Consider the following 72,089-nt stretch of genomic DNA (forward strand, 5'->3'; position numbering starts at 1 on the left):
GTCTGGGATGAGTTAGTGCTAAACGTGCCTGTTTATTCCTGTCCCAGACAAAGACTGTGTTATTTATTTTTAGCTTGTAGTAAATTAGTCTGACCTTACCGCCTTTCTTTTGATTTTCCTCAGAACTGTCCCAAAACTGCTTGCGAATGTTTCCAGCACGTACCGAGAAATCTTCTGAAAAGGGAATTGCCGACCCCTTCGGCTTAGGGCAGTTTTTAAGAAGTAATAACTTCTCTGAAACATTTGAGAGCTTAACCACTACTGAACTACTTGTTTTTCTATCTCATTTACGTCCAAGATTACGTATTTTTTCTATGGTTGTACCTGCTAAGTCGAGTGTTTCACCGAATATCATGTGTACTACTGTATCCTGAAGAAATTCCGCTGTTTCACTAACCCTCTCAGACATACCATAGATGAAGAGATTATTCCGGCGGCTTCTATTTTCTAGGTAATCAATCTGGACCAAGAGGTCACCTATTTTGTTTTTGTCAATAGAAACTCTGTTTTCACAATCAGATAATTGTTTTGTTGTCGCATCTAGAGCTGTCAGTTGAGTCTCAAATGTTTACAGTTTTTGGTGAATTCGTGTGCATTTTTCTTCTGCCCCCTTCTGATTTTTTTTAATGGTTGCTCGGTCGTTATTCATTTCCGTTTGGTTTTCTAAAACTTAATTTAACAATTCTTCAACTGTGGGAATTGAGTTGGTTTTAATGTCACTGCTCATTTGCGAGAGCAGAGCCATGGTATCAGCAGTACACGGAAGTAGAAGGGTAGAAGAAGAATAATCACGCTCTCCATGGTGCTTCAAAGCGACGCCGATTCCCAACGACCTCGCCGAGACGCCTGAGACAGGATGCGTGTGACTGGTCCCTGCTTGATTCGATGCGCTACGACCGCGTCCGTGTAAACCCAGCCATTGTTAAGGTTCGGCTATTCCGGGAATCACAGCGATTGGACACGAACCACTACACGAATGCATGTCAAAGCCTGAATTGAACCCGTAAGCGTGACACCACCGTTCCAAACAAACCGTTGCTAGAAGCGTTGTTGCGGACAAATACATGGAAATGGATTGCGTTCCGGTTCCGAAAAAACGAACGGTAAAAAATCGAATATGGAATCTAAACGTCTAAAAATAATAGACAAAGAAATCCTAGATTTCACACTTAAAATGACAAACGTTTGCCGAGAATCGTCTTAGTAAATCATATAAAATGGCGCAACAGAAAGACAAGGACAAGAAGTATACAGGACAGGCGCTATCGTCTGTTTCTGCAATATTTGCGACGGCAACTTCCGGTTCTCGAGAATCGTCTGTTTCTGCAATAATTGCGACGGCAACTTCCGGTTCTCGAGACGTCTCGAGATGCCTGCTGCAGACGACAAACGCATGACAAACGCACACGGAATGACTGAAGTATGCCGTTTGCAACAGTTTAAATCGCTTTCACAATGATGCGATTTTGATTTTGTATTTACTTAGGACGTTGCAGGCCTAAGAAAACTAAGCAGGTTTATAACAAAATCTGGTTCCGTGCGATACAGGATGCGGTATGACGAAAATCATCACACGCATGGTGATCTGCTAAAAATACCGCAATAAAAGCACCTGTTCAGAAGATGACAATCAAAGCAGCGTCAAGCCCACATTTTGATTCTGCAGTTGACTTGCATTTGTTATTTTGACAATAACACGAGCGGTTCGAAAACCCAAGCTTCGTTTTTCATGGCTGTGTATTGCGTATATGCCTTATAATCATCACACTAAGAAAGAACCCTGCTGATTCTTCAGTTTTATGTAAGTCCCCAAGCGAGCATGACAGAAGGAACGCTTTTTCGTGCTTCTAGAAGATTCGAGTTTACTTTTACCCGGAGTGTAAAAAACAAGGGCAGAATGACCTTGCCTAGTCAGTCTCGCCCTAGCTCACTAACGAACATTCTAGGTCTGACGTTTGAAGTTCCGAGTTTAGTAGATAAGGAGCCGCGCGCGTAGAAGGGAGATGCTAACCTCACACTTCTCCACGAAGAGAGAGGTTAGGCAAAGATAAGAATGCTTTAATAAGGGTTATGATGATAATGCAATTAATGCAAAAGTGCAAGCGGTAATGAGGTAGCTATGCGGTGATAATTAAAAAAATATATATAAAACGAGCACAGCGATTGTGGATGGATTCTACTGCAGATTTAAGACTGATACGAGGGCCCCAGAATGAAGCTGCTTATTCAAGTTTAGCAGAAATTAAATTTTCAAAGAATTAAAACTTAACTTTAACATTTACAAACGAAATATGCTGGCTATTTACTATGTTATACTGGTGGTGCCTAGACTTAACCATTCCTCTAACGTGCTGCGCACTCTGAGCACTTTACTATATGTAAAGGCCTTTATAGGTAGTCATTTTAGAGAACTGTGGGCCGTATTGTTGACGGTTTACCATACAATTTTGAAGGCAACTGTTCGGCATCTGGGGCTCAATTCAATGCTCCATTACGGTAACCAACGTACTCTCTTTTTGCGAGACACAGGACTGGCACGGAACCTCTAAGGTGTGAGATGTGAGACATTGTCACTGTAATCACCTCATCATCGTCCATATTTTCTTCCACATATTTTATTTTCCCAACCCAAATCCCAACATAACGTTTCGCTTTCTCGATTATGAAACTGGAAATCTTATTGCATTCTAATCTTGATTTAGCGGTTTTCAGGAATTACTGTTTTGTCTGCAATCGGAATTTCAGGAGTCAGTAATGATTTCAGTAATTTTTATTGTCCCATAATTCAGATAACGAAAAGTTAAATTGGGTTTTGGGATGCGGTTGCCAATCTTCTCTACCTATCTCATTCTTTCAGTGTAGAATAGTCCGCTAGAGCCATCCGCTCAGGCTAACTTCTCTGCCTTTCAATCATTCTTTTCTCTCTCAGTAGAAAGATCACACCTTGTGTATTTCTCAAAAACACTTGGTAAACCAATAAAGAAACCAAACTTCCAATCTCCCTCCATCCTCGTCTTTTCCAGCCAACGCCAGTTCACTGCGTCGTCGTCTCGACCATGAATAGTCACACCAGTACCAAAGATGTATACATAGCGCGCAACTACATGTACGAAAAAAGGCCCAGCTGTATTTGTTTATTTTGAATCAGTGAACAACATAAATGTTATTAAAATCATGTTGCCAATTCTACTTGACATCTGACGTTATTTGCTTGCTCATGCAGCGGACAGATAAATAATTTGATTTACCTGCCAGCAGCATGATTAAGTATATTCAATCATGATAACTTATATTACAACAATATATTGTCACGAATTACAAATGATGAGGCGGTGAACTCACGGGAGAAACTAAACGTTTAATGGGGCGAACTTGTGCCCAAAACGAAATGGAAAAAGGTTAGCGTCGCAGGCGTCGATGGCGGCAAAACAGCTGGATCGACCGCTGGGGCGAGACTGACACCGGACCGCCACTCGGAGCGCCTTTTGTACCCGTGTGCATTTCTGGAGTATTCGGCGTAGAAGGTTCGACGCGTAGAACATTCGCACCTCAATCAGAAGACAAAATTATCGAACTTACGAGAACGCTCAATTTAAAGAATAAATAAAGGACGCTTCGCTCCCAGGAATCGAAACAAGGGCATCCGGACGAAAGCCAAGCACGGTAACCACCCGGCCACGCACGAACTCGCTCGGCGACGTGAGTGGCAATATGCATTTCAAGACAGCTGTGCTGTGCCGAATTCCTAGAGCGCAGTTTGACTGTCGTAAGCAACGCAGTGTCCCGCCTGTGTAAAACATATTGAAACATGTTATCATATTGTGTTTCTTAAGAATATTCTAATTTGTCTAGCACGAAGCAATAATCCGCTACACAAGGAAGGTATAGATCAGAAGCATGTATAAATCAAGTGATACCCTTGAGGACGAGATATGAGTACATTAAATAAAACACTTTAAGTACTTACACTCACCACTGGCCACAAGCAAAAGTTCTATAAACCAAAGTACACTAGATACTTTCATACATTTCGGGTTCCTATCACTCAAAATACAAAACAATTAGACGAAATACATCGGGGTAGAGCGAACACTTCACTTGAGATATAATAAATGGGTTATAATATCCTTCACTCTTTCCTTACACGAGAGAACTCTCAAAATAGGCCTAAGATAAAATAATTTAAATAGTTGCCGTAAATAATAACGCGGTTGAGAACGGTAATATCCTAAACAAACGTATCATGAATAGGCGCACGAAGAGCTTAACGTTGATTACATTTCACACGTAATATTTAAACTCCAATCGGCCTCCCCTTTGCTTACAAGACATCCGATGTCTTTTCACAGCCATGGCGTCATGAGGTGGGTTCAGTGCACCTATTACAATATAAAGAGTATCGGACGAAAGGTAGTGTATTCTGTCTAAAACACTTCTTTTTTTCCCCGGAACTTTATTTTGCACCTGCGGCAATAAACACGAAAGACGGAACTAAAATCTTTAGCTAGAAACATTATGTTTCAAAAGCAAAAGCTATGGAGACGGCGCCAACATCGCTCATAGGCTGAGATAATGAACTTTACAAGAAAAAGCCAATGTCTCCGTTGAGGGAATCTACAGCATATTCCACGAAACACTGCCCAAATTGTTCATACTAAATTATGCATCGCGCTGAGAAGGGATGTCTTGTAGATATTTGGCAAAGTGTTTATCTAGAAAAGAAACAACGTTCGCGATAATTACGTTAAGCATGAACTTTGAGTGCCACTCTTTTAATTCGTGATTTTAGAGGTATGGTTTCAAAGATAATAGAGTAAAAGTGCAGGCGTGCTGGTGAATATTAACCACGTTGAATAAACCTGAGACTGGGGCAGAAATTAACATATAAGTCGAAGGAACAGGAAAGAGACGTCGTCCGGTCCTTTTCTGTTCCTTCGACTTATATGTCCATTTCTGCCCCAGTCTCAGGTTTATTCAACATGGATTCTTCTGGCTACCATGCGCATCAGTCACAGAATCATGAGCTCCTCAAGAGCGGCAATGAGGGCCAAAGCTGGCCGCGGTGTCCAGCTATCTGCCACCAGTAATGGCGACAAGCTTGTTGCAATTACTGGTGATAGGAGGGACAAGGAGGAGGGAGGAGGAGGGAGAAGGAGGGATAAGAAGGAGGGAAGGAGGAGGAGGAAGTTGGAGGTGAGAAAGAGGAGGATTAGTGTCGTGATGTAGGCGAGTTGGTTCATGGTAAACGGAAATAAACAGCGCGCAAAAAATAGACAAGGACGAAGGAAAGATGCGAACGACACAAGCGCTGGACTCACAACTAAACATTTATTGAGAAAGCACCAACGAGGTAAACAGCACTATCGCTTCAGCAGGTGTCAAGATAAGCAATTTATTTTTTTTCTGAAGAAAAACAACCGCATCTCCACGTGGTGAATGATGTTGATTGGGGCGAAGCTCTGGTGGTGCTTGTCTGCGTAGACGCTGAGCCGCAGCATGCCGAGCCTTTCGTTCGTTTTCATCCATGTCACGCTGCGGTCAAATGCTCAAATGCGTATACAATCACGTTCCATACCACACATTCTCTTTCTGACATGGATGAAACACCAGTCTCATGTTTCAAAACTTTATGAAGACCCGTGACACAAACAGACAAATAGTCGTCACTGACATTCGTCAAATCCGGAATGTCAAGCGCCGACGAGAACCGTAGGTTCCAATCTGCAGTGGGTCCCCGCCACCCTAGCGCCTCTGCTGAAACCCGATGGGAAGGGATGATTCTCGCAGGCGCGAAACAAGTACAATCCCCGCCGAAAAAAAAAAGAAAAAAGAAAAAAAAATAACGGCCAGGAGAATAAAGAATATCCTCTGCCCCTGACCTCCCCCCTCCCCCTCTCCTCCCCCCCCCCCCCCCCCCCGGCCCCAAAGGCTCGACCAACCTTACATTGTCCATTGTTTAAATGCAAAAATAGTTTTGAATTTTTAGCCTTTTCGTTTGTTCAGTTTGTCTTATCCTTCTCTCGCTGGGCATGTCAAACACAAGAGCAACACGGAGCTAGTAATTTTAAAACACAAAACTAAATTTATAGCTCGAATGACAGGAGGATTTGTAACATTGAAGAGTTTGGTGTCTTGCGTTTTGTCGCCGGCCTCATATCTAAAAAAAAAAACAACCTTGCACACATTGGGTCAGTGACCTTTATAGCTAGGCCAATGCTTCCTTGTTGGTAGCCGCTCGTGTCCAGCAGCCATTGAGCGAAGTTGTAATAAGCCATGAAGACTTAATGCAACTTGGATTTATGGCGTTGGCAATTGAGTGCCGAACGCCTACTGTGCAGATTGGTCGAAAGTTCGCATGTGTAGCGTTGTCGCGGGGCAACAAGAAAAGCGGGCAGAGAGGCGAATACATTTGCATACGACTAACGCTTTGGACACCTCCGCGCAGCTCCTACTGCAAACGTGGCACATAAATTGCATTACCGATTGTGCAGTTGGAAACACTCTGAGATCTAGGCGCGCTACGTGCAGCACGTGCCAGATGTGCAGCCTAGCGGCCTCTGTACAGTGGCGCTATCGAAATGCCTACACTTTTTTCTTCTTCTTTAAGAAAGTGGATAAACTTTGCAGTTTTAGCTTTCTACAATACGTTATTAATTACTGCAGGTTTTGCTCTACCCTAGCGGTTGCTTGTTTAGAGTATTTCACTTGATTGTGACGTAGTTATGAAATATGCCGGGTCAGTAAGAAAAAATGAATGATGTTTACTTTTAACGCCGAATTAGAGCGCAGCTCTTGGGGAGGAGGAGGGAAGGGTACTGAGGGGAGGGTATACCCCTCCTCTCTCCTCCTCATCCTCCCTGCTAGTCCTCCTCCCCTCCTCTTCCCCCTCCTCCTTGTCCTCCTCCTCCCTTCATCCTTCAATCTCCTCCCCTCTTTTCATCCTCCTTCCTCCTCCCCCTCCCTTCTCTCCTCCTCCTCATCCCTCCTCCTCCCCCTCTCAATTCTCTCCCTTCTCCCCTTCCCCGCATTCTTCCTCCTCCTTCTATCCTCCCCTCCTCCTCCCTCCTCCTCCTCCCCGCGTGGTGCATTGAGGGAAATTTCCCCACAATGCACCACGCGAGACCCTCGTGACGTCACACGTGACGTCACGAGGGTTCCGCGCGGTGCATTGTGGGACATTTCCCATAATGCACCGCGCGATTACGCCGACGCCGACGCCGACAGCGACGGCGACGGCGACAGCGACGGCGACGGCGACAGCGACGGCGACAGCGACGACGACGGCGACACCGACGCCGCTCAAGCCGGAAACGGACGCCTATAGGAGCTGCGCTCTAAAAACGTGATCCGGAGTTTCAAGTCTCATAAATTAACTATGCGTAGCGGAGAGCTGAAACTAGATGGGAATGTCACGCCCGCTGCCGGGTAAGATGGAATATTGCGGAACATGATGTTACCTGGATTGGAAGATAAAAGAGAAAGGCAAAATGTCTCCTTAAGGTGACGTGCACCTAGGCATAATATTTGTCAAACCAAAACGTGCCGTTGTTGCTGCGAGCGGAAATGTGAAAGAGTAAACAATAGGATCTGTCGCTCATAAGTGTTTACTTTTACTTAAATCAGTGCCACAGGCGTCAACAATGTCATTTTTTTTTGTTTGACGAATACCATGACTATCTAGACATTGGCTCATAAAACATTGTTTTCGGCTTTATCATCTTAATACATGCATCGTCATGTCTTGAAACTTTCAGTGTCTATCACAACAACCAGAGTCACATTCACGCGGAGTTTTAGCTTTCTCCGATACGTAATTAGATATTGCAAGTCGAAAAACCGGGTTTTAATTTCAGTGATGAACCCGGTACATATATTCATGAAGTTTGTCTAAGTCCCGAGTGATGCAGTGCTGTATCTTTTGCAATATTAACGGGTTTACGTGGACATAAATACGATGTGCTTAGTTCAAATGTGCTACGCCAGGCAATAAGATATATAACTTCTTAATTAATAATCTATTTCATGATTAGTTTATATGATATCTAAACAAACCGAGATGTATTATTGTACCTAATTTAGCAAAGTTGCTCAGTGAACATATTAGGGTCTACTCAACTTGATATGTGTTTGCAAGCAATAAAGAACTTAACATGTTCTTTGTCTTAGATTTCAAGAACCGAGTTACTACCTTTCCTGCTCATTTTTTTTTTATCTTCTTCGAAAAGGTAATTTTGTACGAAACCCTATAATTGTTTTTGCGTTTATCTGACTTGTCCCGTTCTACCCCAGCGTTTGCTTGTTTAGTGTATTTAATTTGATTGTGACGTCGGGTAATGTCTATGACATGAAGTTAGCGTGCGTCCACTATAAGTTATCTTACGAGGCGCTAAGCTTGAACTTTAATATTTTGCCAAATATATAGCAGGAGACCTTCCCTGCTAAATTGAACGGGTAGTGTTCAAAAACATATATAACGTCTGCATTGCAGTGTCAAAAGAACAACGAAAGAAAGAAACCCGCTCACGTTCAGTGGACAGCGTTAAACGTGATTTCAAGCAGGCTGGCAATGAAGCGAAGCCGAAAATAAGCAGAATCTGCAATCCTTAACCCCTTACAGACTAAAATGAAATAAGTCTTTGGAACAGATTTGTCATTATCTCTCCTCCACTCAACGTATGTTGAAAGGGGGGTAAAAAACGTGGCTGCCTTTTTGCGGTGCTTTGCAGCAGACTACGATGAAATGAGATAGCATTTCGTCGTTTTTTTATGAAGGGTATATTCCGCTATTTAAATTAAAATCATCCTAATTATCCTAATCGACTTCGGATCGTAGCAGAACGACCCCACCTTGCTTCTCTGTTCGCAGCCAAACAGCAAGGTTTTCTCTGGTCCGCTCTTTTTCCTTGCAAGGCATTATGAAGACCACCGGGGCAGTTCTAGAAAGCGTAGGACTTTTGTCATATGCCCCTTTCAAAATTGTGCCATTTGTTGGAAGCCATGGAATCTCTGCAGAACGGCGGACATAAGCGCAAGCTTCTTGTGTTCGATGGCGCCCCATTAGCGCCAGCCCTCATGCAAGTGGAACAAAATTTAAAGTTACCCGCTAGCTCTGTACCGGCACGTTCCACGGTGTCGGTTTGCGAAAGAAATGGGATTGCATCTTTTCGCTTTCGCTAGTCTCCCCCTCGGCGTAGTCGTTGAGCGTTGGGGCTAAAATCTTGGTGTTCCGAGTTATATTCCCCTTAAGAGACGTTCGAAAGATTGCTCTTTCTTCTCAATTTATCTATTTTCGTTTCTCACGCGGATTAGTATTCGTTTCTTGTTTCAGAGCAGAAGTATTCCGGGGAGGCTGCCGAAAGCAAAGCTATCGTGTTTAATAACGCATTTAAAACTTTGTCTACGGCTCTCAGATTATATTTTCCAACTCCCCCGCTCATCCTAATGGTCTAATGTATGTAATCATTTCTAGTTTTATGACTATGAATAAATTGTAGTAACTTGTTTCTAACGGATATTTATGATTCGTGGGGGTGAAAATTACATCGATAATAAATCCATTATGCAAAACGAAAAGCAGCACCCGAGAATTTGTGACTTAACAAACATCATTAGAACTTAATGACGTCTTGATTTATGCGGGAAGTGTTTAACTAACAGGAAAACACGCTCATGCGAATACATGAACGAATTCTACTTCCTTGTTTGCGGAAAAAGTAGCTATTGTCAACACAAGAATGAACGCGTTCCTCTATCCCTTACAGGTGTAGTTGGTGCGTTGAACCCTGCGCTTGTACACTGATGCATCGTTGCGAAAAAAATTTAACTTCCTTAAGTTTTAATAAAACAATAAAACTTTTTTTAATATAAAATCGTGGTAAGCATTTGCTGAAATATTTCGTTTACACTTTATTAGCGATTGTCCATATAGTCTCTTGAAATGTAAGCTTTTCGTCAATACTTTTTATGGGAATTTACACAAGAAAATTTCATGCATGGAATATGAGATGAGGAGACAGTTAAGAAATCATTAGAACCTTATCGGCCCATTTTATAATATGTATAGCTCGTCTATGCTGGAGGGCCGTCATCTTGATTCTTGTTTTTATTGTTTTTATCAAGTCACATAGAAAATCGACCCCACAAGTACAACAGGAAGCATTGAAGGCGTTGGCATTTTTCCACTAAAGTGAGTATTGCAATCGTGTTCTTATAATAAGCGAACTGCGAAGAAGGCGTTTTGCTATAAACAACAAGACGTGAGAAATGATTTAGTATTTTGATTATTAAAAGACTATCTAGCACAAATCAAATATCCTTAAGTTTAGACACCCTATTGAAAATTCCATCAAGCTACGTAATTTGGGACACTGACTGCCAGTTAGCAGCGTTGGTGGAACGTGGTGGACCATCAGACGTCATCTGATGGTCCATCAGATGACGTCTGACTGCCACTGCCAAGGGAATTTCATCGACAAGGGCAGCATTTATATAAGAGTAAAGCTATACGTACTCATAAGTATCGCCATATGCCTCGAGAAAACAAAATGTTCGAGAAAAAAAAAAAAAAAAAAGCAGCACCACGGCGCATCGAACCCGCGACCACATGCGTACAAATCGGACACCTTAACACCTTAACCGCTATGCTACGCCACCGTTAGAGAAACTCGATTTGACTATTCGTTTTATACGAAATGCTTTGGCTGCAAATGCAGTTAAGCCGTCAGCATGTTATGCAAAGCACTCGTACATCACTCGCCGTACTTCAGTTCTACTCACCTGCCATGTAGAGTACTTTCACGTCATAGAACGATCCTTTTGTTCGCGCATCACCGGCCCAGTAGACCTGGTACACCCTGTCGTCTTCAACTACACCGCTAAAGTCCCTTACATCGTCGGAACTCACGACAGGCTGGGTCTTGTCGAGTAGAAATTCTACTAAAACATAAGACATTGTAGAGCCCGGGCAGGATCGACAGGTTGGAGCGAGCGGGCAAACAAAACGAGTCGAGAGCGATCGTTCATGAAAGCTCGGCGAAGCCTCTATGGGCGAAGCGAAGTGCGAAGTGTCGTGTTCGGCGCTTCGGCGGGCTTCTGATCAAGGTTGTCGGTGGGTTGCGTGTCATATCTCTAACGTCAGCGGTTTTATGGGCTCACGTCCCGAAATCGTTTTCTCGTGCATAGATTACTTTTCGTATTCATAGATTTGACGAAATAGTGGTATCCGAACGAACTTTACGTCCTTTGACCGTACGTCTGTCTGCACGTAAAAGCTTTCTGACGTACAGTCAGAGACAATCGATGTACAGTCAGAATCACCACCAAGACATCCTGATGGCATTTCGCGGCGGCCGACTGCCACCAGGAAACCATCAGAAAGCCGACAAGCGGGGTCTGACTGAAGTTTGACTGTCGGTCAGAGTAACTTGTTGGCCAATCAGACATGCTTGACGTAAGGTCAGGCACAGTCAGCGGTCCACTAGAAAACATTGACTGCCAAACAGGGTTACATTGATGGATTTTTCCTTCGGGCATGCTGATGGTCGAGTAGTATATAACGATGCGCCCATAAATAAAGCCCGCTTGTGCCACGTCAAGAAGACCGGCATAAGAGGAGCACAATGACGTTGCAATTATCGTGATAAGCAAGGGTCAAAGTACAAGCGAACAGGCGTTCATTCTCCCCGCACGTCTGCTTTTTGATTGGAAAGATTGACACCATGATCGGTATGATTGGAAATCCGCCCCAGCTGGGTCCGCAAGCGCAGATTCAGTTGCTAAAGGCAGAAAGGTGTTGCCCAGTCGACATTCATCGCAGAATGTGGACGGTGCATGAAAAGAGATGTCGAAGGGGGCGGTGACTGTCGGAGCGCGAATGTTTAGAAAAGGGCGTGGGGAAGCTAAATGTATTTCGTTCAATAATTTTTTCATTCAATAAAAGTATTATTATTATTATTATTATTATTATTATTATTATTATTAGTCTGGCCAGTTGCATGCTGCTACGAGAAACAAAGACTTCGCGAGCATTGATACAGCAATACGGAAGGACCGCCTTCGGAGTTTCTGTTCATTGGCGAACGCGATCGTTATGTCGTTTCTTACTGTCCTAATAGTGGCAACGAAAGGACTGAAGTATCAAAAGGTGTGCTTACAGAGGATTCGAGGAATGCTAACCGACGACTATTAAAAATTATAAAAAAAAAAAGTGGAAGCCGTTTACAACTCCCGGTAACGCCGAATTAGAGCGCAGCTCTTGAGGAGGAGGAGGGTAGGGTACTGGGGGGAGGGCAGGGATGGGCCAAATACATGCAAATACGTATCGAAATACAAATACAAAATACTTCGTCGAAAATGTATTTAATTACAAATATAATTACATTTCCAAAAAAATTTTTAAGTACAAGATACAAATACAACCAAATGTATTTGGTCTCCTCCAAATACTCTTCCAAATACATTCCTCAAAATTTGCGTCAGCGACTTCAGGGCACCTGCAACGGGTTTCTGGGTATCTCATTTTAATTTTGCATCTCACACTCGGGAGTTAGTGTGCGAGGCTATAGTAACGTAATGGAAATATAATCACAAAAACATGTAATCAGCTTGGACGTAATAGGTGAAGAAAGTACAGAGATTCAAGCAGCTTTTTTGTCGATTTCATTTTGGTATAGATCAACAAAAAACCGAGACGACCAAGACGCGCAGCACTAGCTAGAGAATTTTGTATTGTTGCAACTCGCACCAGTTACAAAAATCTGGACGAAACGCGTATTTAAAATGTTCCAGGCAGAAATATGGATGGAAAGCATCACAAGTTGTCACAGGCACTTATTTAGCCAGTCTGCGTGTGAACGTAGATTTCGTCACTATTCTTGCCCTGGACTAGCACCGTAATCACAAAGTCACTAAATGCTTGTGCTGGATTGAGAGACACTGCATTCGGTGCAGAACGTAGCTTTCTTTTTGCTCTGTACAGTGACACTAAATTTGAGGGATGTATTTTCGCCCACAAAATTGTATTTAATTACAATTGTATTTGAAATACCCACGTTTTAGTATTTAAATACACACGTCAAATACATTACCCAATTTGTAATTAAATACAAATGCAAAATACACAAAGTATTTGAAATACGTGTTTCAAATACTTGTATTTGAAATACTGCCCATCCCTGAGGAAGGGTATACCACCTCCTCCCTCCTCCTCACCTGCTTATTCTCCCGACACCTTCCAGAAATAAGGCCGTAGCGCTGTTCTCGTGACGTCGCAAAGGAAGGCCATTGGGGGCGCGCGTCGAAGCGAAGGCAACACGCGTGGATCGACCATCGTAACGCGCTTTTCGTCACATACGCGTGTATTATTAGATAAAATGAAAGCTGCACATTGCAACGGGTCTAAGAAACACTTTATTACACGGGAAAAACATCACACTGCTAAATAATCGATACGAAATGGCATGAGGTATGCGTAGAAAACGTTTACAGAAAAATGTGATTGTTTTAAGTAGAACATATTGAGTCACGCAATTATTTCTGTAGGAATGCATATTTTATACAGAAATATTTCGACAAAATGGCGAGACACGCAGTGATTGGACACAGCAACACAGATCAGTTAAAAATCATGTAGACGTAGCCAACGCGGACACGGCTCGACAAGTGTCACTTACGAACATGTAAGCTATGTTATCGCGTGCAGTCACTGAATTAAAATTGATGTAATTTTGATCAAATGACAATATGGGGTCGCCAAATCAGCTGGCGACGCTCGCATGATCTCTCAACACAGCGAGCTGATTAAATCCCGTATTATTTAATCAAAATATATTAACTTTTCCGTGTAGCAGGGATACTAAACTTAATATTTACAGTCAACTAATTTACTTCTCCTTATGGGCTGGAGCTGCCTAAAAACAAAATATAACCTATTTTGTATACAATAATACTATTACCTTAATACAGTTAAGATTTGAGTCTAAACGCGGTAAAGGCAACAAAATAACATTAGTATAAATAAACATATAAGCACAAATAACGCACTTTCAATAATCATACAAACTTGTTATTTACCTCCCAGTAAAAACTAGAATATTACCACGCATATCTACAAATGTCGACGCAGTAGCAAACGGATAACGACGAAGAACAAAATTCCATTCTATCACTAGATTAAAAAGAAAATTGACTGCAGCACTTTACTTGCGTCTTACGTGACCAAGAAAGCCCGTTAATAAGTTGTTTCTCACATGTCGATCGTATCCATACGTCCCACAAGATCCACCACGAAAACATTTGAACACGAACTTAGTCTCTCTCTGTCGAGAAAGAGAGGTCATCGGCCAGTGTCATCGTTGAGTAGTTGCCACACACGTCGCTCAAACCGTAGCAGGACTTGTTTCGCGAATCCACGTAAATACCGTAGTATCAAACAAACCCACAAAAAAAAAAAAAAAAAAAAACTACCCGAGGCTGCGGTGACGACAAAAAACGACAAGCCAGGAGGATAAAAAGAACCACACACACACACACACACACACACACACACACACACACACGCACACGCACACGCACACGCACACGCACACGCACACGCACACACGCACGCACGCACGCACGCACGCACGCACGCACGCACGCACGCACGCACGCACGCACGCACGCACGCACGCACGCACGCACGCACGCACGCACGCGAGAGTGAGCAGCAGCAGCAGTGCATGTGGGACGAGAGGCTTAACATTGTTCAGCCAGTTCTTGCACGTGTGCGCTCCCTGTGGCGATGACTGGATTTTTTTTCAGATCCCTTCCCTTCTGAAAGTCTCAGCGTTCCTTTGCAGACAGTCAGCAGCTCACACACAACGTAAATTTACCAGAATCGGAGCCTGTACGAGGGAAGATGTCGCATCGGAAATTCGGAGCCAGTTCATTCAAAAAGTGTGGGGAGCTGCGGGACTGCGCGTAATCCCGCGGTTACGGGGATAATCATAAATGTAAATTTCGTACTTTCAACTTTTGTAACGCGTTGTATATTACATTTATATATATAAAACATTGTACAAGACTGCGCTTTTAAAACGTATATTAAAAAGCCTCCGACACGCCAAAAAACTTTTTTTTTTTCATGCTAGGCGTTAAAATGGCATACAGGGCATTACAAAAAAATTGTTTCACTATAGAGTTGAGTAGTTTTTTTATAAAAAATAGAAATACGAGGCCCAATTCAAAGTTCCCGCCGTGCACTGTGACGTCACAGTGTACCGCAAGGTGTCGGGGCGGTCAAAAGGGAGCGTTATAATGTGGTTGATGGCCATTTATCCACGCTTAGGAATTCAAGAATTCAAATAGAGGAGTTCGGTCATTCCAGGAGTGGGAATGGGCCCAGTGTCTCGATTCCAAGGAGTGAAAAGGGATGGAATTGTTCGAAGAAACTGATTCCGCGGAATGGGGTCGGAATGAAATGGGTTACCCATTCCGAAACACTGACATTGCATTCAGCAGGACAGAGCTCCGAAGCTCAAGTGCTACGGCTAGAGACTGCAGGGTACCCTGCCTCCGTCATGTCAGAAGTTGCGGAAGTTATGTTAAAAGGAAAAAGAAAACAATAGAAGAATATAGAACAAAGACGCCGACCAGCGGTAGCACCACACATCCAATGTATGTCGCACAACTTCAAGAGAGTCGTTGCCAGATACCAAGTCCAGGTGGTGCTCTCTGCTCCGGATAAGCTAAGAAGCCCCCAGATTATGTCCCCCCAAGATCAGCACGATGAATGCAGCGTGAGACATGTCCACCAATATGTCACCTGCTGCAACGGTGTCGTTTACGAGATTGCGATGTCTTGTGGGAAGTCATATATGGGGCAATCAGGACGGTGCATCAACACGTAATGCTACCAAGTGGCGGGCCGCAGCGCAGAAAATGAATAAAAAAGGCTGTATTAGCATCGCCATAGCTCCGTTGAAATCGAGGCCTGTTTTAGATATTTTAGTTTCAAAGCGCTGTTGTATTTACGGGTCCATCTATGAGACAATTATCATGCCCGTCACTTTCAGAAACTAACAAACACTATGTTTTGTGTCGGTTCTTCGTATTACGTATCCAAAGTAGCAAAAAGTATGATATAAAAGGGGGGGGGGGGGGGGGGGAGGCGCACGCCGATTCGATTTGACCGGCCCATGTGGGTCTCACGTTCGCTTTTTTCAATTCAGCCCAAGCGGGGCCCACATGGGATTTCCGCCTTGGCTGCCTTCGGGCGATCCACAGGGGGCTACTTGGGCAGCCCGCATGGACCACCCCGTGGGAGCCACAGGGGTCCTTAGATGGGCATCCTACAAGGGCTACACTCAGAGGACCCAAGGTGGGCCTAAGTGGGCCCCCCACATGAGGTTCCTCCGAGAACCTTGTTCCCACAGGGGTCATTTCATAATTTTCTTACGATGTGAGGTATTGCAATTCATCCCAAATTTGGCATGCCCCATTTCCCGGGCACCTACTAAACCATTATCACCATTTCGATCCTTATATAAATGCGCATGCTTTCAGGCATCAAAAAAAAAAAAATGCCTACAACAAGACAATAAAAAATAAGGCATTGCAAGTGTATGGAACGAAACAAAACAAATCACATTACAATAAATTTACTGTTAGTCAGGTAGTCGGGTACACAGACAGCTTGAGGCGTCTACAGACACCAAATTTTAAACCAGGTACCAATATTCAAACAAGCATGTTTAGAATTCAAACTCAAATTCAATACCTCGAGTAAAACAATCCACCACACATAAAAGGCCTTCTCTACATAGACGTGGAGTAATCTGCCAACCAAACATTCTCTCACGCCTGAAATTACTATATTTTGTGGTATGGTATAATACTGAACTGATCTTTTCCATTACATCTTGAAAACGAATATAAAATATTAATAATATCAGCGGAAAGTATGATTTTGGGAATTGCACAGACCGTCTAAGTTGGCCTAACACGTCTTAGTCCCGTGAAACCCGCCTCTGAGCTAACCGTGACCCCACATAGCCGAGGTGGGACCCACGGGGTCATTGCATGGGCAGCCGAAGTTGGGCGTGCACACAGTGTGCCCTCGTGGAGCCCACCACTGTGCTCACTTTGCAACCGTATCACCAAGATGGGACCCACGGGGCATTGAGCGGGCAGTCCAATTTGGACATGCACACGTGGTGCCTCAGTGCAGCCAACATATGGCCTAACTCTGCTCTCCCCCACCTCCACCGCTCCCCCTCTCCTTCTCCCCCAACATGGGGCGCGGTGTCATGTGCACGTGGACATGCCCAACTTGGGCTGCCAAGTTGGGCAGGTCCACGCGTAGCCGAAATAGGACCAACGGGAGTACTCCATCGGCAGCTCAAGTCGGTGTGCCCTCTACGCGAAGTGTGTTTTATTATAGCCGAGGTGGCATGGGCAGCCCGAATAAGGCATTCCTACGCCGCACCGAGGTGGAATCCACAGGAATATCACAGAAGTGGCCCCAGCCCTCTTTGCACACGTGGGGCCCACGCGTGGGCCCCACTTTTTATGGTGTCTGGATATAAAGTGGCCCCAGCCCTCTTTGCTCACGTGGGGCCCACGCGTGGGCCCCACTTTAGATGGTGTCTGGATATAAAGTTAATCTATAGAAAGTTCGAAGTATCTGACTAGGCCAAATGTACGAATATGGTAAGAGGCGTCTAATATAACCTAACAGAACTCTTTAAATTACATAGACACTTTTCGAAACGTGTACAATTTTCACTTTATCAATAGTAATTTAACATGTAGGGAAATGTGCGCTTTAAGAAACGTACAAAACTATAGGTAGTGGATATCCTGTTGAGAACAAGGTTCTTTACAAATAAAAAAACGAATTGTCATTTATTTCATTTAAATACACAGAAAACAATTGGTGATGTCGATACCAAAATGCCGAAAAAAGTCTAAGTAAGCTTAAAGAAGCACGCTGATGAATTGTTGCACTTTTCTTGCGTCTGTGAATCCTAGACGCTGTCACAAGTCCTGTCAAAAAGTTTTCCATCGTGCTTTTTGAAACTAATCAAACGAAAGAGCTAATCGTTTATTTTAAGTTTATCTAGATTCTAGACTATCAGGTAAGCCTTCTTAAGGTAATGATGCTAGATTTTTGTCTTGATGTCTTAACTCTAGAACATAGTGACGATTAAAAGCGTTAAAAAAGACGAGGACCAGTAAAAGAAGCCACACACACCAAGAGCTCACTTGCAAGTGCGCTCTTGGTGTGTGTGACTTTTTTACTTGTCCTCGTCTTTCTTAGCGCTTTTAATTGTCAGAATGTATCACCAACTAGCCCAAGTGAGTACCCTTACATAACTCTAGGACAAACATGTCGCAGCCTAGAGTTGAAAAAAGTTGTTTTTGACCTTATCGGATAAATCCACTAGCTGACCAGCGCCTTAGAATCGTTTAAAAATATTTTCAGAAGTTTAATAAAAATCATTATACTTCAATAAACCAATTGTTATTATTTTGCTTGCCATTAGCTCATAAGCCTACACGGTAAAGTATACAAACCTCGGTAAAGAACATACAGAAATTATAATTTTGAAGAATAGAGATTGGCAGAAAATATATCGATGTTAAACATTGTTACTAAACCGCGTGTAAAAAAAAAAAAAAAAAAAAAGGCTGGATTTTTGAAATTAGTGGGGAGTCGTGATGAATTTCTGGGTAAACAATTTTGACATTTCTAGAATGTCATGAAAGGTAATGGAAGCGGGGCATACAGGACCGTAATGTACCGTGAATTAACACATGCTAAGCATCTCCTGGTTCTCGTAAAAATTTCCGTCATGTTAGCGCATATTTGATACAACAACTTTTAATCGCGTTCATAAAATGTATCTTTTTAATGTACACTTATACTTTATCCATGAGTTTGATTCTTTGACTCAATAATTTTCTCCTAGATATAATTTCTGCTCTATCAGAGGAAACTTTGTAACAAATTAGCGCAATGTTCCACTGCTACACCATAAAATTATCGATTTGTCTACTGTTAATTCTTAAATGCCAGATTATTGGTGAGTACCATAGAGTTTTTATTTACAACGAAGCCTGCAACGCCGGGACACAATTTAGTAGGGGGTGGGCTTAACAAAACACTTTAAAAAGACACTACTTGAATATGCTAAAAGCGTACGATTTTGAATTTGGACATAATTGTTTTAATTTGGGGTTAGGCGAGGCTTGTCTTCATCATGTATTTGCCAGTCTCGGCGGGCATTAGAAGATAATCGTAGGGGGAAGTCGTTTAATTAATTAAAACTCCCTAATAACGTTTGAAATGTCGGTTTTAGGGTCGTGTTAGAATTGCATTATTGATGGTAATTACTATTAGAGGCCTGACCAATTTAAATGCGAAAAGGTAATGGTGTGTAAGATATTATTGACTAAATTTTCGCGATTTTCGCGTGATTTAAAAATTGTGCTCAGAAAGAGCGTCACAAGCCTGCCTTCAATGACGCTTGGAAGAGTCACGTCGTCATTTCAGTCATGTGGTCCCTATCTCTGCAGCGTATCTTCCGTGAGTGCACCGACGACACAAGTGACGGCGTGACTGAAACTATTACGTCCTTCTTGCAAGCGTCACTATGGGCAAGGCCAGCGCAGGGCTTGATGCGCTCTTTTCGCGCGCTATTTTTGACGCGATACCGTTAAGGAGCTCATGTCGCAGAGAAGCCGGTGTCGGCGTCGGTATCGGCGTCGGTTTCGGCGTCGGTGGTCATGATTGGTCGATAGGGTAATGACGTCACAGTCATATGACCTCCAAGCGGGAATTTCAAATAACACACAATGCACACGTGAAACGTGACGTCAGGCATGGAATGAAAGTAGTTAAAACGTGACATGTAATGCGAATTAAAAGTCGCCGCATCTTGGAAATTATCTTAATTTATGAAGTAATTCATTTGCCTTAGACAAAAAAAATTAGACTAATTTCAGGTGGGATTCGAACCCACGATCCTTTGGTTGCGAGCCACACACGCTACTGACTAGGGCACGCAGACACCTTTTTTTCTTTTTTGCCAGGTTTGACATTACACGGACATGCATTTCTCAATTTCGATGACATTCGCCAAGCATGCAAAATGACATCTTGGAATGCGTACCGAGACCTATACATGCACACCACCCAAGCCTTGACTGGCGTGGAATAATCAAAGTAAACAGTAACCAAACACAATCTAAAGTAACCAGGGCGTCCAGGACTGGCAGCCAATCAGAACTTTCTTCAAAGATTCTGTGAACGTCACTCATGTTACTGACGCTTTGGGAAAAATAGTGACACACTGGCCGCGCATTTACGTCTGCATGCCGTACAGCCATACGGCTCAGCCAAATACTGTGGAGCCCGATGATCATAATAAAATTATAAGGAGCAGGGCCAGTGTTTTCTACCGGCAAGTAACGTATCCCGTATGCGCTTAACGGGAGGTCTTTTTTCAAGGTTCGCTGGAGAACGTCCCAATGAAGCACAGCGTCCCTGCAATTTAAATAAATAATAAATAATATGTAATAAATCTTTATTTCCATCGATTGCGATGGTGGGACCCGAGGGAAAAAGCTGCAAAATGCAGCTTGACCGGTCCTTGGGCCCTTAAAAAGTTCAGCAGCAACGGAATATAAAGAAATATACAAGGTGTTTTTTGTTTAAGCTTAACAGATTTGTTTAAAAAAAGCCGTGAAAATTACACTTATGCCCCTTGTGGAGGTGAGTTATACGGCCAGGGGGACATATTATAGGGGGCTAATCGTAACGATCAGTCGGCTAATAATTAAATTAGTTAATTAACTTTTTAATTAGCGAAAATATACATATGGTTTCAATTAGAAACTTGCTCAGCGTCATTGAAAACCACTAAATCAGTAATTTTAAGAAAGACTTTGAGCGCGTGACAAGCGTAGTAGTGCACTAAAGTGCACTACCACCCGTGGAGCAGGTACAAAGCTAGCTGTTGCGATAAGGCGACCGCGCGATTTTTCGGTGTCTTAGCTAGCCCTAGCCTTGTAACTGCTCCACGAGTGGTAACTTCACTACAATACTACGCTTCTCACGCGCCGAAAGTCTTTCTGAAAACGACTGATTTAGTGGCTTTCGATGACGCTGAGCAAGTTTCTAATTGGAACCATATGTCTATTTACATTAATTAAAAAGTTAATTAACGAATTTTAATTAATTAGACGACTGGTCGTTACGATTAGCCCCCTACATTATGTCCCCCTGGCCGTATAACTCACCTCCACAAGCGGCATAAGTGTAACTTTCACGGCTTTTTTTAAAAAAATCTGTTAAGCTTAAAAAAAACACCCTATATATATATATATATATATATTGTTAGTGTGGTCTATTGCAACTGCGATCCAGCGGTTGTCAGTGCGTGACAAAGGAAATGGTCCTAGGAAATCAACTCCGAGTCGCTGGAATGGGCTGAGCGGAGGGTGCAGTGGTTGAAGGAGTCCTGATGGTCGAGTATGTGGTTTCTTTCGACGTTGACAAGGGTCACACGAGGAGACATATTTCTTAACAGTTTGATACATGCCAGGCCAATAAAAACGTTCCTTAACCTTTGTGTAGGTGCGAAGCAGACCGAGATGACCTGATGGAGGGACGTCGTGTAGTTCGTTGAGAATAGTTATCCTTAGGTGTTTAGGAACAACTACAAGCCACGGTAATCCATCTGGTCTGAAATTTTGCCGGTATAGAATGTCGTTTCGAATGCGAAAGAGTCCTGAGGGTGGCTGGTTTAGGTTTGACGTTAGATGTTCAATGTGAGCTCGAAGAGCTGGGTCACGGCGTTGTTCCTGGGCAAGGTTGAGGAGGTCTGAGATTGGAAGGACAGGCAGTTCAGTGTCATCTGAGGAATCGACTGGGCTCACTGGGTAGCGGGACAAACAGTCAGCATCTTGGTGCATTTTTCCGGATTTGTATACGATGGTAAAGTCGTATTCTTGAAGTCGAAGCGACCAGCGGCCGAGGCGGCCAATGGGATCTTTCAAGGACGACAGCCAGCAGAGCGCGTGGTGATCAGTTATGACACGAAAGGGACGCCCGAAGAGGTATGGCCGAAATTTACAAATTGACCATACCACAGCCAAGCATTCCCTCTCAGAGATGGTGTAATTACGTTCAGCTGGCGAAAGGAGGCGGCTGGCGTAGGCAATTACTCGTTCTGTACCAAGTTGATGTTGCGCAAGAACAGCTCCGATGCCGTGACCACTGGCATCGGCTCGAATTTCGGTGGGTGCCGTGTCGTCGAAATGTCCAAGAATGGGGCTTGATGTCAAAGCAGCCTTGAGATATCCGAACGACGAGTGGTGTTGATGGTGCCATTCGAAAGGTTGATTCTTCTTGAGGAGAGAGGACAGTGGTAGCGCGATGTGTGCAAAGTCTCGAATGAAGCGGCGAAAGTAGGAGCAAAGCCCCAAAAAACTCCTAACGTCTTTCGTTGATTGAGGTTTGGGAAAATCTTTGACTGCCTGAATTTTTTCTGGGTCTGGGAGGATACCATTTTTGTCGACGAGATGTCCCAGGACTTTAATTTGCTGACTTCCGAACCGACATTTTGATGAGTTGAGTTGTAGTCCAGATTGTTGAAAAACTTCAAGAACTTGCTGCCCACGTTCGAGGTGCTTGGAGAATGAGTCAGAGAAAATGATTACATCATCGAGGTAGCATAAGCAGGTTACCCATTTTAGGCCTTTGAGGAGACGATCCATCATTCTTTCGAACGTGGCTGGCGCATTGCAAAGGCCAAAGGGCATCACCTTAAATTCGAAGAGTCCATCAGGTGTGATGAACGCAGTTTTCTCGCGGTCCGATTCGTCGACGCTGATCTGCCAATACCCCGAGCGTAGGTCAATGCAGGAAAAATATTCAGCGCCATATAAGCAATCCAGAGTATCGTCGATACGGGGCAGAGGGTACACATCTTTTTTTGTTATCTTGTTTAATTTGCGGTAATCGACGCAGAAGCGCCATGATCCGTCCTTCTTTTTTACTAAGACGACAGGAGAGGACCAAGGACTTGACGAGGACTGGACAACGTTTTGTGACAGCATCTTATTAACTTCATGTTGGATAGCGCGGCGTTCGCTCGGTGATACTCGGTAAGGACGGTGGTGGATTGGAGGTTCAGTACCGGTGTCGATTCGGTGAGTAACTGCATTTGTCTGGCCAAGAGGACGACTTGGAAAGTCAAAGATGGTGTGGTACTTGGAAAGTATGTCGTGAAGTTGATGGATCTTATCCTCGTCCAAAGTCGGATCAATCATGGTTGTAATGCTGGCCAAGGCAGGGCTCGATAGTTGCGTTGCGACGGTGCTTTCTGATTGTTCCTCGGAAATGGCTGCGACGACACAATTGATTGTAGGGAAACTTCGCGCAATAGTCATACCTTTCGGTAATATTTGATGACTCTGACCAATATTGACTACCCATAAATCTGTGGCACCACTTTGGATAGTTGCGACGCAGTGTGGTAATGCAAGTTGCCTTTCAAGCAAGATGCTCATATTCGGTGTGACAATGTAGTCACCGTCTTGGATCGAGTGGGTCGTTGTGACATTTATGGCGGCAGCAGACAAGGGAGGAATGCGTGATGTCTCAAGACAACATAATCTGGACACAACCGAGTCAGAAACGTCGCAGGACTCACTGGTATCGAGCTCAATCTCGCCTTTGGCACAGTCGATGAGGGCCGAATGTGAGGAAAGAAAGTCCCAGCCGAGGATGATCTCGTGGGGACAGGTTATAAGGACTGTAAAAAGGATGAAGGTAGTCTTGTTGTTAACAATTATGCGAGCGCCGCACATGCCATGAGGTGAAATAATGCCGCCATCTGCACCGCGGAGCGTTTTCGTGTCAGGTGGCGTCAGTACTTTTCGTAAGCGTCGTCGGAGGTCTTCGCGCATTACGGAAATTGCGGCTCCAGTGTCGACAAGGGCTAATGCGCTAATACCGTCAATATGAACCATGAGTCGATTATGAGATGTAGCGACGATATTCTGTAGAGGATTTGCGGCTATAAACTGTGATGCAGCCTCACCTCCTGAAGCTGCATGGTTCAGTTTTCCGAGGGTCGAAGATCATGGGACGGTGAAACGGGGCGGCGAACGAGTGGGGACAATGATTGGCGGCGACGCGGGGACTGAGGGCGAGGGTTTCGCGATGAGCGATAGAATGTTGCATCTTGGCTTGGGTAGTCATCAGAGGGTGAAGCGAAGTTTCTATTGTAATAACGACCGTCATTGGTGGGTAGAGACGTCCGGTTGTTTGGTTGTCGGTTGTTCCAGCGATTTCGACAGTAGCGGGCGACGTGACCAGCCATACCGCAAGTAAAACAAATGGGTCGGTTGTCGGGGGTCCTCCACGTGGCGGGATCACGTCGGTGGTACGGTCTGAAGGATGGCGTCGCGGTTGAAGATTCACAGGCGCAGCATTGGGGTGTCTGTGCCTGTTGATCAAATGATGGTCGAAGACTTGGACGCGGCGAGCCGCCGAACTTCTCCATTTCTTGCCTAACGACAGTTTTAACGGCGGCGATGGATAACTCGCTAGTCGATGAGCGGGGAGACGGGGAAACACCGTCAGCGGGCATCATCGCCTCCAGTTCTCGACGGACGATTTTCGTGATGCGCTCTGTGTTAGTATCAGGGTCTTCACAAGATGATGTTGCCGGGGTGTTTGGCAAACGGTTGAATTTGTGCGCTATCCTGCGAGTCTTTGCAGCTTCGAACCTGCGGCACTCTTTCAGGACGTCGTCGACAGTCGAGCAATCCTTAATGACAAGTAGCTGGAAGGCATCATCTGCGATGCCTTTGAGGATGTGTTCCATCCGTTCGATTTCTGGCATTTCGGGGTTAGCTTTCCTGCACAGAGATAGGACGTCTTGGATGTAGGTCACATATGACTCGGTCGATGTTTGGACTCTGGATGCCAGCTTTCGCTTGGCCGAGAGCTTGCGACCGGTTGGACGTCCGAAGAGGTCCTGAAGCTTGGCTTTGCAGAGGTCCCACGACGTTAGTTCCTCTTCATGCGTTTCAAACCATGTTCGGGCGGTGTCACGCAAGTAGAATATGACATTCGCCAGCATGATAGTGCCATCCCAGCGGTTGTGGACACTTACTCTTTCATAGAGGTCTATCCAGTCTTCAACCTCCTGGTCTCCTGTGCCGGTGAAAAGGCCAGGATCTCGCGGTTTGGCGATAACCAGTGAAGGCTGCGGCGGAGCTTGAGCGCCTTCGGGTGGTGTTTCGGAACTGGAAGTCATGTCGGTGGGAGGTTGGCGACGTCTGCTTCGTGTGTCCAGGTCGGGGCCGATCCGCACCTCCACCAAAGAATGTTACGGTGAAAGATGCTTTATTTACAGACGATTAAGGAGGGTTGTAGGAGAAGGATGAGGTGGGTGCTTCGAAATTGAGGGATCCTGCGATTGGGCACTTCTTCCTTTTCCCCTGCCTGATTGCCCGTCTTTGTTTCCTTCCTCTTCGTAAGAATATATATATATATAAGAAACACCCAGGCGGACGCTCCAACAGAGTGACTTACATAAACCTCGTAGCAGCGAAGGAAAGGTTTCAGTGCTTGTTCAATGTAATCGTTGTTTTCCATTTTTGTTTCCTGCAATGCCAGAATATCTAGCTCTTGCTCCCATACTAGATGCTGCAGTTGGTACTGTTTCTTTTTCGAGTTAAGTCCACGCACATTTAAAGTCGCAAAACGGAGAGGCCCAAGAAGCGCAAACATACTCTTACGCGTTTGTTTCTAAAACTAATAGGCAAACGTTTCCCTCTACAAGGGTCAACAACTGTTGCACTTTCTCATGCTCAATTCGCTTCGCGTCACTCACTGTGAGTTTTTCTTACAGCGATCGCCTGGGGGCATCCGAGGTTTGAACACAAGGCGAGCTTTCTTAGGTCCTTGAGTTGTCCACGACGTTGAACTTTGCTCCTCTTCGCCAGGCGCGTCCGGGACGGGAGGTCGGTCCAGCTGACTTTCCCTTGTCGGGCTGGTCTCGCTCATAGGCTCATGATGCCCGGTGCTTGGATAGAACTGCTGGCACTGGTCGCCGTCGACCGCTGTACAGATGGAGGTTTCCTTAAACACGGTCTTTTCTGCGTGAGGGTATTCACGGATGTCATTGTTCTCATACCGGTGCTTTGTGAACTCGGAGGTTCCGTCGTGAGACGCCTCTGCTCCATCGTCGTTTCCCGCTCCAGTGTCCGGCCTTTTTGGCGTGTCGTCTGGCGCCTCCCGTGCAGCGGTCCCTACAGCTTCCTCTGCCTCGGTTGCGTCCATGAACATCTCCGACTCATCCTGCTCCTTGCGGTCCCGAGCGATGGAAGCATACGTTGTCACGCATTCCTCCGTCGCATGTCCAAAACGGTTGCAGTCGGTGCATTGGAGAACGCGACATTCTCGCCGGATGTGCCCGGTTCGTCTGCAGCGCAGGCACAGAGGTGCTCTCCCTGGCACCAGGACCAGGACTCTGCATCCCTCCAGTCGCACTTCGTGGGGAATTTTGTCGACCGTCATACCCTCATGGAGAGTCATTTGCACGAGACGCGTGTTTGACTCGACATTTTCAAAACCTTGTTCTGTGAAGCGCTCCCTGATTATACTGGACACCTTCCCGAACTTTTCCAGCTCTTTTTGCACTTTGAAGTTTGGTACATCATATGGCACCCAGTGGAGTTTTAGCTTGACTTCATTGCTCGCCGGGTCTAGCACGAGGCACCGCTTTCCCTTCACTACGAGTTCTTTCGCGTTCGCCAGCTTTTGCTTCGCAGCTAAGGAATCATAGTCTCAACATCCACACACGGTTCATCTGGCACGCACCTGCTGATGCCAATTCTTTCATGATGTCCAGTTTTTTCAGCTCGTGTCTGAAGTCCTGTATGCGGTAGGGGCGTTTCTTCACATCGCAGTGTAAAAACACCGCGTTCGTCGCGATGTATCCAGCGGGCAGGGATGGCAGCATAACCTGATAATCTTTTACAGTTTCCTTCGCGTTATCTGGAGCAGAAGTACCACGGCCAGAAACAGCCGATGTAACCGCCCCTGCGGAGCGCATGACTCGACGTCCGTCTGCTATCGCTTCCGGAAGAAAAATCTCTCGGTCACTGATCCCCCACGAGTTTACCTGTTCTAACCGACTCAGCACATTCTAATCTAGCTGTCGACCTGCTCCTTTACGTTCACGTATTAGTCTCTTCATTTTTTTTATTCTTCTGGAAACCAGCGTCATCGGGTACGGCAATAGACGATGGTAATCTTCCCTGTACATCAGTTCGGTCGTTTCGCCGCCGACTATAAGCAAATGCATCAAAAATGTAAAAAAAAAAATATCTCCAAATTTTAGGTTTGAAATTACTTCGTAGTCTTCAGAGTGGCTCAGTACCATTGTTTCATGAATTATGTGCTGCAAGAAAAACATTTGCATCACAAAATGAAGTATAAACTACATAAAACAACAACACAGCCGCGTGGACGTTGAAACCGAAACGAACCAAACTGAAGCTAGCGCGCAGTGAACTGATGTGGCAACTACTGAGTTCAAACGGTCTAATCTTATTTATTATTTATTTATTTTAAGATATTGTTAACCCCTCTTGGGGTCATTACGGGAGAGGGTAAAAAAACGGTATTAAACAGCAGTAGTAAAATGAGAACACAGCATACATCACAGGAGAGTGTAAAATATACAGTAATAAAAAGCGGCAGGAAAACGAGAAACACCGCATAGACAAGTTTAATTTGCATTCGCCAGAACAAAAGACACAAACAGATAAAAAAAATCATATTACAAAGACAACATTATTGAACTAGAAAACGGCGTGCATTACTCAATAGTAACAATAAAGAAACTAGTTCTACAAGCGCTATAAATTATTAAAAAACTTTGCAGGGGAACTTGAGTTCACAATTTCCTGCGGTAAAAGGTTCCATTCATCTATTGTTTTAGGAAAGAGAGAATAGTGAAATGCATTTACTTTTCTTTGAAAAGGCTGGACCATTTTAGAATGGCTATTTCTCAGAATGCGAGCTATACGGGGTTCCAAATACAGGGTGCAGTCAATGTGAAAAGACCATGATACATTAAAAAATGTACAGGGTGTCACAAAAAAATATTACAAGGTTTTCTTCGCCGCAAAAATAAACTAGGCAACGATGAATACTCATTTTCCGCCCAAAGGTAGCGCTAGAGGTCACAAGCAGATGCCAAAGTTTCAGCCCGATCTGATACCTTATTCAAAAGTTATAAGTGATTTTATGAAAAGTTCAATGAGAAAATGGAGCCCGTTTTCGCCCGTTTTCGGTTTATGGTGCCCATAGAGCCCCATGTATTCGAAAACTCCGTCGGCTGCCATTTTCTCTTTGAAGTTTTCAGAAAATCACTTATAACTTTTGATTAAAGTATGGGATCGGGCTGAAACTTTGGCATCTGGTTGTGATTTCTAGCGCTACCTTTGGGCCGAGAATGAGCGTTCGGCGATGCCTAGTTTAATTTCGCGGTTAAAAAAACCTCTGTAAATTTTTTTTTTGTCACACCCCGTACTTGAGTTTAGCATTCCTGAGCCGGTCGGAAAGAGGTATAAGGTCAAGTTGTTTTAACATGCTAGTAACAGAGTCGGTCCGTTTGTACCTGGAGAGTAGATACCGAGCTGAAAGTCTTTGTACGTTCTCTAATCTCTGAATGTGATTTCTGTGATGGGGGTCTCATATTACATTTGCGCACTCTAATACTGGTCGTATGACTGTTTTATACACCATCAGCTTGGCACTCATAGTCGCATACCTAAGATTCCTTTTCAAGTATCATAATGTACGCTCAGCAGAACAGCAGATGTTGTCGACGTGGCTCCCCAATTTTAAGTTATTTGCAAATGTTATATCCAGATATTTATTGCTATTCACTCCTCTTGAAGGAGACCCGTTAACTGTATTTACAAAAGGTAGAATATTTTTCTTATTTGATATCCTTAGAAGTACAGTTTTGTCAATATTAAACGCCATCCCCCATTCTTGGCACCAAGACCCAATTTTCTGTAGAGCGAAGTCCAGATTAGTTTGATCCTCCCTAGTTTTGATATCCGTGTAAATGATACAGTTATTGGCAAATAATCGTACCGTAATGGAAATATCAATGGCTTGCGCAATTCCATTTACATATATTAAGAATAAGACCAGACCCAAAACGGAGCCCTGTGGGACTCCAGGTGATACGGGTAGAACGCTAGATGCCGTGCTATTTATTTCAACAAATTGTCTTCTTTCCCATGAGGTATTCACTTTTCCAATTAACCAATTCCTAGCTGACTTAAATTGATTGAAGGTTTTGTGCCAAGTGTTTATGCGGGACTCGATCAAAAGCTTTTGACATATCTAGAAATATTGCGTTAGTTTGTCCCCCGGCATCAATAGATTTGGAAAAGTCGTGAATGCATTCAGTTAACTTGGTAACCGTTGAAAGTTTTCGTCTAAAGCTGTGCTGGTTTTTATAGAAAAGGTTATTGTTTTCTAAATGGTCGTATAATGATTTTGTGACAACGTGTTCTATTATTTTACAAGTGGCACCCGTCAGTGATTTGGCCTATAGTTGGTCGGGAATAATTTGTTGCCAGCTTTAAATATAGGCAGGACTTTAGCGCATCGCCAGTTGGAGACAGTAAATGATTTTTGTATATTAAAAAAAGAAGCTACTTTCGAACATGTCTTCTAACTATACTCTACCTCATTAGATGCGCGCAGTGTCGTCGAAGCTACGGGTGGGAGAAAGAAAAGAGCCGCTTTTGCTTAAATGTTGAGTAACAATTCTAATCTTCGATGGAGACAAAAGCGACGTTTGGGGTCCATAAAAAGTGGTCCTGGTATCAGTTCCTCCTTTTCCTCTTTTTTGACAGCTTTGGTTTTACTTTCGCCCCTTTACTATTGGTAACGCAGCGCGCAATTAGTGAGATACAGTATATGTACTCGTTATTTAGGTCATGCATAACAATTAAATGATTTGTCTTCAAGGTTCGGCTTTCAAGTCACTTGCCTATGCCATTCATTTTTTTACCAGGAGCCGCATCGTTTCGAGGCGTTAAAAGCTACGAAATTTTTATCAACGAAGTTGTATCAAGGGTTAAACAGGAACTACATGAACGATTGAGGACGGGCATGTACTATGTCCGACTGCCTGACTCGCTTGTGTCCGAGAGTGCCGACAGCATTAAACTTGGCGAGGATCGCTGGGCACGTGTTTTCGGTCTCACCTTTAGGTTTGCGCGCAACGGCTACTGTAATAAGTGGAGGAAAAAGGGGCAGAACACCCTTCATTGTCCCGTCAAGTTTGAGGACCTCGAAATACAACTGCCCAAGTTGGACAACGACACAATTGTATATGTGGCGCACGTCACCATCAAGGGAATGCTAATTTTTCAAGAAGGTAAGTGCATCCCTTTCATGGCTTTTCAACAACAAAATATATTCTTGTTTACTTTTTTAAAATTAATTGTTTTATGTATACATTTAAACGGCTGGAAGTTAGAAGCCACGGGCGTCTGGTGTTTCAAGTTTAGATAAGAATTTTAGCCGATGCTGTAACACTGGTATACTGGGATATTTAACGTGCATCACGCAGCATTGATACACGACCGCACGCAAGTACGATGCTCATTCAGATCAAAACAGACAGGGGTGGAGATTGTGCCACGGATAATTACTTTGGATGAGCGATTTTAACTGAACTGAGCAAAATTAACTTACCTACTTTATCGCGTAAAAATCGGAATTCTCGACTAATATTTTTGATCAAGTAATTACCATTAGGGTAGACCCTGGACATCTGGATATGCTACTCGGCAGAGGATTGCCTAAAATAACTCGTTTCCGCTTGCGTAATAACTGCGTCATGCATTCCTTTTTTTCACGAAAAGTAAAGGTCTGGAATATACTTACTAATATTATAGTCACGCAGCATTGTTCTAAAACTAGCTTACACTGTTGGCGTTTTGCCAGTTTTTTTTACTGACAGCACTATACCACCGGAGTAAGAAATGTGCACCAGTTCGCACACCGACCAATCCCAGCGCAGGAGGGCGGGGCCAAACCGGATCCGACCAATTACAACGCAGCAGGGCGGGGCTCCTTCCCCCTCTCTCATCCCAGTGACCATTGACAGACCGTGGGAATCGATGTTTTTTTTCGCGGCCTTCATGTTTTTTTCTATTAAACTTGAGTTTTAAGTCAGCGCCTTGTCTGTGTGCATACTCTTCTACTGGTCCGTCGTTTATTGCGCTCTATTCTCGTTCAAGGCATCGATGGCCACGACCACCGCGATCATTGGCATAGGAGGCACCGCCCACAGGGCATTGGCCAAAGACCAATCGGAGCTCATCGAGGTCCCGTCCCCGAGGCACGTACGCGGTATAGGTATGAAGTCACGTCCATGGCGTGTGCCAGACGTGTGCCTGGCCCGTGCCAGACGCGTGGGAAAGACACGTATCAGGGGATGTCATCACCAGGTATTGACAGCCGCTGTCATCACCTGATAACAGCCACGTGATCTCACTGGGTTTGAGCTGCATCCGACACAGGGCGCTAGGCGCTATGGGATTTGAATTGCGGCGCGGGAAAGTCGATTTGCGGGGCGTCAATGCAGCGGTCATGTGACGACGAAGGTCATGTGATATTATTTGAATCGATGCGCGGTAAATGTTTTATGCTTTAAAACCTTTTTTTTTTTTTTTCGGCGGCTGGGAATGCACCTCAGCACCTTGCGCACAGCAGTCCGACACTTTACCGCTTGAGCTACAAGCACATTGCTTCTTCGACATTTTAACTCGTGTTAGTTATCCGTATGTCGCGCGCGCGCCCGCAAATCCGATCACATATACAATACAATACAATACAATACATAAACCATCTTTATTTACTTTGTTTGAAAATAATACAATATAAAGCCCACATAAGCCAATGATGGCTTGTGTGTGGGACGCGACAGGAGCCTCTGCATTTTTATTGCACACATAACTAAAAATAACAAAACATGCCAATATTAGTACCTATTACTGCAGTTCCACCTCCTTCTACAGCTTATATTAGTTCGCCTACTTTGATGAGTACATGTGTAAACCCATCGAATCACATTGAATTAGCATTTACATACCGTAAAGAAAAACAGAATTCACGACTTACGAGACAATTCTAATAATAGAACACAATAACAACCTTTTATATCCTGCGTTTCGGGGATACTCATCGGTTATTCCTTTTACCTTTTAAGAATCTTTTTTTCCCTGTTCAATTATCCACGCGTTTGCTATTTTTTTTTATTCTAGGGGATTTTATTTCTAGTAGCTCATCGGGTAATGTATTATAAAGCTTAGGTATGTAATATTTCCTTGTGGCCTCTCCATATCTTGTTCTTACAAATGGTTCAACAAATTTTTTACTAGGTCTTAATGTCCTTTCTTTTTTAATTTCGCGCCTATATTTACTGGTGAAAAAATGCTTTATAATAATATCATACCTCATTTGATCTCTGAAACGTAATATTCCTAATTCTTTATGCATATAATCTGAGAAATTAGTTTCTTTGTTTCGGTACCCAATATTCCTAACTATCCTTTTTTGAATCGATTCTATCTTTAGCTGTAAATACTTGGCACACTGCCCGTAAACTGTTATTCCATACTGAAGTACGGATTTACCCAGTGAATTGTATATCATTTTAAGTATGGATCGCGGTACTAGTTCTTGGATGTGGTACATATGGGCCATTAATACCCTTAATTTTTTGCAAACCTACCCTATGTGAATATCCCATTTAACATATTTGTCTATGTGCATACCCAGGTATTTTACATTATCAGCGTATTTTAGCGGGGTGCACGAGCAGTTGTCGCAGTTCTCATCATGCATTTTTATTGGAAATTCATTTATGATTTTTTTTCTTGGATCTCTAAAGCATATTACTTGAGGTGGCACGACATCAGAGATGTCGTGCCACCTGGCTGTTGTAACCTGGTTTAAATAAAGGAGAAATGTCAATACGGTTTTCGGTTACGTGTATATTGCACATCATTGTTGGTTAAATGTCATTACGACATCGCGCTTGGAATTGAGTCCGGAAAAGAAGTTCACCGTGTTTTTTTTTTCCCCGATATGTGCAGGGCTTTTGATAAAGTGGATCACTGTTTGTTACTGAAAAGTTACATGTTTTTAATATTGATCCTAATGTTTGTTTCCAGATTGGTAACTACCTTTTCTGATTGAAAGCCGTGTGTGATTTTGAATATTCATTCATTCATTCATTCATTTATTATTCCTTGAGGGCCCGTTAGGGCATTATACACACTAATAATCAATAACACACTAATAATCATAGTTTAAAATAAATTAACACTCACAGAGAGGAAGTCAGCAATACAGATTAATCAAAGAACAACAAAATACAAGTAGTTATCAACATTAAACAATATTATTAATATTGGAACGGTAGGCACTGTGAAAAGTAAAAAGGAAGAAAAAAATTAGCAGATAGACATGTTTGTAAGTTCAAGGTAATTGATCAGTTCTTCGGCAAATCTATCAGAGTTAGTCTCGGTTACAACGCTATCGGGTAATTTATTCCAGTCCTTGATTGTCATGGGCAGATAGGAATTATAAAATGATACAGTTGAACTAAAAATCGGGCGACCTTTGCGGGAGTTATCATGGCGGAGAGACATGCTGTGGGGTGGAAGGAAGAGGGATGCTCTAATAGAGGCATTGTTATTGTATAATTTATGAAACAGGGCTAGTCGAGAAAGAATGCGCCTAAATGAGAGTGTGTGAAGGTTAGCTTTGCTTCTTAGGCCTGTTACGCTAGTGAAACGAGAGTAGTCTGAGAAAATGAACCTTAAAGCTCGGTTTTGAATTGCCTCTGACTTCATAACTAGGTAATGCTGCCATGGGGACCATACAGAAGACGCATACTCTAGACGAGATCTAACAAATGTTATGTATGATAATTGTTTAATTTCAGGTGAGGCCAGTTTGAGGTTGCGCCGAAGATATCCTAATGATGAATTAGCCTTAGATAAAATAAAATTAATGTGAGTTGCCCAAGATAGATCACAGGTTAAATGAACGCCGAGGTATTTATAAGATGTACAGGGGTCAATTATTGTGTCGTTGAGTTGATATGAAAAGAGTGATGGGGACTGTGATCTGGTGAAAGACACTAGTTTCGTTTTATTTACATTAACTGTCATTTGCCATGTTTGACACCATTCTTCTATTATTAGTAAGTCAGCCTGTAAGAGTAGGTGATCATTATTATTACTTATCGGTCTGTATAGGGCACAATCGTCAGCAAAGAGGCGAATTTCAGATGTTAGGTTAGCAGGAAGGTCGTTAACGTATATTAAATACAGCAAGGGGCCAAGAACACTACCTTGGGGTACGCCGGACGTTACACGAGAAAGAGGTGAACGGGACTCGTTTACAACAGTATATAGTGTACGATCGGATAGGAAATTTTTGATCCAAGTGATTACTGAATTATGAATACGCAGTTGGGTTAGTTTTTGTAGCAGACGTTGGTGAGGAACTTTATCGAATGCTTTAGAAAAGTCTATGAAAATGACATCGGTCTGTAATCTCTTGTCAAGGTTACTGTGAAGCTCATGAATGAAATGTATTAACTGGGTATCACACTAATATGTCTTACGAAAACCATGCTGATTTTTAAAAAGCAGATCGTAATTTTTCAGATATTTCATGATAGAAGAGAAAATGACGTGCTCTAGTAATTTACATGAGATGCTGGTGAGAGATATTGGGCGATAGTTCGATACAACATTACGATCCCCACTTTTAAAAATAGGGATGACTCTACCAATTTTCCAATCAGACGGAAGCTTGCCGACATCAAGTGACTGTTGAAAAATAAGGGTTAAAAATTGGGATGAGATATGTTTTGTGTTTTTCAGCAATTTAGAATTTATTTGGTCATCACCGGAGCTGGCAGAATTTTTGAGATTTTCTATCGCTTTCACGATACCCAAATATGTTATTTCGATTGAAGGCATAGCAGAATGAGAAAGGTGATTTAGGAGAGGAATACTGTCATTGCTTTCTAGTGTAAATACTGAGCTAAAGTAGGTATTTATTAGTGAGGCGCTTTCGCTATCAGACGCGGGAGTTTCATTCATATTAGTCAGGTGGATGGATTTATGCTCTTTAGGATGAATGATCTCCCAGAACTTATTAGGCTTATTCTTCAAAATGTTAAGAAGGTCGAAGTTAAAAAATTTGTTCTTTGCATTTTTCACTTCTCTTTTATATTCCTTAGCATACGCGTTGTAATTATCCCATGGAATAGTATTGTCCTTTTTTTTAGCTTGCTTGAAATGTCGTTTCTTCCGAGCACTTAATTTGGAGATTTTCTTGTTGTACCAAGGCTTTGCATTGTTTGTTTTAATTCTGATGGTTGGAACGTACATGTCAGTCAGAGTTGTTACCTTGTTTTTAAAGAGATTCCAATTTTCCTCAACTGTTCTTTGATAAAAGTTGATATGAAAAGTATCATAAAACTGTTGAAGATTTCTATTAATTGTATCGCAGTCAGCTTTATTGTTGTCTTTAATAAATTTACAATGGCATGATCTGATGACGACGTCAAACTGCAGGTTTAAGTCAAGAATGTTGCTAGAGTGATGGCTAACTCTTGTTGGTTTAGTTATCATTTGGGAGAGGTTAAACGTAAGAGCTAGGTCGATGAACTCATTATCAAACTGATGACCTGATGAAAGGGAGTTCCAATCAATATTCGGAAAGTTGAAGTCGCCAAAGAGGATGACCGACGCATTTGGTTTAAGGGTATTAAAGATGGACGAGAGGGAGTCATGAAGTTCGCTAATGAAACTAGCTTGATGATCGGGTGCTCTGTAACATACACCAATCAAGATATCGGAACACTGAGAGTGAAGTTGAAGCCATACCATCTCGAGGTTACCTGGAACATTAACTTGTGACGCACTAATATCATTGCGGATAGCGATTATGACACCGCCACCCCTCTTCGTTAGTCTGTCGCATCTGTGTAAGGTATAATTCATATTGGGGGGGGAACACTTCTGAGTCAGCAATTTCGGGTTTCAGCCACGTTTCTGTCAGAATGACGAGGTCGGCAGTGCATGATTCAATTAGTGATAATAGGTCGTCGCGGTTTGTTAAAACACTTCTTATATTTGTAAAAACGACCGAACATGACTTGGTGTTTCTGCGTACTCGGGAAGACTGGGGTGGGCGTCGGCGTGTACACATCTCCTATGGCTTTTTTTCTTCATATATACTGTTTTTTGCAGAGTCGAAGCAAAATGTTTTGTTATCAATGACTAATCTGTTCGAGCGCAGCTTGTACTGCTTTCCTTGTTATTTCGCAAACTCAATCAGTTTTCGCCGTGCCTCGCGTACTGCTGGTGAAAAATCCTCGCTGACGGCAAAACCGGTATTTTTTAATTTGTAACACGCACTCAAGATACTATCTTTATGCTTGGTAGAAGAAAGCTTGACAATGATAGGGCGTGTTTTATTATCGTTAAAGCGACCTAGCCTGTGCGCTCTTTCTACGAAACTAGATTGTAGCGAAAGACCCAGGTTGCGAGAGCACATGTCAAGAACCAGTTTTTCTGATTGGGCCCACGTTTCATTTTGTTTGCCAGCGTGACCATAGAACACAAGATTGGAACGTCGCATTCTATTCTCCGCGTCCTCACACCGTGATTCCAAAGTATGAATTTGTTCTGTCATGCTTTTTAAAGATATTTTTGTGCTTTCTGCATCTTTGCGTATTTCGTCCAAACTAGACACGCATGCTTCCACATTCGCTACTCTTTTTGTCAGGGCAGTCACGGCTGATTCAGTACGAGACTTATCTTCTCTCAGTTTTTTTAGTTCGCTTAAAACTTCATTTTGCCCTTCTTTAAGGTTTCGTACAATGGCCAGGACAGATTCTAATTGGGCTTCCTGAGCCTTAGTCATTCCAGGGTTAGTCTCTACATCACCGGATAATAAGAGAAGTAATTGGTTACAACAGCTACCGGCGTAAGTAATGCTATCAATGATGAACAAATACCAATGGGTCGGGCACGACACCGCTATTAACAAGAGGTCATCGTTTTTGTAACAATCAAGGTGAATTACACCAACCTGAACGAGAGCGAGCGGTAAGCCTTCCATTCCTAGAGCGGTGACGTGCCCGAAGTGCCGGTCCGGAGCTTGTTGTTTAAGTAGTCGCGGGCTTGTTGTAGTAGAGCAGTGTTGCCAGCCAAGGTCTGCGCTGAGTTCCGTGATTGGCGGGAAAGGCGTTCCGATGGTTTCAAGTTGAAAGAATGGCAGGGCTGCTCTGTTGTCGATCATCCAGCCAAGCCGTTGAGGGTCGTTAGTCAGTCCGGTAGCTGTAGCTGGTGCAGGCAGGCAGGAGAACCAGACAGGCAGCCATGCTTGGATGAGCACCTGAACGAGAGCGAGCGGTAAGCCTTCCATTCCTAGAGCGGTGACGTGTCCATCATCAAGTACTGTAACCGTTAGAGCGGTGACGTGCCCATTCATCAAGTACTGTAACCGTTACATCTAAAGTCCCACAGGGCTCGGTCTTGGGTCCTCGTTTTTTTTTTCTGACGTACATAAATGATTTTATTTTTAATATTTGGCCACTTCTTAAACTACTCGTTGAGGATGTTGTTCTCTACAGGAAAATTATCAGTGATGAAGATTATTTTAAACTTCAATGAGACATCAATCGAGTATCAAACTGGTGTAGTGACTGGCGAGTGAAACGTAACGTAAGTAAATGTAGAATGGCAAGGTTTTCGCGGAAAATAGAAGTTAGAGAAGACGTGTGCTAATTATTAAACAAAGACACATGGAAAGAGCAAATTAATATTTTTTATCTCGGTGTTACTTCTCTAGTGGCCTGTCATGGTCCATTATCATATCAAGGCAATAAAAAAAAAGCGAACATCCTTTTAAATTTTTTTGTGTCGGAATTTCCAGCGCTGGCCCTTTAGAACTAAAAGAAATTGTGCTTTTCTTTTGTCCGTTTGGTTCTTGAATATGCGTGCAAAGTCTGGTACCCCCTAAAAATGTATCCCCGATAAACTAGAACGGTTACAAAGTCACTGCGCAATATCTGTCTTAAATAATTATACGTTCAAAGCAAGTGTCACTCACATATGAAATCTTATAATTGAAATAAAAAATGTTGTATTGCAGAAGAAGCCTGACCTAAGACACTAAAGTTTTCAACTAATTTATAGTGGTGCAACCCGTATCACTAGAGTTAACTACATTCGAAGTCCGTTTTACATGTCTGAAATGTTAGAAGAAAACTGTGGTATTTTTTTTGCGCAGCTGCAACCGAGGCCATGGTGCACCAAGAACAGGGTGTGCCTTTATGAAGATGATCAAATATCATTGGTAACTATTGCTCACCTTACACTGACACACGTTCCTTTTTAAAGGCCTTGTAAAAGCTTAATGCTTTCAAAAAAATTGAAAAGCTTGGGCTTATGAAACTTGAGGTCCATCATCAATTAAAACTGCAGTATAAAATGGTATGTGTTCGTTAAAAAAGATGTGTGAAAAGGTGCGACGTTTCTTATAAATGGTGGACAGACTAATAGAGTGTAAACTATGCTTAGGGTGGATCTGTGTTCGAGTGGACTACCGCAAAGCAGCTCGGAGCACGTGGAGCGAAAGCTCGCGCTGCAAAACCATGGGATTCTGGGTTCAATCTCGCTAAATTTGCAGACATCTGGTGGTAAAAGCTCCGACTCGCTAAATTTGGACTTCATCTGACGGTCCCTCAGCACCAGCTGGGTAGCGTTAAATTTTAGCTGGGTGACGTTAAAACTTTAAAGCTCACAGGCCGTGCTAAATTTTGGCCCAACGTAAAGCTTTGATGTTGCCCTGCTCAATTTTTGGGTGCAGCGCAAAGATTTGAAGCACACGGACCGTGCTGGACCCAGTTAATTTTTGAATAGACCTAATTAGTGTTATGACTTTGAAGTGCTCCTCGCTAAATTTGATGAGATTTGATGGTAAAAGCTTCTACCCTCTAAATTTGGGCGTCATTTGACGATGCCTTTACCAGCTGGCTACCGTTTAATTTTCGCTGAGGTGACGGTAAATCTTGAAGATCACAGGTCGTGCTAAACTTTGGCCCAGCGTAAAGCTTTGAAGTGGTCCTGCCAAATATTGGGGCCCAGGGTAACATTTTGAAGCTCACAGACCGTGCTGGACCCAGTGAATTTCGGGATAGGCGTCATCTAGTATTAGAACTTCGAAGTGCTCATCGCTAAATGTGATAACATCTGGCGGTAAAAGCTTAGACCCGATAAATATGGGCGTCACCTGACGGGCCTTACTTAGCACATATGGTCAGCTGGGTCCAGCTAAATTTGAGGGTGGGGTGACGGTAAAGATTTGAAGCTCACAGGCCGTGCTAAGTTTTGACCCATTGTAAAGTTTTGAAGTGGCACTGCCATATTTTGGGGACTAGCCCCAGCGCGTGAAAATCTAAAGAAGCGCTGATAAAAGTTCGCGCCCTGTGCGTAAAACCTTGAACATGCCCAACAAATTGTATGATATCCGCCATCGGGTGTTAAAACTTCGAAGTGGTCCTCGATAAATTTGGTCACATCTAATGGTAAAAGCCTCGAACCACTAAATTTGGGCGTCATCGGACGATCCCTTAGCACGGATGTGCCCCTGTTGTTATGGGCATCGGCATCTGTAGGTAAAAGAAAGTTCAAGTATTCGCCCAGGAATGTTTTTTTCTTAGTTCACTAAAAAGAATAGGCTTGGGGCTGTAAATCAAAGATCGAGCCTGGCGCCATCTTTTGATAAAAGACTTCAAGTATCCGTCAGAGGGTTGCTTTTTCTTAGCTGACTAAAAAGGATAAGAGTGGAGTTGCGTGTGTGTGAGAGATCGAGCCTGGTGCATTCCTTGATAAAAAAAAGTTCAAGTATCCGCCCAGGGTTGTTTTTTTCTTAGATGAATGAAAGAATAAGCGTGGAGCTGACATTGTGAGAAAGAGTCTCATGTAGGGAGAGAAGCTACTCTTATAGCGTAAAAAAATGTAGCTTCATTTTTAGAGCGCAGCTCTTAGGGGCCCGTTCCCGGCTTGAGCGGCGTCGCCGTCGCCGTCGCCGTTGCCGTCGCCGTCGCCGTCGCCGTCGCCGTCGCCGTCGGCGTAACCGCGCGGTGCATTATGGGTAAATTTCCCCGCTAAATCTAGCGGAAAAAATTTCCCCGCTAAATCTAGCGGAAAAAATTTCCCCGCTAAATCTGGCGGAAAAATTTCCCCGTCAAATCTAGCGGAAAAAATTTTCCCGCTAAATCTAGCGGAAAACTTTCCCCGCTAAATCTAGCGGAAAAAATTTCCCCGCTAAATCTAGCGGAAAAATTTCCCCGCTAAATCTAGCGGGAAAATTTCCCCGTCAAATCTAGCGGAAAAAATTTTCCCGCTAAATCTAGCGGAAAACTTTCCCCGCTAAATCCTAGCGGAAAAAATTTCCCCGCTAAATGTAGCGGAAAAAATTTCCCCGCTAAATCTAGCGGAAAACTTTCCCCGCTAAATCTAGCGGAAAAAATTTCCCCGCTAAATCTAGCGGGAAAATTTCCCCGCTAAATCTAGCGGAAAAAATTTCCCCGCTAAATCTAGCGGAAAAAATTTCCCCGCTAAATCTAGCGGAAAACTTTCCCCGCTAAATCTAGCGGAAAAAATTTCCCCGCTAAATCTAGCGGAAAAATTTTGGTCACGTGACCCGGGGGTCACGTGACCTGGGGAGTCACGTGACCCCCTCCCGAGGTCACGTGACCTCTGAGGGGCACGTGACACCGAGGTCACGTGACCCCCCCCGAGAACATGTGGCCCTCAGTACCCTCCCCTCCTCCTCCTCAAGAGCTGCGCTCCAATTCGGCGTTACAGGGAGTGGTAAACGGCTTCCACTTTTTTCAGCTAGTTTTATGCAGTCTTAATACACATAAACAAAAAAAATGTCAAAGCAAATACTCAAAAACATGGGTGTCAATTACAATTACAATTTGAAAAACTTCGCAAAGTGTTAAATGTTATAGTGTATCACACGTAACAATTGTCATCAGGAGTCGCCAAACAGGGTAAAGAAAAAGTTAGAATAGAGCTGCATATTAACAAAGCGACTATTTACAAACGTCACAAGAGAAGACATTTAGCAACACTCTCTTGAAAATAAAATTAAATATTTCCAAAAATTTTTAGACTCGCGTTTGTTTCGTGACTATGTTTGGTGACTCCTGATAACTTTTGTTACACTTTGTATATCAAAACATTTAACACTTTGCAGGGTCTTTCAAATGGTCGTTGAAATTAATACGCACGTCTTTGAATATTTGCTTTTTGGTTTATCTGTATTAAGAGTGCATAGACCTACCTGGAATAAACAAATAGGAAAATTAAGCTTAAACCATATTTTTGACACTATACGAGTAGTGTATGCATACGCCCCCCTCTCTACCTGAGACTCATTCTCACAATGTCAGCTCCACGCTCATTTTTTCATTCATCTAAGGAAAAAACAATCCTGGGCGAAAACTTGAACTTTTTTACCTACAGATGGCGATGCCCATAACAACAGGAGCACGTTCGTGCTAAGGGATCCTCCGATGACGCCCAAATTTAGTGGTTCGAGGCTCTTACCATCAGATGGCACCAAATTTATCGAGGACCACTTCAAAGTTTTAGCACTGGATGGCGGATATCCCACAATTTGCTGGGTGTGATGAAAGTTTAACGCGCTGGACCCGAAATTTTATCAGCGCTACTTCAGATTTTCACGCGCTGGGGCCAGTTCCTAATATATGGCAGTGCCACTTCAAAACTTTACACTGGGTCAAAAGTCAGCACGGTTTGTGAGCTTCGAATCTTGCCGTCACCCCACCCTCAAATTTAGCTGGACCCAGCTGACCATGTGCTAAGGCCCGTCAGGTGACGCCCATATTTAGCGGGCCTAAGCTTTTACCGCCAGATGTTATCAGATTTAGCGATGAGCACTTCGAAGTTCTAATACTAGATGACGCCTATCCCGAAATTCACTGGGTCCAGCACGGTCTGTGAGCTTCAAAATGTTACCCTGGGCCCCAATATTTGGCAGGACCACTTCAAAGCTTTACGCTGGGCCAAAGTTTAGCACGACCTGTGAGATTCAGATTTTCACGCACTGGGGCCAGTCCCCAAAATATGGCAGTGCCACTTCAAATCTTTACACTGGGTCAAAACTTAGCACGGTCTGTGAGCTTCGAATCTTGCCGTCACCCCACCCTCAAATTTAGCTGGACCCAGCTGACCATGTGCTAAGGCCCGTCAGGTGACGCCCATATTTAGCGGGCCTAAGCTTTTACCGCCAGATGTTATCAGATTTAGCGATGAGCACTTCGAAGTTCTAATACTAGATGACGCCTATCCCGAAATTCACTGGGTCCAGCACGGTCTGTGAGCTTCAAAATGTTACCCTGGGCCCCAATATTTGGCAGGACCACTTCAAAGCTTTACGCTGGGCCAAAGTTTAGCACGACCTGTGAGATTCAGATTTTCACGCACTGGGGCCAGTCCCCAAAATATGGCAGTGCCACTTCAAATATTTACACTGGGTCAAAACTTAGCACGGTCTGTGAGCTTCGAATCTTGCCGTCACCCCACCCTCAAATTTAGCTGGACCCAGCTGACCATGTGTGCTAAGGCCCGTCAGGTGACGCCCATATTTGGCGGGTCTAAGCTTTTACCACCAGATGTTATCAAATTTAGCGATGAGCACTTCGAAGTTCTAATACTAGATGACGCCTATCCCGAAATTCACTAGGTCCAGCACGGTCTCTCAGCTCCAAAATGTTACCCTGGGCCCCAATATTTGGCACGACCACTTCAAAGCTTTACGCTGGGCCAAAGTTTAGCACGACCTGCGAGATTCAAAGATTTACCGTCACCCCAGCTAAAATTAAACGGTAGCCAGCAGGTGAAGGGATCGTCAAAGACGCCCGAATTTAGTGGGCCGAAGCTTTTACCTCCAGATGTCATCAAATTTAGCGAGAAGCACTTCTAAGTTCTAACACTAATGAGGTCTATGCAAAATTCACTGGGTCTAGCACGGTCTTTGTGTTTCAAATCTTTGCGGTGCGCCTCAAAATTTGGCCACATCAAAGCTCTACGATGGGCCAAAATTTAGCACGGCCTGTGAGCTTCAAAGTTTCACCGTCACCCAGCTAAAATTTAGTACTACCCGGCTGGTACTAAGAGACCGTCAGATGACGCCCATATTTTGCGAGTCGGAGCTTTTACCGCCAGATTTCGACAAATTTAGCGAGATTGAACCCAGAATCCCTGGGTTTTGCAGCGCGTGCTTTCGCTCCACGTGCTCCAAGCTGCTTTGCGGTAACCCACTCGGACACAAATCCCCCTAAGCATAGTTTACATTCTGTTAGTCTGTCCACCGTTTTATAAGGAACGTCGCATCTGTTCTCACATCTTTTTTAACGAACACATACCATTTTATAAGGCATTTTTAATTGATGATGAATCTCTGGTTTCATACGCGCAAACTTTTCAATTTTTTAGAAAGCATTAAGCTTTTACAAAACCTTTAAAACACAAACGTGTGTCAGTGTAAAGTGAAAGTACTCACCTAAGGATATTTTATTACCTCCATAAAGACATACCTTGTTCTTGGCGCACTATGGTCTCCGTTGCAGCTGCGCCAAAAAACACAATATTTTTCTTCCAATCTTTCTAACATGCGAAACGGACTTTCAATATAGTTATCCCTATAGTAGAAAACTTTAGTCTTAGGTCAGGCTTCTTCTGCAATACAAAAGTTTTCATTTCAATTAAGATTTCATATTTGTGACACTTGCTTTGAACGTATATTTATTTAAGACAAATCTTGCGCAGTGACTTTGCATTCATTCTGGTTTATCGGGGATACATATTTTGGGGGTCCCAGAATTTGCACGGAAATTCAAGGACTCAACGGACAAAAGAAAAACACAATTGCTTTCAGTTCTAAAGGGCAGGGCTGGTAATCCCGACACAAAAATTTTAAAAGGATGCTTGCTTCTTTTTTTTTTGTTATCGCATTGATATGATTGGACCATGACAGGTCACTAGAGAAGTAACACTGAGATAAAGAATTGAATTAGATCTTTCACTGTGTCTTTTTTTAATAATTAGCAAACGCCTTCTCTAACTTCTCTTTTTCGCAAAAACCTTACCATTCTACGTTTACTTACATTACGTTTCACGCGCCAGTCACTACACCGGTTTGATACTCGATTGATGTCTGATTGAAGTTTAAAATAATCTTCATCACTGATAATTGTCCTGTATAGAACAACATCCTCACCGAATAGTTTAAGACGCGACCAAATATTTAAACAAATATCATTTATGTACGTCAGAAAAAGAAGAGGACCCAAGACCGAGCCTTGTGGGACTTTAGATGTAAAGGTTTCAGTACTAGATAAATGAATATTCATAATCGCACATGGCTTTCCACCAGGAAAGGTTAGCTACCAATCTAGAAACAAACATCAGGATCAATATTAAAAACATGTAACTTTTCAGTAGCCAACAGTGATCCGCTTTATCAAACTCCCCGCGCATATCGGGAAAAAAACACGAAGAACCTCTTTTCCGCACTCAATTCCAAGCGCGATGTCGTAATGACATTTAACCAACAATGATGTGCAATATACACGTGACCGAAAACCGTACTGACATTTCTCCTTTGCCTAAACCAGGTACAACAGCCAGATGGCAAGACAGCTCTAACATGTATTGTTCTGCAGTGTGATGCCGTCTTTCGTTCATTTTTTCTTGGTCCCTGCTTAAGATGTTTTTTTTTTCCTTGAATAAGTACTTCGATGCTGAGTGAGCATTTTATACTAATGTTACACATACTGAATTTGTCACCTACTGCGCTGAGCCAGGTACACAAGCCCCTGAGGCTTACACCGGCTCGTCATTGTACTTTTTTGAAAATGTGTGTATTGGAAAAAAAAAAAATAAAACTATTCTATCTGATTTGCGGGCGCGCGCGCGATATACGGATAACAGCAAGAGTTAAAATGTCGAAGAAGCAATGTGCTTGTAGCTCAAGCGGTGAAGTGTCGGACTGCTGTGCACAAGGTACTGAGGTGAGATCACGTGGCTGTTATCGGGTGATAACAGCGGCTGTCAACACCTGGTGATGACATCCCCTGATACGTGTCTTTCCCACGCGTCTGGCACGGACCTGGCACACGCCTGGCACACGTCATAGATGTGACTTCACACCTATACCGCGTACGTGCCTGGGTGGCGGGACTTCGATGAGCTCCGATTGGTCACTGGCCAACGCCCTGTGGGCGGGGCCTTCTATGTCGGTGATCGTTGTAAGCGTGGCCATCGATGTCTCGGAACAAGAATACAGCGTAAAAAACGACGTACCAGTAGAAGAGTATACACACAGACAAGGCGCTGACTTACAACTAAAATTTAATACGAAAAAAACATGAAGGCCACGAAAAAACCATCGATGTCCACGGCCTGTTATTGGTCACTGGTAGAGCCCTGCATATCCGCGGATTATCCGCGGATATCCGCAGATATTTGCAGCAAACCGGCGGATGCGGATAAAAATTATACGGATTTTGTCGGATTGCGGATCGGATGCGGATGTCAGGGGCTGCGGATCCGGATATCCTCTGATCCGTATCTAAATTTTTTGCCGGTGGCATTCAGTCCATCGACTGACGTTTCATCTACAGATCGTTCCGTCGACATGCGACGTTTGATCGAAAGGCTTCCCGCGTTCGTTTCATCGAAAACCCTGAGACGTTTCGTCGCACACAACCCTGCTATTTTCGTAACAAACGTTTTGCATCTCGCCTGGATTACAATGGGAAGGGGGATAGGCTTCGGTTAAGCACGCCTTAGTGAATCGCGCGCTAGCTTTTAGCGGCTTAGTGAAGAAATACGTGGTCGACAAAACGTCGCAGGGGCATGTGTCCACAAAACGTACAGCGTCGACGAACCGTGTGTCCATGAAATGTATGTCCGTGAAAAGTTGTCCACGAAACGTATTTCCACAAAACGCGTTTCGAAGAAACGATAGAGATCCAAGAAAGATCTGATTCTTACTGAAGATCGCTTCAGTTAGTGCATTTGCAAAAATGCAGGGCATCAATCGTCCCGAGAACGCTAGTTCTTTGGCAGGGAAAGAGCGGAAAACTTCTTCCGGGCAAAGAAAATCTCAAACGAACAAGTCACAAGAAAGTAGCAGAAACCTCCCCCTCTCCGCAGAGAGTGGTGTGGTCATTATACCAAAAACAAAAGAAGTGCTTCGACAGCGAGCGCGACCCTCTGGCGCCACGGTTTGCAAAGTTTCGGAATCATCGGCGAACGCACATAGGCAACCCGTAAATTGCCTGTTTCTTTTTTGTATGCTTAGAGTTCTAGCCAAGTAAGTCTGGTAGTTCATATTCGTCCGGTTTTCGACGCCAGGGCGCCAGCAATGCCAGCGGCTGCCGCGCGCAACCTCCGTAGCCCCCCCCCCCCCCCCCCCCCCCCAAAAAAAAAAAAAAAAAAAAATATATATATATATATATATTTGGGCTCCTGCAGGCCGCGATCTTTCTCGAACAAACGTTAGTCGATTCGATCAGGCCTTGGACTCTGACTTAGCGGCGCATCTGCCCGCTGGCTCACACGAGACACCGTGAGACTCGAGGCGGCCGCATACGCTCGGTAACATCACAGAAAGGATTTTGTCTTCCTACCACTGCTTCAGCGCTCTGTCTGTGTCCTTCTTTACCCTGTCCGTTGTCTTTTGCGCTGTTTTAACTTTTTAAGTATGTCACACCAACTCGCCCAGGCTTCAACCTTAAAGCGCGAGACACATGCGCGTCAAAACTGTCCGATCCGGCGTGCGAACTGTCGGGAAGATGGCTGCTCCGAATCGCCGCACCGGACGGTTCGCGACACATGGTTTCCGACGCGTCGTTGCGTCGCTCCGTTCAGCTCCGCCCAGTTTCGGGTGTACCTCTACCAAATGGATGGATGGATGCTAATGGCTATATTTATAACGGGCGGTAACTCGCGCCACCTAGCCTAGAAAACTAAAATACTTCCCTCGCCCTTCTTCGTTTTTCTGACTTTAAAACAAACGTAATATTTTTATTACATTCTATCAAAGTGTGCGTGTGTGAAGATTTTCCGTGAGGCTATTTTTGTGCTCAACATCACTTAATCGCGAAGGACCGCAGCGGACCTTAGAGCCATCCCAGCGAAACGAGCACTGCGTACAAATCACGTGACTACGTACCGCGCGCATTGTTGCGTCTCTCCCGAAGCTCACATGACACATGACATTGGAATGGCTCGTAGCGTCCGCTGCTGTCCATCCTAAGGTGAAACGGAGTATATTCGGGTTTCGACGGGCTTGATCGGTCCCAGAAGGCAGGCTTGCTTTGGCGCTCGAAATCAGCAGCTCGTTTTGTGCGCGCGGGAAAACTCGATGGCGTCCGTTTCCTTCACAACCACGACCCGCCGCGCGTGACGCACAGCGCACCGCCACATCCGCCTCCCCGAACCACATGGCGCCTCCTCGCCCGATCGGTCCGAAAGTCACTTGACAACATGACCTTCGCCATCCGTGCTCATTGGCTGCGGCCACTGCGGCCTTCCGAAAATCGGACCGTGCGTGCGGCGATATCTGGCAAGTTGGACGCACGCGGGCGCCGGACGGAGCCCCCGTCCGACGATCCGGTGCGACGAAAACCCTCGCCCTCGGACGTCGTTCCGGCGGTTCGCACGTCGGATCGCATGGCTTTTTCGCGCATGTGTCTCGAAGCGCGAGACACATGCGCGAAAAAGCCATGCGATCCGACGTGCGAACCGCCGGAACGACGTCCGAGGGCGAGGGTTTTCGTCGCACCGGAGCGTCGGACGGGGCCTCCGTCCGGCGCCCGCATGCGTCCAACTTGCCAGATATCGCCGCACGCACGGTCCGATTTTCGGAAGGCCGCAGTGGCCGCAGCCAATGAGCACGGATGGCGAAGGTCATGTTGTCAAGTGACTTTCGGACCGATCGGGCGAGGAGGCGCAATGTGGTTCGGGGAAGCGGATGTGGCGGTGCGCGGTGCGTCACGCGCGGCGAGTCGTGGTTGCGAAGGAAACAGACGCCATCGAGTTTTCCCGCGCGCACATAACGAGCTGCTGATTTCGAGCGCCGAAGCAAGCCTGCCTTCTGGGACGTCTGGGACCGATCGAGCCCGTCGAAAGCCGAATATACCCCGTTTCACCTTAGGATGTACAGCAGCGGACGCTACGAGCCATTCCAATGTCATGTGAACTTCGGGAGAGACGCAGTTATGTGCGCGGTACGTAGTCACGTGATTTTTACGCAGTGCTCGTTTCGCTGGGATGGCTCTAAGGTCCGCTGCGGTCCTTCGCGATTAAGTGATTTCGAGCAGAAAAATAGCCTCACGGAAAATCTTCACACACGCACACTTTAATAGAAGGTAATAAAAATATTATGTTTGTTTTAAAGCCAGACATACCAGGAAGGGCGAGGGAAGTATTTTAGTTTTCTAGGCTAGGTGGCGCGAGCTACCGCCCGTTATAACTATAGCCATTAGCATCCATCCATCCATTTGGTAGAGACACCCGAAACTGGGCGGAGCTGAGCGGAGCGACGCAACGACGCGTCGGAAACCATGTGTCGCGAACCGTCCTGTGCGGCGATTCGGAGCAGCCATCTTCCCGACAGTTCGCACGCCGGATCGGACAGTTTTGACGCGCATGTGTCTCGCGCTTAAAGGGGCCCTCCGGAGCGTTCTGCGATGGTCTATTTATGGCAGGAACTCAATCTACAGGCCCCAAGGATCCTAAAAATCATAAAATCACGGTCATGCGCGGCGGATTTCCCTAGTAAAATCGCTATCAAAGTCCCCGGCACGCCAACCTTTCTGAGATGACCCCGGAAAACGGGACGGGCATCTCTTTACGCGTCAGCCAATAGCAAGCGAAGGATTCCGGCGTCATTGCGCGTCACCAACGCGGCCGACCGCCGACCCGCGGGGGAATCTCTCCGGACTTAGTGCTCGGCAGTCGTCGTTCGTCGCACCGCACCGTCGCGCTGCTACTGCAATACGCAGTCGCATTCCACAGATGACAAGGAAAAGTTTGACTCGTTGACGTGGAGGGCTCGCAAAGCTGGCTTCGGAGTCGGGATCCACGGGAAGAAGGAACACGTGTCCCGCAAACGCACGCCTGCAGACGCCCCGGGAGGCAGACAAGCCGACGCGCCGACGCATCACCCCCTAGCAATAAGCTTGCGGGGAGAAAACATAGTTCGCTGGTTTTGGAGCGATAATTGCGGACTATGTTTCCCGCACCACAATCAGTTTACGTTTTTCTCAAACTCTAATTTACAACGAGCTTAAAAGTGTTGCAATAATAACGTTCGCATTCACCGCGAGATGCAGCATTTCCATTGGTCAAGTTTTAGCGATGGGCAGGGAATGGAGGATTGCCTTCCAAGAGAAAATAGTCCCGATATATTTCTTCTGCCATCTGCTTAATAAACGGTTATGTAATCTAAAACTTTGTATACATATTAACTTGCACCTAGTACGCAATATAACAACATAAACAGACGATCGCAGAAAGCTCCGGAGAGCCCCTTTAACTGCTTCTCCTTCCATCTTTCCAAACTTTTTTTTGTATGTTTCTTTTTTTTTTTTAGGCGATCAGATTTTAGGGGAGAGTTACGGGGCCACAGATGAAAGTTTCCGATTCTGCGTGCGGCGGGAAAGAACGCGGTCGGCGGGATTTCCGCTGATTTCGCTAGTCTAAATGTAATCGTAACCTCTGGTGGGTAGCCAGAACATTGACATGGTTCCACATTTTGCGGATGCGTTTCGGACACGGATACAAAGTATGCGAATGCGGATCGGATACGGACACAATAATGTAACAAGTTTGCGGATGTGGTTCGGATGCGGATACAAAGTCTGCGGATGCAGATCGGATGCGGATACTTAAACTGTTATCCGCGCAGGGCTCTGGGGTGGGAGAGGGGGAAGACGCCCCGCCCTGCTGCACTGTGATTGGTTGGATCGGGTCGGACACCGCCCTCCTACGTTGTGATTAGTGGTGTCCGAACTGGTGCACATTTCCTACTACTTAAATCCCAGCTAGAAGATTGCAGTATTTTTAAATTTAAAAAAAACAGTTCTGCAGCGCGAGTTTCCGCTCCACGCGCTCCCAGCTGTGCTGCGTTACTCAGGGGCGCCGATCCTTCTTTTAATTCTTCCATTGTTTTTTCTACAGTCTCCTAGTTTCAACTTGACAGTAAAAGTAAAATTAGATGTACTAACGTAGAGCAGCGCGTAGAACATTTTTCTTTCTAAAATTTAAAACAACTACTATATATTTTGAAAAAAAACATTCATGTGCAGGCCAGATTTAGTGCAGAAACATAATGATAACTAAAAGTGTTTTGCCTTAGCTGTCATAAATAAAACATCCTAGAATGTTCCCATGAAAACTAGCAAATATGGCTCAAAAACGCAATTTCGCAGCTTTAGAATATGCACAGGGCACAGTTTTCCACACGCGCCTGATTGCAAAACAGCTTTTCCAAAATCCTTTTGTTTTTAAATTCTACGTTCTATTTTAAATGGCTCAAGAAAGACCAGTGAGATTGAAGAACAGTAGGTGCGCTATACGCCAGTATTACTCATTGCGCGATAATGACAAAAAAAAAACTCAAAATATCTTTATAACGCAAATCCTATCTTTTTGTCTACATATCGGAATAAATTAAAACAAAAATATTCACAGGAAGATGAAACTTTAGTTTATAATTTTATTTTCAAGAAGGTATTTGATAAACAGAAAAAAAAAATTTAGAGTACTAAAAATGGGACTTCATTTTGCACTAGTAAAAAAACTAGGGCTGGGCGTCGATTAAAAGTTTTAACCCGATTAATCGCCACCCTTTAATCGATTAATTAATCGATTAATCGGTCTCGTTTATTTCATTGGAAATTATTAAAAGAAGTCTTTTTTTTGCTGAATCTGTGATAAACGGTGCAATGTACAACTTGGATTATTAATTAATCAAGATCACTATCAGATATCTTTCACAAAATATTACTTTTGCTGCGTGAGGCAAAGATATGTTCGTTGATATTCTCTAGAAAGAGAGACTTCCTTTCATTGTTGACAATAGTCTCTACTGCGCTAAACAGACACTCGAACGACATTGAAATGGCCGGGGACTTGCGTAACCTCTGCACTAAATCTGATGCTAAAAATATATCGCCTATACAGTTTACCTTATTCTAAAATTTGACCTAAAGTTCGCCCTTCGTACAGGCGTACTCGTCCACGTCTGCGTTATGGAAGGGTTTGACGGAGGCTTATTGCGGAGAAGACGCCGTGTAACCGAGCTTCCGGTTGCACGTCAAAAGATCCCCAGGTGGTCGAAATTAATCCTCAGTCCTCCGCTGGGGCGTGCCAGATGCCCGTCGTTGGTTTGGCACGTAAAACCCCCAAATTTGACTTTGATGGAAGGGTTTAATTTAGAGTTTTTTGGTTCGTCTAAATTTTACCGATTAACCAGTTAAAAAATTTAATCGCGATTAAAGCATTAATCGATTAATCGGTAGGTTAATCGATCAATTGCCCAGCCCTAAAAAAAACCAGCATCACTTAAGATACAGAAACATTTAACAACCATAATTCCATATCCATAATATCAGGCTTCGATCGAGGGTAATCTGGGGATAGCGTGTCTCGATATTCGAGTTCCCCTATCTGCAGACTGTAATACCTAAATATCTGTAAAGATTTGACCGAAAAGGTGAACATTTTACATTAGGGTAAACTTGAAAATAACGTAATCTAATCATGTCAGGGTGAGAAATTCAAGATATACGTTTTCATTACAACCCTCTATTTAATCTTACTTCTTGCAGGTAAAAGTCAAATGTTCTTTCAGCGGTTCATCTGGCACGAGAAGAAGTATGAAATGATGGATTCCGATCGGAAAACGGTCGATAATCCTCCAGGCGTGTATTCTCTGAAAAATAAGTCACCATTAGGCTTACAAGGCATTTTAGAGACGAGGCTTATAAATCTGATCGAGTACGGAGAATTCAAAGATGCTGTACTATCTTCACTTAGAAGAATACCGAAGCCCAAGGATATAAGTGGATACTAAAACAAGTACAAAATCCCCTCGAGACCCGCGTACATTCAACCATCTTTATTCTTAAATAAAAGTTGTCAAAAGTACAATTGCTGTGTACGCCATGTTGCAAGATTACAAAACGTAAACATATATTGTCTGACTCATATCATAATATGGCGAGCAAATTAATAAACATATAATTTACAAACAATACAAACATCGTCCCTGTAGAAAGCATTGCTGCTGAATAAATATTCTCAAAATGTTTAAACGTATTCAAGGTAAATTCGCATAAATTTCACAGTTAATATTTTGTTTGAATGCTATTAATGGTATAATCGTGGTAGTGCTACAGAGTGAAATATGTGTTTTAGAAAGTGCAGTGTGCGCGCGTTGTAATAATTTAAATGCAATAAAGCTGTTACAATTTTCAAAAAGCCGTAAAAGTTCCCCCCTGGTGGTCTCAAATATTCCTAAGAAGAAAACTCTAACCTAAGGTGGATCGTTTAGGTTGCATTATCAGAAACCACCGAGGTAAGGGAGTCATTGGTCTTCATTCCACCTACGTAAGATAAATATTAAAGTTCTTAATATTACCGGTTGTCGCCTTTTCCTGCCCTCTTACAGTTGTTGATGATTGATTCATCCATCCATTAATTCATTCATTTCTCGTACTCATGAGCAACTGATGCCTAGGTTAATATTTATAAATATTGAGATCACGACTTAGTCAAAAACAGCTGAAAATATAAATACATTCCGTTAAAAACGCAAATATCCTATGAACAGAAGGTATTATATGAGTGTTACATGCGGGTAAAGGGGCTAATTAAGACAACGATGTGCGCGGCATCATGCGACTTTGAATTTGCACGTGCCACGCGCATTCAATCGTGAGCGTGCGAGAGAGGCGAAGTCAGCGACAAAAGGGAGACGTCGTTTGAAGCGTTAGGAACGCGGGTCAACGCCGGAGGCAGCAGAGAGCGGCAGAGAAAGACGGTCGGACTATGGGATCGAGCTCCTGGCCTGACTTCCGGTCCATCCCAGTACCAAGCCTTCGCTGAAGTTTGGTGTGCGTGCTCCAGGAGAACCTCGCAAGACCACGGCAGTACCGACTCCCCGGACGGGCTATTCCGGACACCGACGCCTCCTCTCGACAACTCAAGTCGCCACTGGCTCAACGCTGCCTGCCACCGGGAAACTGAAGCGGTTCTGCATTTGAGGGAAAACACCAAAATCATCCCCATTTGGCCTCCAGGATAACGAATATCAAGATTGTTTTTCAATCTGGTGCATGGAGGCTGCCAAAATTATTTTTTAAAGTACCGCTGAAGCCCTCCTTCCCGGGGCTTGACGTAAGACTAGGAGTTTTTGGAATCCCTGCTCTCGCGCACCTTCAGCGCCTGTCAAAGCTATGCACGCGCAATTTTGATATCTTCAAAGAGGTCAAAAAGGAACGTCACGACTGGCGTCAGTGCGGAAAAATACAGCTGGCAACCTTGCAATTGCACACGCTGCCCACACGATTTACGCGTGCTTGGCGGCGCAAAGATCCTAGTATGACGTCACGACTGGTCGGAGGTTCTTCGTTCTTTCTCGCGTGTAGTTACATCCCCGGGGAAAGCGAACGTGCTGTTCAGATTCACGGGATAAAAATACGCCAGAATTCACCTCTAACTCATTATTTTCAAGTGTTTTAGCTTCCCTTTAAGGCTCGTTCGCACACTCGCAACTGAGTAGGAACGACCAAGACAAAACCGGGTTTTAAGCCTCTTGCACACCATAAAAGAAATGTTAAATTAAATTATAACATTGCATAATTCTTCTGGCTTGAGCGGCGTCGGAGTCGCCATCGCCGTCGGCGTAACCGTGAGGTCACGTGACCCTCGTGACTTCACTAGAATCACGTGACGTCACGAGGGTTACGTGACGTAACGTGATGCATTGCATGGAGGAGGGCATACCCTTCCCTCCTCCTCCTCAAGAGCTGCGCTCTAATTCGGCGTTACAAGAAGTTGTAAACGTCTTTCTTTTTTTTAGCAAATAAAATTTTTTCAAAATTCAATGTTTTCACGCTAAATTTTCCCACTAAACTTAGCGAAGCAGCTTATCAAGCAAAAAATTATCTACAATACGTATTGTGCTAACCCATTTACCCGTCAAAACTTGAAGTCCTAAATCCGAGTACAGAAGTAAGAAATAAAGAACGAATTAGACTAAAACCCCGAGACTAGGACGAGAAGGGACGGACAAACACAAAGTCTCAGAAAACCTTGTGTTTGTCTTCTGTTTGTGTCCGTCCCTTCTCGTCCCAGTCTCGGGGTTTTAGTAAAATATTTAACCACCGGCAGCTCGTTTGCGCCCTAACTTTTTGTTCACTAAAGACCGAATATTTCAGTGACATGCATCATCAGGAGGTTTGTGCTATACATCTCACCTGCGGCGCAAAATGCAGCGGCCAAACGGAACACTGCGCAAACGATAGCGTACATGAGCATCAAAACGAAGCAAAATCTAAATCGGAACATCTCACTAATCTTATTCATGCGAAATAGCGCTTCGGTTGTGCACTAGGCTTTTACCGACACAAAAGTGTTAGCTGGGGAGGAAGAAGGGGGGAGGGGGGGGGGGGGGGGGAAGGAAGGCGAGGTAGGTTGGTAGAAGGCGTAGGCGAGGTAGGTCGGTGGGAGGGGAGGGCACCGCCAAGGCCAAGGGCAAAAATCATTGGGGGATACCGGATTATCTAAGCAATAAATAACGTGTCATCCGTATCACTCAATTTGGTGATGTGTAAAGTAGAATTTATTAAACTAAAACTAAATAAAGACAGTATTAAAAAAGGTTTTGGTATTGGTTTTTGTTTTCCTTTTTTCTTTCCCTTTCCATTCCTTATTTAGTTTGCTTCACTTTCGTTTGTTTCTAATAAATAATTTTCCTAAATAAAACAGAGCGAATTCCCTTTGTTTTTTTGTTTTTTTTTTAAATATTTTTCAAGCTACGGCGTGCATGCTGTTTTCTCTTTAGTCTTAAAGCGCGGCACCAGCGGCGATAAGCGTTGAAGCGCGCGTTTCTGCGGGTTTGCGTTTACACCAAGTTTAAAAAATGCATAGCGAATGAAACGCTAACCATTGGCAAATAAAGACGTCAAATGCTGCTTTACAAGACACACCGTCGTTGCAAATTATTTTCCCTTTGCGCATTGTCTCCTTTCGCAGTCGCTCGTCGTTGCTTCGTATTCTTCATGTTTTGTTGAAAACTGAAATGACATTTGACTCATTTCTGCATTAGCAGCTCTTGCGCCATAAAAAAACACTGAATCAAACGAAACTCAAGGAGAGTGCTTAATGCTGCCGAATATCACCCACAAAACACAGGCCTGGGCGCTTGTTGGTTCCCGTGGCGAGGAGAGCTCGGTCGCGCGCGGTGCATGCCGGTCGTGCCAGGGTCCTTCTGTCTGCAAACATGGCGTCGGTGGTGATCGCCGCTGTGGACGGCGAGGTGGAAGCTCATCGTTCCGCCTAAAAGCGCTATCCTTGACTGTGAATTTTCGTCGTGTGTCGTTATGATAACCCAGCACGTACTAAAAGGGAAGATCCACCTACTCGTGCGGCGATCTCGTGGCGGCACTCTCAAGACAGCAGAAACGCCCATGCCGTCGTGTTTGTTTACTTCGACTACGGAGGTGCTTTCTTAGCATTTGTGTCCTTGAACATCACCCAGATTTCTTTTTTGGCGCATTCCATGCGTGTGCTCAAGTTCAAGGTATTACTGGTGCGTATCATATAAAGGTAGCGAATTTTCACGCGTTTTCATCACCCGAGAAAGCTGATTAGTGTTAGCAATCCTGAACGTTCGCAACGTCTCGCTCGCAACGTCTATCTGATCACAAAATTATATTTCTTCGTTGCTATATCGTTGCTAAGATTATCGTCTTTTATAATCGTAGAAAAGGCGTGTGGCGAGACTTGTACTGTTGACAAAGTCGTGTATTAAAAGTCGTGATAGTGTAAGACGGCGTACTGCATCTTTTTCTTCTTTTTTTTTAATGCACACCCTGCAAGCTTATCCCGAGAAATAAAAGAAATAAAGTTTGTGGTAATAGAAGACGGTCTGTCTATTTTCTGTTACGCAAGTGAGTGGCAGCGCGTCCCCTTCTTTTTAAAGGCGGTCGCCGTGCTGCCGACGCATTGCGCTTGTTGCAGGCTGCAGGGTTGCAGGAGTGTACGCGCGACGCAGAGCGGTCGTTCCGGTCACAACGGAGGCAGTCGTGGATAACGGGTTCGTTTCAGATGTCTGAACCAGCCTTTACACAGCTATTGTAGGCGCACAGCAGATCTTCGTCACTCTACGCCGTAGCCGAAACCTCCGGCTGCTTTGGTGGACCTCGCGTCGGGCAGGAAACCGTCCGCCATGTTTGTAAGCGTAGCGCGCTGGGTTGCTTACTATTGGCTATGACCAAGAGCTGAAGCTCGTTTCTCATTGGCTGTTGATTCGTGTGGTTGCATGCGGTTGCATGTATGTGTAACCGTCACGCACAGTTGTCGTTGAAGTCGCAGCGGTTGCATTCGTTCGTAAGCATAGTGGTCGCTCCGAACGCAACTGTGTGAACGGGCCTTTAGTGACTTAGTACATGCGCTGACATTAGATTGGTCGGAGAAAACGTATTCAAAGTTTGCAACGTCGCCACGGGATGGCGCCGCACCCCCTCTGGCGATAGATACTGGCTAGGAAACACCTTCTGCAAGCGGCGACAGATGGCGGCGGGTGCATATTTCGAGTATTCGAGTGGGGTGGCTCGACGACGTGTACCTTCGTCCAGGGGGGGAGGGAGGGGGGGAGCAAACCCCGTCGGTGCCGCCACATTGGGTCGTTCGCATACAACTGCGCTATTGACCCCGTAAGTGATGAAGTTACAACATGACGCTCCGCTCCAAACAAACCGTTGCTAGGGCCGTTGTCATGGACAAATGCATTGGGGCTCGATGTGAGGTTAGAATTTTTCGATAAAAAAATATGTAGTTTTTGTAAGCTATGAGTCTTCTCAATATCTAGTCACAAAGATTTTTCCATCGTCTCAGTACCATAAAGCGGTGACATAAGCCCGTAATAAAGTTTGTAGGAGACGAGGGTCACGAGCTACCGTGGGACAGAGCGTGCTGAGCGAGGCTGGGGCCGGGCAGCAACGATGGAGCCGCTTGGGCTGGTCTGGCCCATGGCGATCGCCGGTGCGGTTCACCAGCGAGGTTCCGACCAGGACCAGAGAGAACGGCGAGCCCTGGCGATACCGGCCTACGCTATAGACGAACCCGGAGTGGTTCCGCAGCGACACTTGATCTGATAGCCCGGGACAGCGAGCCTACACAGCGCTGGCGTGGGGGGGACGATCCGCAGGCCTGGAGACCTATGTTGCGCTTTTTGGACTCCCACGGCAACTAGGGAGAAGGAAGTGACGTCAACAACGCAAAAAAAAAACAGATTGGACGTTTCTTCTGTGGGAATTCGTCATCAGCGACTCTCACTAATCAACATACAATCTGCGTTTGCTGCGTTGTTGACGTCACTTCGTTCTCCATAGTCGCCGTGGGAGTCCAAAAAGCGCAACATAGGTATCTTGTACACGGACTCCGACTGCGAGCTCTGAACTGCGGGCGACAACCAGGGTTGGCGGGCCTGGACTGCCGGCTCTCGAGAACAGTACAGTAAACCCATTCGATGTCTTCTCGTTGTGTTGTCACTCCTCGGGAGACGAGCGAAGCACATACCGATCGGGCGGCGATTATTATAGAGCGAGATTCCCTCAAAGAAGACCATAAGTTGCACAACCGGTTTTGAATTGCTAGCAGACGACGCAATGGCTTCACGAGTTCACTGGTTTTTTCTGAGGGAGGACGAGACTGCGTTTAATGAAGTTGTTGACGATCGACGAAACCTCTCTTCTCGGAGTCCACTTTCTGTGGGATTTTGGAAGCGAAGAATGTCGGTGCACAGCTTTGATTGACGCTCAAAATGCCCGAGCGCGCGAACGCCTTCCCGTGGCGCTCGCTTCCGCAATATTTGAGAAGGTGAAACCATTGTGAGCCGAATCACGAACGATGACATCGTGAAGCGTATCAAGGTCGAAGTGCAGGCCGGCACACGCTTCAAGGATTTCTGACAGCACAGTTGTTCAATGCAAATTTGTGTGATTAAACGAACTGTCCGTAACATATATAATATTGCCGCTTGCATGAGAGAGGAGGAACGCTTACCCTTTACCCCGTACCTCCTCCAGAAATGTCCCAGACGGAGAAGGCTCGACGGTCGTAAACTGAAAATAAAGGGTTAATCAGCAACCTTGTGCCAGAAACAAAAGAAGGAATACGTCGAAACAGCAGCAGCACGCATCGCAGCGTCGGCGTGACAGCCGGCTGCAGCGGGAGTGAATGAGCCTCGTCGTCGGAAGAATCTAAGTGAGGCGGCAAAGCTCACACTTGGCATCTCGAACACTTTGACCTAGAATGTTTGAGACTTACTAAGCAAGGTCATGTTGGCCTCCTAAACTTTTTAACTTGGAGAAATAGTGAACACGAATCTTCTGGATGCAAGGAGAAGCGCTCCTTCTTGGTAATGCATGTCAATATAACGTACCTGATGTTATTATCCAGCCACTTCGCTATTTAGGGTCTTAATTAAAAGTGAAGAATCAGTAGGGTTGGCTTTCAGTGTGATGATTACAAGCAGAAACAAAACGCACACACATTATTTGCGAGCTTGAAAAACAAAGTTTGGTGTCTCAAACCGCTCATGTTAGACTAAAAAAAATTGCTCATTCATTACAACGCAGGTCAACTGCAATATAAAAAATGGGCCCGACGCTGTTTTGATATTATGTTCTAAACAAACGCTTTTACTTTCTTTATTTTTAGCAGATCTTCTTGCTGTGATGGATTTTTGTCAGAAACTATCGTATCGCACGCAAATACAGTTCGTTTTTTATTAACCTTGTGGGATTTGTTGGGCCTGCCATGTTCCAAATTATTGAAAAATTAAAAACGTATCATTCTGCATACGATTCAAACTGTTGGAGAAGGCATGCTTCAATCATATTGTGTGCGTTGGCCATGCGTTTGTCGTTTGCAGCAGGGATATCTCGAGACATCTCAAGGACCGAAAAATGTCGTCGCAAATGCTTCAGAAACAGCTGATTCTCGGCAAACCTCTGTCGTGGTAAGTGTGAAATCGAGGCTCCCTGTGTTTATTGTTTCCAACGTCGACATTCCACGTCCTATTTTTGATTGATCGCTCTTTCGGAGCGAAATCCAGTCCCATGTATTCGTCCAAAACAACGACCATAGCAATGGTTTGTTTGGAGCTGTGACGTCACATTTTTCGCCCAGGATGCGCTTACGTAGTGCAGCTTCCATCGCTCGTTGTATCTGTGAATTCAGACGCGCATGTCAGAAAGTCTTTTACTAATATAAATAAGAAATAAATAAGCCGATGAGACGGAAAATTTACGACAAGCGAATGCGCGGGCTTTCGCCTGACACGTCCTATTTTATTGCTACTGGTCTTTCCCTACTAAAGTGAATGCTGAACTTTAAGCGGCAACCCCGATTCTACTCTTCGAGATATAAAATAGTATATAAAATAGAAAAAAATTATAGATTTCAGAAATTTTTCTACAGCTTGTTAACTGGAACAGCTGTTCATACTAATCGACTACACCTGTTGCCGAGCTACGTTTTACAGCATGCACTCAGTACTTTATTGTATTAAATAATGTCTGCAAACACGCACCATGTTGCAGACAAAATACGCACCGAAACAAATTGAACACAGTCGCGAATCTGGGCTAGAGATTGATGAGCGAAAATGGCACACGAACACCTAACTACGCGATTATGGTGTACACGTACGCGGCAACACTCTGCGTTTATCATACCGTTTCAGTGTCTTTACATACTGAAATAAGCACATTAATTTCTTATAAAGTTGTGCACAAACGATAATTTTTCACCCTGCAGAGAAACCCCCATAAACTTAATTTACTCGCACATGGCTAGTGGCTACCCTCTAACGACCGAAAAGAGATTGCGATATCGATATCGCTGCTGAAACACGCACTGAGGTGTTCAAGGAAACCATTTTTACAACTCCGATTAATCGCTCGATCCGATCGGTAAAGCGAGGACTGATTTCGCAACGCAGCAACTCCGATCATGGAGCGATCGATCGGAGTTGCAAAAACGGTTCCTTAAAACCGCCTAATATTGAATGCAGCAAGTGTAAGCGGAAATCGGGTGTGTTTGTAAATTACCTTACAGCAGTAGCCCTCCAGCAACCGCGCTTGATTTGGGATTCCTATTTTCTTTTTCGCGCCTTTTCTCAGGGGAAGCGAAAACGTCGAAATCCTTTTTCCGACGAACCGGCGCACAGCGGCACGCAGCAGCTCGTCATGGTAGTGCTTAAGGCCATGAGACGAATATGCTGCGAATAACCGACGAATTTTGCCCGGCGGCTTTTGCGTGGAATCAACACAGTAGCTGCTACGTCGCGCGCAAAGCGAGCGTGCCGTCGGGCGGTGTTCGCCGGTTATTCGTCACATAATTCGTTCCATGGAGTTCAGCCTTTAGACGATCATATCTTCACCATAAGACACTTCAAGTACATGACACGACTGCTGACAATGTCAGGGAGATTTTTTTTTTTTCAAGCATGGCTCTGCTGCGCGTTCACACACAAGCTCTCCGCCCAGCCCTTTTTGTTCATACGACAAAATGGGGCTTCCCTGAATATTTTACACGACCACAAGCTGGTGAGGTGTTCACGTAAACAAGGTTCCGCGATTGTTTTGTATGCGCAAAATTCGACATGATTCAACTGAATTGGGTCACCACAAAGTCATTTTGATACGCGTGTTCTCAAATATTTGTAAAACAGTACCACAATTTAAGAAATGCGGCAGATGGGAGTTATTTAACCACGTTAATATTTCAGCTGAAATTATATGTTTATTTTATTTTATACAAAGGATCTCTGTCTCAAAAAGAAAACATTGAATGAATGTAAATGCTTGGCCGCGAGAAATAGAAACGACGAGTGCTTTGGTGGAAGTGACTAGTGCGCTGACGCACCTGCCGCCACATAAGGACAAAATCTTCAGACACAGGTTCGAGTTAGATTGTAATCAAGCATTTCTGAATAAACTTGCGTTTAACAAAAGCAAAGGCGGGATATTCGCTAAAAGAGCCTACAACGGTACGTGGAAAACCGATGAAATGGCGATATAATAACAAAACATTTAGCCCGTACCCAGGCTCCGCCTTCATAATGCCGAGAAATCACCTTGGGGCAAGTTGTTACGTCAAAGCGAGATTGTATTGATCGCGTGAAGGAGGGACACTAAATCCGATCCATGTCTATCACGGACCATGAACAAATGAGGCGATTAAACAATACACTTTAGTGAAGAATAAATTCGTAATCTCTCCGTCGCAATTTACTTCTGCTAATCTATACGCACAAATGCACTGGGATAGTTTTTGACATCAGTTACATAAATTACATTTATAAGCACCTCACGACACGCATCTTAAAAGTGCCGGCAGAACACACAAAATAAAAAAAAATAAAAATAAATAAATAAAAAAGTGATTTCGACTCTGATTTACAGATTCGGAGGGAGGGGACGTAGCGGCGGCCCCGCTACGTCCCCTCCGCCCGATCCGGAGATTGGGAATGGCCTTCACGTGACCGAGCAGTTGAAACGGCTGCCGCCAGGATAGCGCCGCTCCGCGAAAGTCGGGCGTTCGAGTGGCGGCGTTAAGTTTGGGGCGCACTGTACATTACGCAGACCGCTGAACATATAGTACGTTTTGAAGGTACGGATTTTCTCGGTGACCACCTAAGCAATAAATAATATTCCCAGCATGTAAGCCAATAAATCAAGCCGCTCCACTGCGGTTCCAAGCGCCTTGTTTGCTCTCCCGCGCGGCACGTCGTATATTGAAAAAGAAATGAATGTATTCCTGATATGTTTTTTGGACGCATTGCAAATTCTGATATGAAAGTCATATAAGTTAACATTGTCATTACATATGAACTTGCATGTTGCATATGAGTTGGCATATGTTGCAGATCAGTTGTCGTATGCCGCATATCAGTTTTTGAGTATTTCATATCAGTTTCATATGTCACATATCGGTTTTTGGATATTTCATATCAGAATCACATGCGCCTATCACTTTTTGGATATTTCATATCAGTTCTTATATAGATTCATATATTATTTTCAATGGGGTTGCAATTATTACTTCGTCGGCTGAATTTGGCGCCGGCGCCTTTACCATTAGCAATACTAATTGGTGCCACGACAGAAGTTGCAAGCAAGTGCTGCTTCGATAAACGTCGAAACCTAAAAATCATTATTAAACTTCTGGAGGTAGTCGCCAGGAGCTCGCATTCATCCCATCCTATCCAGCAATCTACCCCGCAGCAGAACTGGGTGGAGTGGTAAAGGGTAAAATATAAAAACTTCAACTGCCCGACCCTTCCTCCCCTTCTATGAAGTCTCTATGGTTCACGGCTTCCACTGTTACAAAAACACAACCTCTCCTGACCATTCCATTCAGCGCTCTCAGGGCGGCGCCATTTTGTTAGACAGCAGCGCCCTCTCCACAGCTCCGGGAAGTTCAGCAGGTTCGGCGGGGTAAAACGAGAGAGAGGGCACGCGCCCAACTCTGCTAGCAGACGAAAAACCGGGAGGGCGCGATTCTCCATCTTTGGGCTGTACAGGCGGGCTGTTCCGAACATCGAGCTCTCGCTCGTGGCTGTCATTATGAAGTGGGTTGGCGTTCTTAGAATATTCATGACTACTCCAAAATCAGCCGTTAATGCTCTGTTGTTTTATTTCAGTAAATGATCAACTAGCGTATCTTTGTTCTGTTACTTCAATAGCAGTGGAGTCAGCCGGCAACTCAACCACGGCGTCTATTGCGCCAGGAGAGCACGTTTCTATTTATTATTACAGGCTTCCACTCATTGTCGCTAAAGGCCTACACCAGTACGAACTTCGTATGGTAAAATGGCTACAGCAACCGGATCTACTTTTCGCCAAAGAGACCGGCCACTCTGACACAGTTTTCTTTTTTTTTTTTTTTATTCGCACGCAGGTAACATTGCAGTTAGACTCGATTAGTTTTTTATCCACCATAGCGTTGCACGATAATTTTCATGTCAAAATCCGCGCATCTGCGCTTGAAATTTCCAGAATCATGCGGTTTTCAACCAAGTTTGAACGCTATCCGGATGTTAGGTACAGCCCACTCGGTGGAGCAGACGACGTGCGGGGTCAGAGGGGAAGGACATTTTTTCGCCCTCCGCTCTTCCTAGTGGAACGGTCTATAAGAAACATAAATAGTATGGCCAAAACCGGAAACCGGAAGAGTGGCTTTTGTCGGGACCCGAAAGACTGATGAACCTTGACGAGATAAACGGAAAGGTGTCTTTTGTTAATTGTCCGAGATATGAAAGAAAACTGAGGTATTTTTTCTGGACCATTGACCCTTTGCCCTGTCGAAACTTAATTGTAAACTACCGTCTTTTTGGCATTGCTACATCGAAATTTTGAATTCATCAAATAAATCCGAATTGACGACCATTTTACCGGCGGGTGTTTTTCGGATTTATCCGAAAACAGGGAAACCTAATTATAGGACAATGAAAGTATGAATCCAAGAGAAAGCTCACCGGAGATAAGCTCACCAACTTTTGTGTGAGCTCGGACAAAAGCTGACCTCAAATTAAATTTTAATGTAAAGTGGTCCTCATCATTTATTAGATGTAGCGTTAACAAGGTTTTAGGCGCCTCTCTCACGCAGCGGTACACGTGCAGCAAAGTTAGCGCGAAGCGATTTTTCGCATTTTACTTAGAGAAGGGGTTGACCAGCGTCAAACTTTTATGACGTAAGTTTGTGCCCCGAATGAGCAATTTCCACCGCACTAGTAGTTTTTGAAGGAAGCCACTAAAACTTAAAACAAAACAAAAAAAGGCAATCCCATCGTTTGTTTATGTTGACAGTGTCACTCAGCGTACACACTTGACATCAAATCGCTCTGCTGTAATCTGGGTAAAGAAAATTATAAAAAAATCCCATTTTTAAATTTTAAATATATTGATTTCGATTCTTCGAAACAGTGAAAACGACGCGAAAAAAAAAATTCCAGCAATTTTAACAAGTTGTTGTTTATGAAAGCCCACTCCATAGTAGAACAACAGCTCAGCTCTTGCTACCGAAAAAGCTGTATTGGCTTTTTTTTTTTTTTTTCGCGATCTGATTTTCTTGCAATACGACATGACTTTCCTGGTTTTCGTTTCTACCGTTTGCGTTCTGATTTGAATGCAATAACTTTCAGACTTTCCACTCTGGTGAAGAAGGAAGACCAGCGGAGCTGTACAATGGAAAGTAATGACCGGCCGCAAGTCGGCAAGCCAGAGTGGAAAGGCTGCCGCCATCTATAAGCGACTGCGGCAACCAGATACATGACTTGCCGCCGTCGCTCACAGATGGCGGAAGGTGTCCAGAGTTCAGTGTCTTCATTTATTTGCGGGGGACACGATCATGAAGAAACTAGCCCTTAACAGCTCCGTTGTAAAAGGTGTGACGTAACTGACGAGCGAAGTCGGAGGCAGAAATAAATCTCTACGCATCGATTTGCTCGGCCGACAACTGTCTTTTGCTTGCGTTCAGCCCGATAAAAATATTGCTTGTGTGATGATCCTTTAATTTCAAAACAAAACATATGCACCATAGTGAGCATAAAATAATTAAAAAAAAAAACGGCAAATAAGAAATTTTTTTATGAATTTGTTTGTTGAAAAGGTTTGATTTAAATTATTTTTTTTTGTAAAACCGGTCTGACTTACATCATGGTTTAAATCACGATTTAAATAATCTTGATTTATATTCTCCACTCTGGTTCTAGTCCTCATTCTGCTTTTATGTCAACCCATTTCGCGTGAGTGTTAGCGTATCTAATTCTGACGTAACCGGAATTTAGAAAATGCGGCTTTTTTTTTTCCCGTTTGATTGAGGTATGAATTAAAACTACTGCGTCTGAAACGAATGACTAAATGGAAAGATTTGACAATGCGATGTCGGTATACGACATTGAAGCTCATTTTATAAATAAATATCCATAGAAACCTCACGCTGCAGCCATCTACGCGAGCTATATTTCACCGTGTTAATTTTTTAATTAGCGCTTTATTGAAATAATTTTGATTTCGTCGGACAAGGCCTGACTTGATACGGCACGCTTTTTATACTTTACGAAATAAATTCTTATGAAGCGCACAATGACCGCATGCGCATTAGGCATCCCAACATACTTCAGTTGAGTTGTTAAGAACGCTCGATTCTTAGATTCGTAGGAGAGCTTTTCTCCGCATCTGTCCAAAAGCCGGTGAGCTTTTCTCCGCATTGGACAGTTTTGCGGTGAGCTTTTCTCCTGTGAGCTTACCTCCTGAGAGCTTTTCTTTGACACCCCCAAAAATGTCCCTGCCACGTTTTATTTTATATCAAGTGTTATGTTGCCACTACGTTTGATTTTTTATTGATTTCTCAATGCAATAATCACTGCAACTTACTCCCTGCTAATCTGGGCGCATGAAGCCTTCTCTTTGACCTTTAGGCTCTATTTGGCCTGTGCAAGATCGTGTGAGGTCACTGGCTGAAGTTACATTACATGTGCCTGTCTGAGGTCACCTTTTGACGCGAGTGTTGGCCCTTAGAACGTATTAACAATTTTTTTTTTATATCCGATGAAGAAGCCGTGACTCCAGCTGCCGTCTACCGTAGCCTTTGATCTTTGCAAACACGCGTCCACTGAACGCAGCCAAAGCGCACTCACAATCGACGCTGCGTTTGGTGCGGGCTTTTTTTTAATATTAAAACGAATACCGCTATTGACAAAAATATTCATGTTAAACATGACCAAATAAAAAAAATGTGTACCGTCACACCCTTCAGAATTGCGAACACTTTAAAATTAAGGTAAAAATGCACCTTTATTTAAAGTCATGGAAGTGGGTAGTGAGGCAGGCATACCAGGAAAGCACTATGGCATAGTGTGAATGCTGAAACGGTGTGGTGTTTTTTTATATCTGAGTTTATTTCAAATTTTATGTGTCACCAACATAATTACATAAATTTTAAAATAAATTTAAGCTGGGTAAAACATTTCGCGACACACCGTGCTCATGTTTTGAATGTAGAGGCCGTTTGCGTTGATTCCAGTTTCTTGAACCTTATTTTCTCGACATATACTACCGTTTTGTACCGGAGTTCATAAGGAACGATAATAATGTGTACAAATATCGATCGAATAAAAAAACTGAATTATTCGCATATTGTTTTAGTGATATATGGTGAATGATACTAGGCGTAAAAATACACGGTGCATGATGTGGTGTTCGAGGGGAGGTAAACCACGCGTTGACCCGCCACCCTAATGTTTTAATGCTCATGCTTCATATGTTCTAGTATGTAAACCTTCATTAAGCTTTCTATGCTAGAGTATGTCTGCTGCGCTACTCTTTCAAAAGTCTGCTGAAAGAGCACTACGAACGCAGCTCTAGTTCACTGTTCCTCTCTTGTACACCTAACGCAGTCGAATTCAGGTTATAAAGAAGGACTGTCACGCTATATGCAAGTAGAAAAAAAAAATGTAGACGATTTTATTTTTGAGAGATCAATATGTCGCGAACTTTGCGAGCTGCAGGAGGGTTCGGAAACATTTCGCGGGCAGAAAGTTCAGCGATCGAGAATGTCATGCTGCGCATTTTTTAATTATTTTCGCGTGATCTATTTTTCACAATATAGTTTTAAAAGGCGCGATTTTCGCGAGAATCAGGGGTTCCCGGAAATTAGGTCGTTTACAGCAGTTGGCATCAGCTTTGGAATCAAGTCGGCAATTCTCTTAGCTAACTTGCAGCTAATGTTACCTCCGATATATATAGCATCGAATGTATTTCGGTGTCATCAATCCATAAAATGCAGCAAGGCTGCGGTCCGTTTCACATTAGGGAGTTTTAGGGAACCGTGCCCTCCGGTGCAAACTGCGCACGCGCTACCGCAAAAGACTGGCGCATGCGCAGTTCGAACCGGAGAACCCATCGCACCCTATCGGATGTGCAGAAACGATTCCCTTAAACACTCCATTAAGTCCGAGCGCAGTCAACGCTACTATTCGATATAGCCGATCAAGCAGCGCCAAGACATATCGTCACAATATTAAAAAATTCGAACACCAACCAAGCTCCTCTGTAGGGACCCTCTGTAGGGCTTGGTTGGTGTTCGAATTTTTTCATATTAATTACTCCCAACCAGACAGATCTCTGTCAAATGTTTACTTTTAAATATCGTCACAAGCGTCGCATTTTTTTTTTTTTTTTGGTCGCTGTCAGCGGTTTTGTCAATCGCGCAAATTAAACGCACCATTATCCTGTGCTTTTCTTTTTAAGGGGGTGATTGGCTCCCTCGGTATTTCGGATTGTATAGCGTTGACTGCGTTCCAACTTAATGTGTAAGTGGAGCTTATAGGTGTGTGACCCCAGGGGTGGAACTCATGAAATGTACATGGGAGCAGCCACGGGAGCAGCTGAAACAGCTGTTTTGGAGCAGGTTGGGAACAGATAAAACTACGTTGTGGAGCAGGCTAGGAGCAGCTCAGATAAGTTTGCATTGCACTTCAGCTCGTGTCTTAGACAAGTACGGGAGCAATTTCAATTGTGCTTAGCACCACAGATGAACATGAGTGGTTAGGGACCTAGGTAGATGGGATAACAGTGTAACGGATGCAAGAACTTGAAACTTTGTGACCCTTAATGAGAACCAAAAAGCAAGAACCATATGTTTCTGAATATAGTGTTCTTGATATTTCCTGAGCGGTTTTCAGCTGCTCAAACTGCAAACCAGCACTGCTTGTCGCAGAACCCACACATGCTCGACATAGTAATTATATGTGCGAACCACGTGACGTGCGTAAGCAACGGACGTGCTGTTGCGCGGGGGCACAGGGCAACACATTTCGAGTCTATTCTATTGTGCAACTCAATATCGAAGCAGCAGACTACGATTAACGGAGTTATCGTATTCGAAGCGATAAGCAGGGCAAGGATAAATAAAGTACTCCGAGCAGATCTACCGCTCGCGTGAGAGCTACTGGCCGACAGGGTTTCGGATGGGACCGCGTTTCAGTTCTATAAAATCACGATTTATCTTGCGGGAATGCGGTTCCAACTTCTAATGATGAAGTACTAAAAGGAATATTTTGCTCATATGTTTTCAAATGACTGACGTCCGGATTCCGGGCCGCGGAGCCTCAGGCAATCTGACGCTTAACGACTCGACCTTACCTCGGCCGACTTGCTTAACTGCTTATGGTTGAAGAATAACAATCCAGTCGCAGGTGGGGTAGCGTTTGGAATCCGAGTTTTTTCGCGCGCTTCCGACTCGGGATACACAGGGAGAATAAAGAGAACAACGAATTGCAAGGCTGACCAGGCTAAACGCGCTCATTGTTGCCAATCGAGTCGATAGAAATCGAAACCTAGACAAAATACAATTTTTTTGGCGCACGTTTTGCGATTTGGCGCATAATGGCGCGAGGCATTGGCTGTGGCGCAGTTTCCGAAAAATGGCGCAAGATGGCGCAGACAAATGCGTCTGGAGCAAAATGGCGCAAATGGCGCAGCCGTTCTACCCCTGGACCCGAGTACAAAACAACTGAGTCGTATTTATTAATTGAAACGAATGAGTTAAGAAAACCATGCAATTAACCTGAAGACGAACCTTCGCCCTACGTTTACAAGTAGTCTAAGGATGAGATGATTATGGACATAACCGATGAACAGCTTAAGCTTTTCACGATTTGAGCCAGTGTTCCAAATGTATTGAATCTTCTCTCAAAATTGTTCATACCAGTGAACGCTTTGAAAAGGTAACGCGTAAGATACTTGCGATTGAAACTCTTTTTAATAATTCTGTTGAACGTGGAAGGGTTATGATGAAATTGAAATAACTTGTATGGTTTGTTCAACCTTTGTTTTGTTTGTAATAGCCTAATAATAAGTTTTTTTTTTTCTTCTGGTAATATTTTTATTATGACCTTTGTCAGACAATTTTTGGTATTGTAGAATCGAATCTGCTCCTTACGCAACATTTGTGTGTGTGCATTTGTGTTTATGTTTCTTTACAGAATACACGTGTTTCTTTTAACCGTTTACATGACCTTATCTAAGGTAGCAGTAGTTTCGAAATAAAGCATTGCCCGTTAAGGCAAAACGGCAGTACAAAAAACTGGCAATAGTGTAGACACAAGTGGACTAGCCTGTTATTCTCGGGGAGCCGGCCTTTGCAGTCTGCGGTTCAATGTATAGTTGAAAGAAGGAAATTATTACGCTCGTGTCCACTTTCTTACGAAATCTTAAGACTCATAATTCTAAAAGTTTTAACGAACTTCATTCCCAGGAAGTGAACAGGATCATATTTTCTTCAGTTCCATTGGAACCTTATTTTGCCTTGCATAATTTATTTGGGCACTGATACTGTAAGTACTATATTAAGATGCTTTTTCTCCTCTACCTGGTCATATAAAAGGAATACCCCTTTGTACGTTTTTTTGTTTCCAAATACTCGCTGTTTCCGTATGCCTGTTGTTTGGAAATAGTTTTGCGTTGTTCTTTTCATATGCTTGTTTTTTTAAATACCGTATTTTCCGGGCTATAGTCCGCATTCGGTGTGTAGTCCGCAGGGCCCCCCCCCCCCCCCCCCCCCCCAATTTAGGCCGAAAAAAACGGACACATTTTTTGTTTAGATAATCTGCACCCAGTGCATAGTCCGCACGCCGTGTATAGTCTTCACCTGGTACTTGGTCGACACGACATGTATAATACAAAGAAGCTTGTATTGTACACAAATCATCATTAACATACCCTTTCATTCACAAAATCCGTCACGTCTCGTCATAATGAACGATCTTGAAAAACAAAATTCCTGTATAGTTCGCACGCGTAAATATCCCGCGCAGCTAAAAATTTCAAATTTTAAACCCCGGAAAGTATGGTACTTGCAGTTTTCATATGCTTACTGTTTTGTTTCGTTCTCTCAACTCCACTTCAAAACGTATGATGCTACCAAAGTACTCTACTGCCGTTATGCCAGCGACATGCTTCAATCTGTTTGGCCTCTCAGTATGGGATAACTTCGGTGACGCTGACCATCGCCACAGGTATGGCCAGATACACCAAAGAAACGTTGGATGAAACCGATCACGTATCTCCAAAATTAGGACATTCGTCTTTTCAACAGATGAATATAAATTTTGAGACAAGCAGACTCATATTTCTCATAATTACGAAAAAAAGCTCGGAAAGACACTCAGGACTGTGTAGGAATGCGAAAGGACATTCCTACACGCAGCACGCCACGTCTTCCTTTTCCACACGGCGCTCCGGCGGTGACATCAGGCCCCCCACTGTGCAGGCGCGGCGCCCACCGCCGCCTCCACGGCTTCAGTGACGAAGCATCACATATGACGCGTCGCAGCCAATGGGAATTTAAGGCTCGTTTTACTGCTACAGACAACACCGGCTTCGCTCCATAGGGCAATTACCGCTTTTGCATTAAAAAGATTTTTGATACCATTAATTGTTGTGGTTTAGGGCTTGCTAGGATTTGTCTTCTTCATGCGCCGGCGCCCTGCAGAGTCATCTCGTGCGTGTCGGCAGCCTTAGACATAATTCTTGCGACGCTGGCGTAGACGCCAGCTTTCGACGGCATTCTCTGAAGCTGTAGAAAGTCGCTGATTCTTATGGTGGAATGTTTAGGCGACTACTCAGTTTCATACTTAGTGTATACAACGTTGTCGAAGTCGCTGTCGCGAGCGTGTGGTGTGGTCTTGCGGTTCATATGCAGATGCTCACGCGCAAATCAGACTCTATAGCTGAAGCCACACGTTCGCGCAAGCAGCTTTGATGGCATTGTACAATAAGTATGAAACGGAAATACGGCGAGCAAGCTCCTTTGCTACTTTCGTAGGTGCTTATAACGGCAGAGCCGCGCTCTGATTTGAAGGATATCAAGGGTAGCCACGAAGGCTTGAACTTTTCAACGCCGAGCTATGATTGGAAGATAATAGTGGGGAGACAAAAAGCTATAATCGATGTTCATGTACTAGTTGCGCAGGGGTTACTGTGGCGTGCGCGCCAAGCATCCAGCTCACGGCGTTGTCTGCGAGTTGTAGCAGTGAGAACAGGCGTGATCCATAAAAGGTGAACACGCGAATGTCGACTGCTTTGTGCACCGTCATGGAACACCGACTGTTGCAGCTTCTGCGCCTTGCCACGTTTGGCTCTCAAAACGCACACACACCGCATCGGCAACCGCTTCATGACGCTGCCAGTAAGGTGTAGTTGATTGTCGCGGGCCACCTTCATGTAGATCGCGACTGTCTTGACTGTACGTTGTTGGGTCGACTAATAACTAACATACGAGTTACCACGAACGAACTCACAGCCAAGTTGTGTGCTTTCCACGAAACGAAAATTCTAAAATTTACTCGATTTATATACTTGAAATGGAGAGAATAATATACATAATCGAAGCATCATAAAACACGAGGACTTCACAATATTTAAATACTCGATTTCCGTGCAGAAACTTGCTCGCATTACGCGTTGCTTTATCAGTGTTGTCATGTGATATGGTCCATCCGAGTAACCCAGAATCCATGCATACGATAATTATTTGGA

The 72,089-nt window shown here is 44.2% G+C and overlaps 1 protein-coding gene across 1 annotated transcript; it reads left to right on the forward strand.

The window, feature by feature from the left end:
• Window positions 1-10,139: 10,139 nt before the first annotated feature.
• On the forward strand, window positions 10,140-52,324 carry LOC121835180. The gene is made up of 4 exons (XM_042289160.1): window positions 10,140-10,186; window positions 18,951-19,064; window positions 30,108-30,473; window positions 52,080-52,324. Exons 2-4 carry the CDS (start codon window positions 18,998-19,000, stop codon window positions 52,322-52,324), a joined length of 678 nt encoding a protein of 225 aa, XP_042145094.1. The 5' UTR covers window positions 10,140-10,186; window positions 18,951-18,997.
• Window positions 52,325-72,089: the final 19,765 nt, after the last annotated feature.

Source organism: Ixodes scapularis, unplaced genomic scaffold, assembly GCF_016920785.2.
Source record: "Ixodes scapularis isolate PalLabHiFi unplaced genomic scaffold, ASM1692078v2 PGA_scaffold11__112_contigs__length_91849675, whole genome shotgun sequence".
Taxonomy (NCBI): domain Eukaryota; kingdom Metazoa; phylum Arthropoda; class Arachnida; order Ixodida; family Ixodidae; genus Ixodes; species Ixodes scapularis.

Excerpts from the sequence above, each read along its gene's own strand:
- LOC121835180 (XM_042289160.1), top strand. The coding sequence starts at position 18,998 with ATGTTCCACTGCTACACCATAAAATTATCGATTTGTCTACTGTTAATT. Across the intron at positions 19,065-30,107 it reads TCTTAAATGCCAGATTATTG|GAGCCGCATCGTTTCGAGGC; the intron begins GTGAGTACCATA and ends TTTTTTTACCAG. Across the intron at positions 30,474-52,079 it reads AATGCTAATTTTTCAAGAAG|GTAAAAGTCAAATGTTCTTT; the intron begins GTAAGTGCATCC and ends TACTTCTTGCAG.